General features: G+C 40.6%; 6 protein-coding genes across 11 annotated transcripts in view; 3 read left to right on the top strand and 3 right to left on the bottom strand.

Moving 5' to 3' along the window:
• Positions 1-668, top strand: part of LOC129759472 (mitochondrial import inner membrane translocase subunit Tim29) — an 813-nt gene extending 145 nt beyond the window's left edge. The window contains exon 1 of the mRNA XM_055756944.1: positions 1-668. This exon is cut by the window's left edge and continues 145 nt beyond it. Coding sequence (XP_055612919.1) covers positions 17-646 — 630 coding nt within the window. The 5' untranslated portion in view covers positions 1-16 and the 3' untranslated portion in view covers positions 647-668.
• LOC129759471 (MYG1 protein) lies at positions 658-2,024 on the bottom strand. The gene is made up of 2 exons (XM_055756943.1): positions 1,517-2,024; positions 658-1,457 (listed from the first exon to the last, which is right to left on the bottom strand). The coding sequence occupies exons 1-2, from the start codon at positions 2,002-2,004 to the stop codon at positions 713-715; spliced, it is 1,233 nt and encodes a 410-aa protein (XP_055612918.1). The 5' UTR covers positions 2,005-2,024; the 3' UTR covers positions 658-712.
• A 2,578-nt stretch (positions 2,025-4,602) lies between these two features.
• On the top strand, positions 4,603-18,386 carry LOC129759470 (titin). Of its 6 annotated transcripts, XM_055756941.1 has the most exons (10): positions 4,603-4,744; positions 6,960-7,286; positions 7,350-7,426; positions 7,492-7,659; positions 7,720-7,992; positions 8,053-13,500; positions 15,025-15,135; positions 15,259-15,666; positions 17,060-17,217; positions 17,650-18,386. In XM_055756941.1, the coding sequence occupies exons 2-9, from the start codon at positions 7,117-7,119 to the stop codon at positions 17,098-17,100; spliced, it is 6,696 nt and encodes a 2,231-aa protein (XP_055612916.1). In that variant the 5' UTR covers positions 4,603-4,744; positions 6,960-7,116; the 3' UTR covers positions 17,101-17,217; positions 17,650-18,386. The 6 variants fall into 6 exon arrangements, with proteins under 6 accessions (XP_055612916.1, XP_055612912.1, XP_055612915.1 ...); XM_055756937.1 differs by having other exon boundaries at positions 15,259-16,554; positions 17,060-18,386; XM_055756940.1 differs by having other exon boundaries at positions 17,060-18,386.
• Positions 18,387-18,963: 577 nt separating this feature from the next.
• On the bottom strand, positions 18,964-23,058 carry LOC129759474 (arginine/serine-rich coiled-coil protein 2). Its single transcript, XM_055756945.1, has 4 exons — positions 22,970-23,058; positions 22,175-22,393; positions 20,490-20,858; positions 18,964-20,429 (listed from the first exon to the last, which is right to left on the bottom strand). The coding sequence occupies exons 1-4, from the start codon at positions 23,039-23,041 to the stop codon at positions 19,284-19,286; spliced, it is 1,806 nt and encodes a 601-aa protein (XP_055612920.1). The 5' UTR covers positions 23,042-23,058; the 3' UTR covers positions 18,964-19,283.
• Positions 23,059-25,484: 2,426 nt separating this feature from the next.
• LOC129759475 (RNA polymerase-associated protein CTR9 homolog) lies at positions 25,485-29,526 on the top strand. Its single transcript, XM_055756946.1, has 5 exons — positions 25,485-25,676; positions 25,805-25,903; positions 25,967-26,475; positions 26,540-26,963; positions 27,031-29,526. Exons 1-5 carry the CDS (start codon positions 25,635-25,637, stop codon positions 29,326-29,328), a joined length of 3,372 nt encoding a protein of 1,123 aa, XP_055612921.1. The 5' UTR covers positions 25,485-25,634; the 3' UTR covers positions 29,329-29,526.
• Positions 29,527-32,890: 3,364 nt separating this feature from the next.
• Positions 32,891-57,420, bottom strand: LOC129759476 (ubiquitin carboxyl-terminal hydrolase 32). Its single transcript, XM_055756947.1, has 11 exons — positions 57,190-57,420; positions 54,491-57,123; positions 54,116-54,427; positions 53,471-53,760; positions 43,647-44,341; positions 43,415-43,578; positions 43,148-43,356; positions 42,896-43,081; positions 34,757-35,380; positions 34,363-34,690; positions 32,891-34,283 (listed from the first exon to the last, which is right to left on the bottom strand). The coding sequence occupies exons 1-10, from the start codon at positions 57,303-57,305 to the stop codon at positions 34,418-34,420; spliced, it is 5,502 nt and encodes a 1,833-aa protein (XP_055612922.1). The 5' UTR covers positions 57,306-57,420; the 3' UTR covers positions 32,891-34,283; positions 34,363-34,417.
• Positions 57,421-70,738: the final 13,318 nt, after the last annotated feature.

Here is a 70,738-nt window from a genome sequence, read left to right on the forward strand (position 1 = left end):
ATAAGTAAAGCCAAACATGAACAGAATCCTTTCGCGATCGTTTTCTTCTGCGGTACGGGACAATGTGGAAGCATTGAAACAACGAAGGGCTACACTGCTGGCACGCCTCGAGGCGCTTGAGTTGCCGGAAAAATACAAAGGAACCATCTGGGAGAAATGGGCTATGTACTGGAAAAACCTGGTCATCGATTATAAGGAAATGATAGTCGACACCGGTAAGACAATGCGGGAACGCCCGATTCGCAGCAGCATCTACCTTACCCTGCTGGGTGCCAGCGCTTACTGTTCAAGCAACAATCCGGATGAAGCAGATTTCATGGATCAGTTCCGACGTCGCTCAAATGAACTTTCAATGGTACACCCAAGCTGTCAGAATCCGCAGGCATCTGAACACATCCAATTCGTTCAGCGAGCATACAACGAGGGCATAGTTCGGCGGATATCACTTGGGGTAGTTTCGTTTATGTGGCTGGACAACTACGATCGTGGTGTGGCGATTTATAAGGCAATCTGTCCTTACCTACAACCACGGTATGTTACCTTCCACGAACGGATTATCGATGTCGGTTTCAACAAACGATGGTGGATGCTTGAGCGAAAGATGATAGACTACGACATCAACGATGCTAGTTTCGAAGTTAAATAAAAATTTTATCGTTTAATCGTCACTGTTTTTCTTTTAATGTCAGATGTCTCCGTTTCACTTTGAGAACTATTCCTCGCTTGCTTTTAAACTGGCTATGGCCATTTGCAGTGCCCCCTCTCTCGTTTTATTCCCTCCAATGAATCCAGTTTGATGACAGAAAACTGCTCCTGAAATCCCGGAAATTTTTTCTAGATCTTGATCGCGGACTCCACGCCAAGGAGCTGCCAAAAATTTTCGGCATACAAAACTGGCTGGTTGCAACGGCACACAAATGATACGCCAATCGTCCTCTTTGTTGCAATAAATGACATACTTTGGAATGCCTTGAATGTCGTGCTGTTCTTCCAGCTCGTACAGATGGTCTTTCCAAGGACAGAAGTTTGAAAGTTCCAGAATTTCTCCGGATTCGTGAACTTCTTTACGATTTCGAATGGCGTCTTCTACTAGAGCTCTAGCTGGCCACCATTTAACGGCGTAGTACAGAACTCGATCGACAAACTCGGTTCCTACGTAGTCTTTTGCTTTCTCAAACAGTTTGTCTCGTTGCAGATCATCAACGGTTTCGTTCCAGCTTGGATTAAAATGTCCAACCCGTGCACTCAGATGGGTATTGATGTTGTACTTCGGCTCTCCGTCAAACATCGGAACACCGTTGTCGATTCCATCCAGTTCCGCTATCAAGTTATCGTATACTTTTCGGTACACATCCCGAATCATGTCGTCTTTTGGATTTTCCACTCCATTTTTCTTGACAATCTCCCGGATAACGTCTTCCCCGAAGAAGGTGTAGATCAATCCAGCAGAACTCAACCTTTAAAAACAAAGAAATTTTCAATTGAACGCTAATTTTTAAATTGATATTTTACTCACCGAATGTTCCGCTTCACCTTCACTTCCGGCCTCAGCGAATTGAGCGTTTCGTTGAAGCTACCCTGATGGTGATCGAACAAGTTTCGTTCCCGATCGAAAGTGCCACCCACATCGACCACGATGTCGCATTCTGCCAAAGCTTCGGTATCTCGCGTCCGTCGAACGGTCGCATCCGAGTATTCGGGAAGCTGTTGTAGCATCCAACAAGCTAGGACCTCATCGCAGTGGAAAACCCCATTGTGGGTCCCGATTACCGGTGGGCTTTGCGAGTCCTCTTTGAAGCGTTTGGGCTCCTGAGTGGGGGTTGTTTCTTTCGAGTCGGTGGACATAGTTACTAGCTTGCAAGGGATGCCGTGGAAAAATGTGGGATTGGAGGATTTCACGGAATAATGAAGAAATTTGTGACTACCTGCCGATTGTGAACTACCAACGGAATTAATAACAAAAGCAGCTCGAAGCAGCGCTCTCGATGCTCTCGAAGGAAACATGTTTAACAGGGATGCCAGATTATTGCGGGGACTTGCTCAGAGAATACATAAAAATATGAAACTTTGTTGAACATCCCGCATAAATCAGTATTATACAATAACGATTTCCATTATCTTCTTCCTTAGACACACGAAAGATTAGCTTTATAGTTTTGGATTATTAATGTACGATTAAGATAGTCTTTTTTCCATGAAATGGAATCGTTTGGACGCACTTTACGATACAGCGAACGGGTCGTTAAGTAGACTGCCGTTGGACGCATAATTGTCACATGTGACATTTCGACGTTTTTGACTTTTTGATGACAATCGTGATAGTTTGATATGTTTTATTGAAATTCTTTGTCGAAACATAAAGTTTGTTCTAGAAATTTCGAGAAAAATTCAAAGTCAATTTGTCACACTGGGACAAATGGACGCATAACTGTCACACTGAGACGATTGGACGCATATTTGTCACACTCTATAAATGAATGTATTATAACTTCGGAACGTCTAAATAGATTTTCACCAAACTTGGCATACGTGTCCTTGATAGTCGCGAGGGGATCATGAATATATAAAGAGGGGGAAGGGTCACTGTTTTCGCAACATCCCAGTATGTGCAAGAAAAACTCTGCAAACTGCTTTGGGTTCGTTACTGGCGCTTGGAAGAGTGCATGCAAACGAAACCCACTTCACAACATTAGTCAAATATTACTCTTCCGGCGCCGTAGAACTGTAATCCAAAATTGTCCAGGATGGCCATAAGTGATTGTCGGTGGTTTTAGCAGACCATTTCTTCTTTGGTTTTGCTTTGACTTTTTATTTGGAAACACCTCGCAAAATACCGGAGATGTATGTTTTTTAATGTTTACGAAGTATGCCGCCAGAGTTACTTCATCCGGAACTTGTTCCAGGACCGTATTCACTTCAAACGGATTGATTGTCCTCTTCTGGTATCGTTACTCTGGCGGTTGCGACATTTTCAGCGCGGCAGCTGACAGTTTGTTGAAGAAATGTTGCTTCCTGTACAGTGAGTGAGCTGCCGCAAATGACTCCCCGTGCCGTTTTATTGATCGAACCCGTTAAAAACTTCATGTTTGTCACCAAATAATGTACGGTTTCGAATAATCCGATTCAGACCTGATTTTTTTTCAATTTAAGCTTCCATTTACGAATAAAACACAAGAGCCACGCACGAAATTCCAAACCAAACAACTACTAAGAAAATGTTCGTGGTGTGACAAATATGCGTCCATTTTTCGACTATTCATAGAATTTCGCGGCATAAATGTCACACAAGGGTTTTCATTGAAAAAACAGTTCATTTTCGAAAAATTTGATCGAGGCTCATATGGTAGGAGTATACTTTAGAGATCTACGGCATTGAAGTCAACAAAAGTTGCGAAACTATGCGATAACAGCAAAATGTTTTAGTGAAACTTTAATCGCGTTTTTCTCGCTTTGCCTTTTTGTAACATGTGACAATTATGCTTCCAACGGCAGTAAAGTGTCTATAGGGAAAATTTCCAAAAGAAAATAGCAACAAACAACAACAACACCTATCGGTGCGCCACCAGTGGCGAAAATTAAAACGAGTTTAGCACTTACCGATGCGCAAATGAGCTGCTAAAGCTAAAATTAGACCTAGAATGTGTCCCGGGTTAACACCTGGGATAGCATTTACCGGTACTGATGCTCTTAGTGTTAGCACTGTGTTAGTGCGTTCTATCAACCATACTTCTCTATAACATTTTTTTTTATTTGGATGGATGTTATTCTCTAGCATTTGACATTTTGTTCGAGTATTTGACCCAAACATTGATGGTTGTCAAATTCAATGACGAAGGGCATATGTTTAGTTTTCTTTTATTATATCTTCGCGACGTGGGTGCGATTACATTCAACATCACACGAAAAAGTCTTGTGAGAAGATTTATAGAGAATAATCAATTTACGAACAAGCTGCAAAGATTGGAATGTGATTTTAAAAAACTTCAAAATAAAACATACCGGAAAAATGTTTTGAAACCAACAACATAAGACCAAGCCCACCAGACGTTGCTATTTCGGTCGGTATTTTAGATGGTTTGATTGGTTGCGCTTTCATCTATTTACTGATTTTCGCACCCATTGTTGCCATCCAGGTTGGTATTTGTGTTTGTTTATTTTCCGAAGGCGACGACCGGCTGCGTTGCTACCGGGTTGCTACATAAACGCATCTTGTAACAACCACTGCTCGAATGCTATTTCTCGAATCAAGTTAGCGACTGTTGGTGCGATGATGGGTTGAAAGATATGTTGCTGAATGTACTCGATTCGAGGTTAAGCAACCATTGGTGGGCTTGGTCTAAGAAACAGAAAAAAACATTTGGTTTTATAAACATTAAAAATTATTTTTGTTAAAAAATCATATTCGCCAGATTTTATAGGAAACGTTTACTTTTGACACATTTCTATCATTTAAAATATTCCGTTAAGCATTTAAATTTTTAAAATAAATTCAACTTAAAAATTTGTGCTTACCCCAACTTTTAACGACGCCCTTGCACTCCCAGGCGTCGCGCCGCAAAAAGAAAAACGTCACTCTGCGCCGGGTTGACCCAAAGAGCGCCCCCCATCAAAAGTTGACCCAACCTGCCCGTTTCCATCGGTCGCTGGGCTGGCTCCGCTGGATGGGAAGATTTCGCCGTCAAAATGGCAGTGCAAGTTGAAAAATTTAGCTCCGTTTGATCGTCGTCAACAAAAGTTTTTCACGGTAATAAGGTGCAAAATCAAACCGACAAGTGTCGAAACCGAGTGCAAACTGTTCCCAAAGGTTCCGGACACCGAGTAATGATAATTTTGGGTTGCGGCTAGTGCGGGTTGGTCGGTAAAATGGCCTAGCAAAACCACCGCGTCCTTGCCTTTTCTTGCTGCTGCTCTGTTTGTGCTGCGGAATGGCACAAGAAGTCGCAACTTTTAATTTGGCTACTCGAAGCTTGCTTCGATTCGAAGAAAGAAACTGTGTTATGTGGTTGACGATGGATGTTGAAAATGAAAAGATTCGATTTGTGCCTAATGTTAGGTGGTAAAAGTAAATTATGTTTAAAATGGTGGTCCAATGGGGAACAGTCTGGAAATGGCAGTATTAAAACTCGGTATTGTATAATTACCAAGCAAAACCATTAGCTGAGCACAGATCATGTTCAAGGAAAAATACGGGTGATCATATGGGATCCGGTAAATATAAAAATGTAATGATTCAATGTTCTTTTGAACTGAGGAACAAAAAAGTTGTTTAGTTCATTTTAATATAAATTTAAATTACTGTATCCTGTTGTACAAGGTCGTCCTAAATATATTTGAAATAAAGGAGCTGAGTTTTTTTTTGTGAAATTTCTATCATTGAATGATTGTTTTGTTTTGTAATTGTTGATATATTTACACGGAAAACATGCCTAAAAATGATAAAGTTTAATTTTATTTTTGTTACAGGAAAAGGGAGGCAATGATCTCAAGGAAAAAAAAGTACTTGGTTCAAGAAACAGTACACAGATCATTCAAAATTATGTTTATTTTATGAATTCGTTTTGTTTTATGAATAAATGGAGGCAAAAGACTTATTACAAATTCGATCGCACTTTCATCAGGTTATGTTTGTATTGCATTGGCTTGTTAGCTCGTTTTTGATAGAGAATTAAATTTTCGGTTCAACTTTCATGGATAACACAGCAATTTAAATTAATATTTACAAAGTCCTAGTTTTATCGTATATGTATATATCATACATATTTAATCACAAAATAATTTAACTATGTAACGAACTGCAACCCTGAAAAAAATATCCATAATTAGGTTCATATTATTTAAAACTTAAGATATTGAAATAGAAGCTCTCTATATTTACTAGATAATAAGTAGTACATTGATCCTAGGAAAAAGGAAAAACGCGAGATACTTGTCTTCTGATCAGTTTATGGCTGAAAAATAGTTTAGTCTTTCTTGAGATCAAGTTGACGTCAAACTGTTAAAATCCAACAATACAGAAAACCCTGAATTGACAACTTTAAGATTTCTATATTTTTATTTTATTGAATGAAAATTACTGCTTTTTCGATATATATGCAGATAAAAGCGCAATACGGAAACTTTCAGGTATGCGTTCTTGAAAGTATTTTTTAGTAATTTTATGCACTTAAACACCTTCGGCATTGAGAGCCTCCATTGAGCTGTATTGGATGTATACAGTATAGGCATTTTTACTCGATTTTTTCAAGAATTTACAAATTTGTTGCATTTTGTCCTATTTGGCCATTTAATCGGGTTTTGCAGCTTTTATAGAGCTAGCAGCATTCAACCTTTGTACTGGTATTTCTCAGTTTTTTTTTATTGAATTACCACGCTTTATGGTACCTGCTGGAGCAGACTTGCGCTTGTAACTAATTAAGCGAAATTTGTAATGATCATTTAAACAACATACGTGTAGTTTTAAACGAAATGTAAAAAAAAATATGGATCTTTCTAAATAAGCAAAACATTGTGAAAAAACAGCAGTGAAAATTGCAATTAGATGTCAGTTGAAGTTACAAGAAGAACATGTAAAAACGACCAACGGTCGTGATAAAATTGAATATTGCAATGCATCTTTTGAAAATCTGATAATTCTTAATACGAATTAACACAGCAGAAATAACAAAAAACGATTTTTTTTCCAAATTTAGCTTTATGCTGGGACAGGTTCAATTGCATTTTCTTGGATTTATGATTGTCGCTACCTAACCTTGCACTAATTATCTATTCCTGGTTCAGGTATGATTATATTCATTGCGGTAGCAACTGAGCAAGTTAAGCTTCAGACCTGATTAGATCGACCTGCGTTAGGTGCGATCATAACGTTTTCCGAAGCCCAGTGAACAGAGTTGCGTTCGGTTAAATTGCAGCCGCTTTTTTAACGCTAGTCAGTCATTTTACCAGTATTTTCTATTTTTTAGTAAAACAAATTGTCTAGTGAAAAGTGCATCCTTTTTGTCGAAGAACTGGATTTCTTCTCAACCGGTGGTCTTCCTATCATCGAGAAGAGCGGATACGTAATTTGTTAGGTGTGCCCTTCCCTCGCTTTGCCAGCTCAACGTCGACCGGCCCAGCAAGATGGACGATGACGGGAGCGAGTACAGTGATGGGGAAATAGTTTGGGTTAAGCTCAGCTACTGTTGGTGGCCCGGTGAAGTGTTTGGTGGCGAAAGGTTGACGGAAGAGTTCACGTCCACACTGAAGCGGCAACCTCTAGCGGTCGTAAAATTCTTCGACGAAGATTCATAGTACGTTGATTGCATTGTTGGATGTTTTGACAAACGTTGATAATCCCCTTTGTTTAATTACAGTGAATACGTTAAGAATACCAATTTTATTTATAAGTACAACTGCAGCAGAAAGCATGAGTTCCTCAGGAAAGGATTAGGTATTTCATTTAACTATACTTTAAAGCCATTTTTTTATCAATAATCCTTTTTGCAAATATTTTAGAGCAATACCGTGCTAAAAACAGGCATATGGAAAAATTCCCGTCGGACGTAATGCATGCCGAGCGTGCGACCGGGGGCGATCCAGATATTGTCAACTCAACAACACTTCTTCAGCCGCAGAAACGAGAAAGTTACGCGCATATTTTTCAACCAACTAGCAGTGGAAAAGGTTTGCTAAAACTTATTAAAAACAAACAAGCAAAATTGATTATTGTACCTTACATTTCAGGTGGTAAAGGTAAAATTACTTCACCCAGTAAAATTGTCCCGGCAATCCCTACTAAAAAACACGAGGTTCGAATTCTGGCACAGGCCTCATCCTTGACCGGAATACCAGCCCACGGTGGTGGCTCTGTTGCCGATAACAGTTCGACGTCATCTGCGCAAATTTACCACTGCTACAAATGTGGCTTCGAAAGCCGTCGTCAAAATGTCATTGTCGTACATACTAAGTACTGCCGAGCAGTACCATCAGTTACACTAACTGTTCCGAAATCTAAGGGTAATTCGCTCATATATTGCATGAAACAAATATTCATTAATAACCGTCAATTCCTTACAGAAACCAAAACCAGCGATTTATCACCAGCTAAACTTAATTCCGATATCCAAAAACCACAGGAACTTCCGAAGCCAATTGAAGTTGTTAAAGAATCTGTAGACGAATCAATTGAAGAGCTTCAAGTTAAAGAATCGAAACCTTCTCGTGGCAAAACAGCAAGCCGTACTCCCAGAACTGCAGCTATAGCGAAGTCTCTCGTGGAAACGCCAACTTCTACAATCAAATCAAATGATAGAAGACGGAACCGTGGTCGAGGAAAGGCTTCTTTGGCTGCCGATGAAATAACAGAATCACTTGAAAATCAGCAAGAAGTCAAAGAGGTGTCCGTTAAGGAATCAGAAAAACCAGAACAGCCTCTCACGGAGGATTCCCCCGGCAAAACGTCAACCAAGGCGGATGTCGAGTTGAAGAACGAACTTTTGGCTGACTGGAGCGAAGATGAACAAGACGAACCGGAAAGCAGTACAGTTCCCGAAACGACCAAACAAACCAATTCCACAAAAAAGTCCATCGAAGAAAACAACACATCCACGCTCGTCGAAACGGCCACGTCCGATGATGCTGGCAAATTGGAAAAAGATGTCGAAAAGGTCTCTGAATCATCCCCCCAGATATCTTCTCCTGTTTCTTCCGGGACAATTATCAAGTATCGCAACATACCGAAGAAACAAAAAAGAGAATTCATAGAGGTGACCAACGATCAACCATCAACCGCATCAGTTATTCCTGTTGCTAATGTTGAAAAGTCCTCAAGTGAAGGAAGTATCAGCACAGGCGCAACATGCGGCGAATCGCTCAGCGTGGCAACCCTGGATAAAACTCCAACTTCGAACGATAGCCTCTCGGAACGACCGCTAAGTGCCAAGCAACGTATCCTGGATAGGGCAACTCGTGGATCCAGTAGTAAGTCCGTTAGCAGCGATGAACTCAAACCGGAATCGCCTACAAAACTGCCAAAGCAGGAATCTCCATCCTCGACTAACGAATCAAGGAAAGAAGTTTCTTGTTTCGATTTTAAGGACGACGAAGATGACGAAGTGGTTCTGAATAAATCTCCACGGAGATCACTTTCTAATAAACGGGACACGTCGGCTGACGTTTCGAAGGACGAAGAAGACTTAACAAGAGCTAAACAAGACGCAGACCTCAAGAACGAAATTGATTCTTTGCTAAACGAAGTTAGCATTCCCAAGATTCCGGATCTACCGAAACGCGGTAATGTCAAGTCGCCTGTACCTACGACAAGCTCATCGACTGAGACAACACCACAGCAACTATCGAATGAAGAAATTGATGATAATCGTACACTACCACCGAAGGAACGTGGTAAGAGAATTTTCAAAACTCGCAACAAAATTATCGAAAATGAAGCGATAGCTTTGGAACAATCTAAAGCCATCGTAATGGATTTCGTATTAAAATCTCACGAAGAAGAGATTGCAGAACTTCGAGCAGCAGAGGAAGCCAAACAAATGTCTGAGTCCCCGACGACAACCAATGATGACTCCCAAGAATCAGTGGCATCTGCCGGGCGTTTCGAAAAATCTGAGTTTGCTGCCATTAAATCCAAGCGTTCAAAGTATCCACAGCAGAAAAAATCTGATGATACCGTTGAGCCAGAAGAGCCAGCCGTTAGTTCTTCTGTCAAATCTAATACCACCGAAATATCTTGTCCGGTATCGATTGACAAAGAAGAAATTGAATCAGAAGCATTGTCAACGCCGGTGGTTTCCGGTACCAAGGGTCGTCGAGGTAAGCAACGAAAATCAGGCACACCCGTGGTAGAAAAGGTGATTCCACAAGAAGTTGTTGAACCGGTGATTGTTCAACAAGTTGAGGAATCGACCCCTCGTGCGAGGAAGAAGAGATCAAGCGAATTTGGAAATTTGGACTTGAGTTTGTTGGTTGATACACCGCGGTCCCGTAGAGGTCGCAAACCAGATGACAGCATTCCTGAACCAGAATTGAATCAAAAAGTTGGACAGGAAGAACAACAAGATAAATTATTGAAAGTTATTGAAAGTAAGAACAAACGGCAAGATAAATCGATTAAACAGAAAGCGTCTAGAACTGTAGAAATAAATGAATCGTCAGAAAAGAATGAGGAATTGCCCAGCAGCGAAGAGGTTAAACATGCAACTTTAGAACCAAAAGCGCCGGTAATGATTGATGTTCATAGGAAATCAAAACGCTCAAAAAAAGATGATTCCATTAATCAAGAACAAGAAAAAAGTGAATCACTAACTGAGCAATGCTTGGTAGTAAAATTGGAAGACATAAATGTACTTGCTGATGCTGATCGAGATTCCAAATCCATCGTTCAAGAGGATCATATTTTGAAGGTGGGAGAAACAGACAAAGATACAACACAATTTGCGGAACATCCGGCCGAAGAAGAGCCAATTTCTTCAGAGGCCGTTGAGACACCTCATCGCAAGTCAAAACGTTCGAAGAAAGATGATTTGATTGCTGATAAGAGTATTGAAAAAGTACCAGAAAAACCTGAACCATTGAAGAAAGGCGAATCTGTCGCCGCCAATGTAGAAAATCCGCCAGAAACAATTGATAACTCGGAGGTGTTGGAAGTTTTAGACAGTGAAACTCATCGCAAATCAAAACGAACAAGAAAGGATGAACCTGTTGCGATTATTGAACACAAAGTTGAGGTTCTCCCCAGTCCAGAAGAAAATGTTTCACATGAAACAAAATCTCCAAAAACTAAACGTGGTAAACATGTATTGAAACAAATTACAGATTCCCCACGCAACGAAAAACCTGACACAAAACCAGAACCGATTGCAGATGAAGCAAGCCCAATCAATGAGAAGTCCCCAAAAGGAAAACCTATTGTTGCAATTCCCGATGACGAATCTTCTGCTTCCAAACAGCAACCGATTAAAATGATCATTAAATCTCGTGGAAACAAGTCAAACTCGGAGCTTATTTTTGATCCAGTGATAGTTTCGCCGGAGCGTAAGGAAGAAATTTCTGTCAAAGAAAGTCTACCGAAGTCACCCAAGAGCACTAAAAGGAAAAAACCATCTTTCGAAGAGATGTTAACGCAACCTGACGAACTTTCTCTAGCTGTAATGTCGGCAAGAATTGATAAAAGCAGTAAAGCTTCGAAGTTGAAGCGGACAAAACTCGACAAACAAACAGAACAACACAGTTCCACAGAAGTCGGTGAGAAAAACAGTATTTCAGCGACCAAGCCTAGTGTTACAGATTTACAAATTGCAGAGGCACTAATAAAGCTTCCAGAAGTGGTTCCTTCAAAAACAAAGGCCATAAAAGCAAACCAAGAAGAAGCTGTGAGCCTTACTGCGTCAGTTACTAGTTCTGTTGCTAACAGTGCCAGCTCTAGCAGCGGTAAAACTATAAACCCTCGGAAACGCCATTTACAAACACTAGTGAGCGCGGAAACCACTGAAGGTCTTATTGAACGTAACAAATGCAATGAAATCATTCCAGAGAAGAAAAAACGCGATGTTTGCAAAGCAGATGATAAAAAAACTACATCCTTGCCTGAAGTAGCACCTGCGAAGATATCGGAACCAACGAAAATATCGAACGATGAAGACAAATTTGATATCGACAATATTCCTATCGTCTTGGATGATAGCGGAGATCTGCTCGATGACTCCCGAATTTCAACAACCACAAGTTCTGTTACCCTTCAGAACCCAGTCAAAATGGATGAAGATGTTCAACTGATTTCAACGACTCGGCCCATGGCCAAAAAGCTTGTTATCGTGAAGAATAGCAACGGTTCGGCTAAAATAATAGGTACGAAGGAAAGTTTTTCGCAATCGAATACATCGAAGAAAAGCTTGGGTATAAAATCCAGTACCATAATTATTAAACCTCCGAATGACGAGCCAAAAAAACGTGAAACAGTACGATCGCCTGTTCATTCACCCCAATTGGTACAAGCAAGCAGTGGTGGTCAGATTGTAATAACTAGCAAAGGTACCGTACTCACAACTCAATCACCTTCTACATCTACGGCCAAAATGACGCCGAAAACTCAAATGACGCAAAACAGTTCCGTGATTTCTTCAGTCAGCAGCGTTGGAACCATTAGCAGTTCAACAACGGCAAAGAAATTAACAACTCACGGTGTTGTGCAACGGTCATCTTCACCGGCCAAGTCTCCTGCTAAAATTTGTGTGCAATCCCAGCAAATAATCCACCCGCCCATAAAATCTAAAATGGCCGTTTCAAAACCATCTGACCCAACTGCACCCGTCGTTGTACACAAGATGGAGCTCACACCGAAAAAATCTCAATTGGCAACACCACCACCAAAGAAAGCACTAGCCAAGAAGATGACCGAATTATCCCAGGGTACAAGTAGCAGCAATAAACCCTTGTTCACAACATCTAAGGGTGAGCCCACCACTTTGTCACCCAAATCCGGTAAGAAGGGCCACAAAGTCATTAAGATTTCTCCTCAGAAATTAAAAGAATTTACCAGGCTAGGAATGGTAGAGGATAAAGGTCAAGGTAAAGTACTAACAGCTAGTGGAATGAAGAAATTTCGACAAGAACAACAACTGTTACAACAGCAGCATAATCTGAAGGTTAAATCTGAACAAACGAAAACAAGTTCGCGATCCTACGAAGAACCAGACGAAGAACCATCAACTTCTACACCGACACCGCCACCACCTGCTGGCCCTTCAACCGAAGTCGTAATTGCGGCTGCTGCCGATTCGTCTGTCAAAGAGGTACCGGGTATTTATTCCGAGACTGAAGAAGTGCCAGAGACGACTCTTGCATCTTCCACGCAGTTACCTTCAAAACCTTCTACAGTAACACCCACTTCATCATCCGGTGATTTATTATCCACCGAAGGGAATGAAGCCGATGCAGCGATCCAAGAGATAGAACCGGAAACATCTACATCGCAATCACCAACGATAGAGCTTGCTGATCCCATTATCGCAGAGCCATCCGATGAATCTGAACTTCACCAACCAACATTATCGACAGAACCAGCAGAATCGGCCGAAAGTAGTTCTAACGTGCAAGAATCTTCCCAATTAATAGCTGTTCCCGCTGAAAACTTTGGCGGACCGGCAAATCTGTTTTATCTGTGCTCGGTTCGCGATGAAGGTTTTGTCCCAGTAAACAATGAACTGCTATATCTGGATGCATCTAATCAGCTTGTCGCACTTCCGGAGAATGCCTCTCTCGAGGAGATTGCCAGTCAACAAGCGGCTGCCGCAGGAGTACTCGAAATTCCGGTCGATGCTACCGGTAACGCCAGTGAGCATCACGTCGCAGAAATTGATGGTTCGCTGGACGCTGGCCAGCAAAACATAATACTCAATACCCAGGATGGACAGCAAATCATATTGGATCAACAAAGTTTAATGGCGCTGGCCGCCGGTGGCGATACGTCTCAGCTTTTAACACCTGATGGACAACAGATTCTACTGCAAGGTATGTCTCCTCCCTTACTACTGCATGATTCATACAAATAATACTTGCTGCATGTTAGTTGCTCGGTAGATGGTAAGGTATGGGGTTTCCAATTCGCCCACTCACTTGCTTCCGATTACTCTTTTAAATATTGTAGATTTTGTAGCTAGTCTTATTCAAAGATTCCTGTATTATTGTACATATTGCCACAAATACAATTGCCTTCAAAAACTTTGTTTTTTTTTGTTTTTGTGTTCTGTTTTTATAGGTAGCATATTCACCACTTCAGATTCGGTCGATGAAATTGATCCGGAAATTGCTTAATAAATACGCACGCAAACTCTCTTGCATCCGTTCTGTGTTTGTGAACCTGTTGAAAAAGGCTTCAATTTTCAATTAAAGGCGGTCGAAGGTTTTCTTGTGTTTCGGATAGCTATTGTTGAGTGGGCGAAAAAGGGCGGGTGGGCGAATTGGATTCAGATGCGTCGGAGGAATACCTGGATCAGATGCTTTCACTTACTGCACATATTTCACTACTCAAATGATCACCTACCTACTGCTGCTAACCTAAACACACATGCACTAGCTTTAGAAACAACATAATAATCGTTTGTTTTTCTTTTCATAACGGATATAGTAGACCTACCTGTATTTTATTCGAGCAACCATTTCAAGTGATTATAAGAAAAAAGTTCTGAACAGTACTCAGTCTTATTTGTGTACCACTCTAACTATGCCTTTGTTTTGTTAGCATTAAGTTTTAATGTTTGGAGGAAAAAAAATTGTCTGTATGAGTTAAGGCAAATAAAATTACACATGCTTGCACTTTTAAAACAAACCCGATTGGAGAAGTTTTTTGAAACAAAACAGAAATTATATGTATGAAGCGAAACTTGACTGGTTGTTTTAATTTAAAGAATTAGGTCCTGTTCCAACGTCTCTTTGGCTAGAATGGCAAGAGTTTACTTCATTAAAATTGTCACTCACATTCATATAGTTACTCTTGGATTTTTTCAACGGTTCTGAGCTCATTGCTGAAAAGTGAACTGGAAATTGTACCTACATTTCATTGATTATGGGAAATTTTGGTTTATTGGATTTTGGCTATCTGAGCAAGCAATTTAAATTCATGTTCAAAGATTGCTATGAAACTGGCAGAAACCCCATCTTTAGTGTCTATTTCAATATTTAATTTCCATTACTGTGATGGTGTTACTATTATAAGCACTAATTTGACTCACCCATAACAAAGCGTGTTCAAGAGGCAAATGAATTGTAAATTTAATGCTTCTATAACCTCAATAAAACAAACAAACAACAAAGCGTGTAAAGCTAACGGAGAACACGTTTAAACCCTACATCGACTCACTGTTTTACACATCGCACAATTAGGCAAGTATCAATAATACCTATCATTGTTTGGAATCATACTATGAGCAATTTTTTATACGCTATCAGTACATTTGAGTGTTCTCTACTTCTGAAATATTATATGTGATTTGATTCAAGTTTTTAAGAGTAACGTTTAACGATTCTCTCAAACAGGTTCGGCACAGGAGTTGTTGGCAGCACTCGCCGTAAGTCAACCAGGATTGGGAATCGTAGCTGATGGTGCCCAAATCATTGTTGCCCCAGAATCGTTGATCGATTTACAAGGTAATTATTCCAAGTAACCTTCAAATTGAACAGTCCATTTAAAATTGGTTGTTTAAGAGGACTATTCGATCTAAAATCTTACACGATGCGATCAAATCTAAAGTAGACAAATAATTGTTTCAGATACTCCGCTGCCAGGAGAGATTATCCAGGTCAATCCAAACACAACGGTCGAGACCAATGCAGTGTTGACCAAACCTCCGATCATGTCAACGGTAGAGGTGCCTACAAAAAATGGCAACGGAACAGAGTCTTCTTCCCATCCACCGGAGCAAAATCTTCTGGAAGGGGGAAGCGCTACGAATCTCGATGAGAGTTTGGCGGCCGTCATCGGAGTTCCCACAGGCAATCCAAATGTTCCCACCTCGCTGGAGTTGCCAATCACCGTTACAAACCCGGTGATTGCCAAAACCACGACCAGCAAAATCAATCCCATTTATCCATCGACTACTGCCATTTCTGCCATCGGTGGGATCGATCCAGCTTTAGCGGCTGCTGCAGTAATCGAACTGCCCACGGTAGCACAAACAGGTACAGAATGCTCTCATCACGTTGATAAACACGAGACTACTAGTCCTAGCCCCGTTAGACCCACGTTGTTACACAAAGACCAGAAAGAGGTATCAGAACAAAGTTTAGTCACTAAAACGAATGGCAAAGTTTGCGAAGAGAATGATGAAAACCGCGAGATCGTTCCAATGGACGATCTGGACGAGATTATACCGAACACGCCGGAATCGCAGATGAACAGTCACGTCGATATCTCATCGCAGTTCAGTGACGACGAATCAGAACCACCTGTGCCGATTCCAACGGTAGAAGATGACGATGATGACGAAGACGGGAATGGCTCAGATTGTAGTGAAATCATTCCAATACAACCGAATGTCGTAATTCTGAGGAACATTAATAATGAACTTTTGATCAACAATGATAACGATAATAGTAGCGACAGTTTGGAATTCGATAATCCAAATCTAATCCGTCCTCGGAATGACGGGGGCAGTGCTCACCAGGCGTCAAACGCATCCGTTGCCGTTTTCGATGACGGCGGCAGCAATGCTGTGGTAGAGAGATAATATTTGGCACCAAGTGGTAGTGGAATGTTTGTAGATTACGGTTCGATGTTAGGCAGACAGACATCGGTGCATGTTCAACCGAGTTCGGTCACCAGAAATGATGACATCGGCGTTGGCAATACAACACTATACGTCACCCGACAACCGCCACCATTTCCATCGTCATCTTCATACGGGACGAATCGAGACCACTGTAAAGTCAAGAAAGCTAACAAATCTAAATCACAGCCGCTATAACAAATTTGCGAACAACGATACGACTGCGACAGTTCCACTCTTACTACACATTTCTCATCGTCATCACATCTATTTGTCTGTATAGGGAACGCCACCAACTTAGGTACTTTTGCACTCTAGCGATACTCTACTTTTACTAGCATGGTTATGGTAGAACTTTGGTAGAACAATTTATTGAATTTTATATTCGTTTGGCTAAGACTCTTATGTTCTCTTTGGTTTTATTTTAAATTAAGCTTGACTTCCAGATGTCAACGTGACAATACGATTACATACTGTATAAACTAGTTTTCTCAATGTTTTATCTATCAAAATTTGAATGTGAACTTTTGCCGCGCTAGCTAATGCCTGACGAAAGTTTTAAGTGGGATAAAAGCCTAATTTATCTCCCAGACTCCTATAATTTTATTACTTTTATTTTTGGATATGGATCTAAATCAGGACAACGTTTTTTGAAAATTCCATTTCCTTAAAGGTAAACTTAGCAACGAATATTATGTTGATAAAATACAATTTAATCTACTTTTTTTTGTTAATTATTCCCACAAATTTATTCGCTAATGTTCAGACCTTGAAAAGCATCAACTAACAACGCATCTTTTTTCCAGTTCCAGACAAACTCTCAGCTATCAAGTCCGTTTGGGATTGATTGATCGAGGCGCACCCTAACCAGCGTGGACGTGGCGGACGGGCATTGTTTTCCCGTTGTCAAACCCCACTTGAGCCCACAGTCATGCGGCGCGGCCCACTTTTGTACATATTCAAGGTATCAATTATCAACATTGATATACATAGTAGTAACGCTTAGAGATCAGAGATCAACGTTCGGTTTTTTTCGTGTTTTGAAACGATCGTTCCCTACACCCCCAGTTTATAAGATAATGGAATTATTGTTTTTTTTTTTCACATTTCATCGTTTGTTTTAGCCTATTTTAGACTTCATTGAATACGCTTCTTTTTTTACTGAACAATTTTTTCGCATCTTTGAAAAATCGATTCATTGTATAGGAATAGAACTTGCAAATCCCCCAAGAAAGTGCAACTTATTTGATTCTAAAACTCTGCTAGCTTACCAGTTTCGTTTTAACGGAACAAAATTTTGACCTTTTAAGTCATGAATATAAAATAAAAAAGAAAATTTTCTTAGAGTAGTAACAGTTCAGGTTCAAATGATAAATGATCCTATACCTAATTACAGCTTGAACTATCTACTGCTCTTATCACCAAGATGTTTTGGAGACCCAATGCTTGATTACTGTGAGCCTTCGATATTCCACTGCTTAAAGTGCTGTGGTTGCGTGTTTACGGCAAGCATTCTAAGGTTTGCAAAATTGTAGTGCAATTTTCAAAAATAAATACGGAACTACCTATCAGTTAAATTTTAGCTGCAACATTTGAACATCTTTTTTGTACATGGTAAGCCCACTAATTTAAAAAAATTAAAATATGGGATTATAAATCTCCAGTAGATTGTATTGTGAGTGTATTTTATTGCTTGCCCCTCTCAACCTTTAATGATGTAGGTGAATTTGAAAACATAACAGTCAATGTTGGATGAAAGAGAACGCTTCGCTAGAAAACAATACGCGTTTGGTCAGGACAGAATACGGTTAATGTATAAAACGGAAAGAAGAAATTTTCAGCTGAACGGTAATGGTTTGACAATTGAGTAGGTGTCTTGGCAGGAATGGATCAGTCTCGTACCGGTTGCTAGTAAGAATGTTCGTGTTTAAAAATTCTTGTCCCGTGTTACTATAACGGTGTAGTTTTAAACGACTGGCCAAAATAAAGCTATGGTACAGAATGAAGAAAAAAAAACACGATACACATATATTACGCTACTATCTATAAAATATAATATTTCAGTAAGGCATTCTCTATATTATAAAAAAAAACAGTCTCCATCGTGTAAGTAATAAATGTTTAGCAAAATGATATTGATGGCCGGATGTTTTCTTACAGAACTAAAAAGAAACATCTTTTGACTTGATCTTTTTCGAACAATCAGTTAATTTGATAATAGTTTGGAAGCACTAGATTTTAAACGATTCCTTTTAAACTTAGCTAACATTCAATAGTGAATTTTGAAGAAAAATGTTTTCTGATTTGAAATTATAATTTTCGCGAAATAACAATTGCCATACAGTCATGATTTTTTTAAAATTTCATTAAAAACAACGGATCAACTTTATGAGAATGTCAACGCAGTATACGCAGTGCTTATGATCTATTTGAATGAAGAGTGACAAGAAAAAAAATACTTTGATTGAATCACATAAATATCAAAAGTGTACTACTCAGTTTTGGCACTCTGGCCAACAACTTTTTGACTTTGATTAGAAGATTAGAAGAAGGTTTTAAAAATAAATTCAACAAAAAAAGTGGCTTGAAAGATCCCACGCTCCCTTATTTTGTGAAACGAATTAGGTATTACACTTTTGTTGAAAAGGGCTTCAGAGTAAACTTTTACAACGGCTGTTCGGATTGTTTTCAGCGCAAAGAGGTACACCTATTTCATCAGGCTGAATATATTACCGTTATTATTATTATAGATTACACATACAATGGTGTAACCTTTTAGTCAGTGATATCTTGTATCAATTGACTTAGCAATTAGAACATGAGAAATGACTTGCCTCCTTAGCTAATATTTTCTCATGCATCTGAACAAGTGCAGCAGAGCAAATTATTGTTTAAGCGAGCTAATCCCGAATAAGTAGGAGAGAACCAATGTAAGCCGTCAGTTAGTATTTATAGTATATTCTAACACAACTGCTCGTTTTTGGTATCTGCGAATTCCCTGTTGATGACTAATAAACCAGTAGATCGGTTCTAGAAGGTGCGTGGTTGTGAGCTGAATCCAAGTCCGACACCTCGCATTGTATGCGTAACCTGTCGAGCCACTTCGTACTGCTGTTCCATTGTAGAGAAAAGTTCCTCCTGTTTCTTAATACTATCTCCGGAGCCACTAGTCGACGCTTTTCCAGTCGTTTCTCCGACTGCGGGGGTGGTTTTCTGAGCATCTTTGACTCCCATAAGCCGTAAAAATTTAGATGCCATTTTGCCATCCTTATCCTGGGAAAAGGCTGCCTGTTCCCACTTGCTTATGTTGGTGGTGACGTCCTTGCTCTCTGATGTTTTATGGCTCCATAGAAGCTTCCGCTTTTGTACTTGGTCGGCGTATCGGACAGGATTGACCGCACCGGGGTTGTAGTACGATGGCAACGGAACTGCGTCGGCTGCCTTTTTGCTTTGCTGCAGTACATCGATGCCCATTTTCTCTAGCTGTGCGGCCTTGACATTGCTGCGGATCAAAGAATTACGTGATAGAGCGGCCGCAGGATCGATAGGTAGATCATTGCCTAAACCCTGACGCAGGGCTAGGTCCGCTGGAGGTGCGACTTGAATATCCATCAGCGATGGGATATTAGCAGGTGTCGACATGGCTGGTATGAGCGGTTTCGGCCCTGGCATAAGCCCCTGCGTTGATGTCGTGGGAATTTGCTGAGACATCAGCTGTGCTGAGGGTTTGTTTGGAGAGTAGCCGCCCTTGGTTGGAGTTTTGCTGCGCGATCGGGACCTTCTTCTGCTCTTGTCAGCACTCGATCGCCGTTTTCTATCTCGCGAAGACGATCTTCGAGATCTGCGATCCTTCTCATAGTCACGTTTATCTCTACGATCACGGCTACGGTCGCGTTCCTTACGATCATATCGGTCGTACTTATCCCCACGTCGGTCTCGTTTTTCGTCCTTGTACCTATCCCGACTAGTATACTTATCATGGCGTTCATCTTCATACTTACCTCCTCGGTGATATTTTGACGAGCGCGAATCCCTATCGCGGTTGTCCGATCTATCACGGCGGTCTCTGTCCTTATCGTGTCGCTTGCCCTCATGGCGATCTCTGGAGCCACTTCTGTCGCGACGTTTTTCCGGGCGTTCTGGGCTTTGCCGTTTATCAGATGATTTTATAGGGCTCTGTGAAAGAAACGTTTTAAAATAAGTTACAGTCAGAGGAAGGAAAACAAACAAACAAACCTGTTGCTTCGAGTCACGCTTTTTGACACTACCTGAAACACGTTCCGGCGATGGTGTAAAAGCTTTGGACTTCGACGTAGATCCATGCTTCGGTGCGGTAAAAGTAGACGATGATGCGCTTATTTTATCCGCATTAGCGGTGTTGTTGACCGAGGCAGCGGTAACCGTCGTGTTGCGCTTACCGGATGATTTATCTTTTCCCGTTTGACGTGCTTTGTCCTTGCGGGAAGAAGATTTGCGTCTCCGATCGGCTTCTGCATCGCTGCTCGAGTCTGATTTAGAACCCGAGGACGACGAAGAAGAAGACGACGAGGACGAATCGTCACTATCGTCGGACGAAGAAGATGACGACGAAGAACGAGAACGCTTCTGAAATGAAACAATTTATCCAAACGGAGGGGGGTATTAGATCACGTTAGTTTTACCGTTTATAATCTGTTTCAGTAACGAAGAGAAATTTGCTATAGAGAAGTACTAAGATGTATGTACGTCCATTATACATCATTCTGGTTCATTGGACGAAATTTATTCTATTCTTTTAACTGTTCAACTGTGTTTTCCCTCATACATTCAAGTTCCAAATCAATTTAATCTATCTATTTCTAGAGACTTATGTTCTACTCTGAAGGCCCCACTACACTACACTGTATTCTCTATCACCCGTTATTGAGAGTTTCTATCAATTCTCTGAAAAAACATGGGTTGATTTTTACTTTGTCGACATTTAATTAAAAAAAAATCAATTCAGTTATGTTGGTGATCAACTAAGATTTGGTAGTAAAATGACGTTATAGATTTATGCTGTGCTTGGTACTTTTCTCTATAGCACATGTCTCATTAAGATATCCTATTTCCATTGCTTCCAATAAACCAAACGAGTAAAAAAAGGAAATATAAAAGTAATCCCTACCGAAATTTATACTCACGCATTCGATTCCAATGGTTAAACAAAAACCATATGGTACTACGCTACGGATCGTACTATGGGTCTAGTGTGGTTTCTGAACTCATAGGACGATACGGTGAATGACATTCATTACCCAATCTGTGCGAGGCAGAAACTGTGACGTTATCTCTCAGATGTTTCTTGGACATTGTGGGCTAAGTTTTTGTTTTCCTTTTCCGCGCTGTCAGCGGCCTTTTGTGCTTTCTAGCTTTTTCTGCACAGTCAATACGCGTGTCCAAGGAAGAACGGGAACGGGCAGTTGTTCGAGGAGCTGTTCTAAGCCATCTTCATACACATGAGTACGCCTGCGATGATGAGGCTGCTTGCGTTTGGTTCAATCGTGTGTGCATCTTTTGGGCACATTCAGGTGCTTCACTTGGAATGAACTTTTTTGTAGGGGTTTTTGGTCATGATAGAAAGTTCTTTGAACGACATAACAAGTGTCAGATTAATCTTGGTAATTTGCAAAGTGGACGGTTGATCTTTTTTCAACAAAAGTAAGTCGAATGGGACAGCGGAACCTAACGAAAACTTCCCTATTAGCTGGACCCCCGTGAATCGTGTTTAACGATGAGACGGTCAAGAACAGCCAAAAGGGAAAAGTTCAACATAGAACCACAGACGGGAAAACTTGCTACGAGTGGACTTCCCAAGACTTTTTTAACCCAGAGGCGGAACAATCGTCTTGCGACAATAATAAAAAATATTCTCTATACAGAAATAAACAAAGGGTGCTTACCTTTTTCGATTGTTTCTTCCTGTATGATGCATCTTTCTTGGAGCTGGACGAATCCTTACTCAAAGCAGTTTGTTTACCCTTGGACGAAGACAACGAGGACCGCTGCTTGGATCGCTCGTGGCGGTCATCCCCGGTAACGGCCAAATGCTTACGCTTTTTGGCGCTACTGGACTCGTGAGTTCCTTTCGTGGGGGCCGGCAACGGTGGCGATGTGGATTCCTAGAGGGAAGGGTCGACTATTCAGGATATATGTGGGCAAACAGCAAATGGCATTATTATGTGACACTATTGGCAAGTGTGATGAAAGTTCGTATTAAATTAGAAATCAAGACCTGGTAAAATTTTCAATCGTTCGTTTGGCTCATATAACCATCAAATTATCGAACGCTTACATCTCATTTATATGCAAGTTTGTTTTTTTTTTCACCACACATAGTGGAGGTTGAATGCAAATGATACCACCAACTGTCCAACAAAACCGCAGATCTCATAAAATAAATACAGACAATCAGTTTTCTTACTTTAGAAATTAGTACCTATTCCTTTAATATATTGATTTTTCGTTGCTCTATTTTCTTCCATATTCGGAAATGCGTAGCACCAGACCAAAAGGCCTTCGGAGAATCGCTAGGCAAGGGGTTGGGTTGGGGTAACACTTTTTCACACCTCGCTCAGCCAAATTATCATTGCATGATTGCTGTCGTACCAGTTTCGTTTGCATTCAACCAACACTTTCCGTCGCTAGGGCACATCCGGCCCCACCGTGTGAGCCCATTTGGGGTCAGTAATAATTACCCTTTCCGGTTCCAAATCGCTTTGATCGTCCTGCTCGTCGTCGGTGTTGTAGTTTTGCAACAGAGAGTCCATCTTGAAATGAGCGAGTAAGATGATGACAGCAGCGAAAATGATGGTTGAGCGAGCAATGCTGAAGACGGTAGAGGAACAAAGATAGGCAATAGAATATTTTTCAACGCGGATTCGCAACCAAGGTGTGTATATATAGATATGGGATCTAATAATCCGGAAGTCTAATTATTGAAATAAAATAAGGCCGGAACAAATTTAAAATCCTTCTTTTGTCACTCGGAGTATGAACACCGAAAGGGGGGGGGGGGGGGAGAATAAAAAATAATGCAAAAAACAAATAAATTGGAACAAATTGCACGAAATCTTGTATGCAATCAAATTGCATACAATACCATTACACAAAATCTATAGATCAAGCAATTTTTTATCGAAAAATTCAATGAAATCAAAAATAGAAAAGGTGAAATACCTCCCATCTTCCAAAATTTGTTTTTTGGTCTTGTAATCTTTCGGATATTTGATTTTTTTTTCGAAATTGACATAAAATACTTCAAACTTTATTTTTTCCCCCTTCGGGTTTTCGGAAATTTCGAAGGGGGGGGGGGGGTGACAAAAGAAGAAATTGAAATTTGTTCCAGCCTAAATTAGACTAAAACCAACCCCCTGGCAACTTGACGTTTCCCATACTAATCGCGTGTGCCAGTTTTTCTGGTTCTCTGGTTCTGTCAAAATCTCATTTTCACTCAACAAACATATCGAAAGGGTGGATAATGAAATGTTCGACAAATTAAGGTTTCAAACATATTTTTTATTGAAAAAAAAAGTTTTTAAAAACACTGATTAAGAATCACCTATTAAGCGGAAAATGAGTTGATGTTTAAAGAAAATCACGATAATATGGTCAAAAAAGTCAGCGTGGTAAATGGCTTTTATTTATGAAATACACAAGCAAATTTTAATTCAAAAATCTTGTAAATGGTTTATTGCATGGTAAATTTTAAAAACAACATTTTATTCATTTCTAAACAATATTAACTTTGTTAGTTTTTTTCGAAGAGATTCTTTAGAATCATTAAGTTGCTTAGCGAAGGACTCCATCCGAAACACAATCAACACATAATTTCAACAACAAGTTTCGATGGTTAACTAAAGCATCTTGATCCAAAATGTGTTCAGCTAATCCTCTAAAAACATCCCGTGCATCATTTGAAACCTGTGTCAGAGTTCGATTCATTATGATATCATAATATAGTATACTAAGTTTATACTTTGATGATTTTGTTCTACAATTTTTACCTCCAACTCGGTTATTCTGCAGACCTTAAACACATCGGCATTAACTTCTAATCTGCAAATAAAACTATTGAAAAGTTCATTTCTGCAATCTTCACATTTGATGCTACTTACTATTTTTTTTTAATTAAACTTTCCGAAATTTTATCTGTACGTCACTTGTGCAAATGCAAAGCCATCACCTCAACTCGTTTCCGCTTTCATTCTCAGTGTTTACTATCTCAACATATTTGTAAAACTAATATTTCATAACATTCAGCTGGATGAAATTTTACCGTAATAAACTTAAGGAAATAGCGGAACTATTTCAAACCACGTTATGTTTAACGAAATAAACTCATAACTCTATCTGGTGACGCCTTGTAACAAAAACACAACGGATTCGCAAGGAATATTGAAAAATATTCCTTAAAATATTCCTTGACGGATTCGGATGAAAGATGGCCATTTTGTAATCTTTGCTATAAACAGAAATGTTATTAAGTTGGAACCGAGAATGGAACACAAATAGATTGAAATAAAATTACTTATTTCATTGACAACTATTATAAAATTTAATTATAAAGTTATTTATTTTTCTTTTTTGCATCACTTTTGATTATGTGCCCTTTTAAAATGGTATTTCGTCAGTTGAATTGCATCCACGGATGCCGAAACAAAATCAAGTGGTTTCAATGGAAAATGAACGTTGCCGCTGCTAGGGACGACCCAGGATGCATGTAAACAAACGCGACTAGTGCGACATCTACCATTTTGAAGACGGCACAGCAAACTCGACTAAACTGTCAAGTTGCCAGGGGGTTGACTAAAACCCAATTTGGTTTTAAATCTTTTGATCATTGATCTACGATATGCACAGACATATATAGACTTTTTTTTCAAAAGTCTCGCACTAACGATGCACATACATTTAGTTAAGTAAATTGTATGGTTTATTTAGAAGAAAATGACAAATAAATGGGAAAAATTCTTTAACTTTTTTTTCCTAATTTCTCATGCTTTATCCTCGCGCATAATCATACATTTAATGTTCAGTTCCTTTTGTGAAGGTATAATTTATTAAATCATTTTAAACTTTCACATTCAAAACTTTGCTTAGAAGGTAAATATTTTTCGATTGTTTAAATTTGGCAACATTGTAACGATTGAAAATAATTCAAGTTTTGGCAGACCTTTTATTTCAGTGCATATGTGAAAAGCCGCCGCCGCGACGCGTGTTGTTTCTGTCACTTCGTTTTTCTTTTTCGGCGGTGGTAGGAAAACCAGTTTTTTCTCTTCGCAAAGCTTGGGTAATTTGCAGAATTTCGGTGCAAAAAGTGTTCAAATCAGTGTTCGATAGCAGCGGAAACGCCGGGGCATCATGTCGGCACCGATAGAGATTCCCCTCAGGGATACGGACGAGGTAAGTTGCCTGGATTCAGGTTCTTATTCTTTTGCTGCTACCTATGCGAAAAGGTGGCATCGGATGAAAATATTTTGGTGGCGTAGCGCTAAGTTTTACATGGGAATTATGGATCCTTTTTTTGATAGGTTATCGAGCTCGATCCGGAGCAACTCCCGGAGGGCGAGGAGGTCTTGGGAATTTTGCGGCAAGAAAGATCCCAGCTCAACACCTGGGTCAATGTTGCGGTGAGTACCTTATGGTTTCAAATTACAAGTTGAAAAGGTCGCTTGATGATTTTTTTGTTCCAGCTTGCTTATTACAAACAAGCAAAAACCGATGATTTCATCAAAATTTTGGAGGCGTCGAGAATCGACGCCAACATATCTTACCGGGACTTTGAGAAGGATCAGATGAAGGCCTACGATATGTTGGCCGCATACTATGTACAGGAGGCCAACAGGGAAAAGTCTAAGGATAAAAAAAGAGAACTGTTCATGAAGGCCACTCATCTGTACACGACGGCTGACAAAATTATTATGTACGATCAGAACCATCTGTTGGGGCGTGCTTATTTCTGTCTGCTGGAAGGGGACAAAATGGAACAGGCTGATGCTCAGTTCAACTTTGTCTTGAACCAATCGCCATCGAATATTCCATCCCTGTTGGGTAAGGCGTGCATTGCGTTCAACAAGAAGGACTATCGAGGAGCGTTGGCTTTCTACAAGAAGGCCCTTCGAACGAATCCGAACTGTCCGGCGGCTGTTCGTCTCGGTATGGGCCATTGCTTCCTGAAGATGAGCAATCAGGACAAGGCCAAGTAAGTTTATTTGGCACTGTAGTAAATTTGAAGTATATTGATATTGTTTTCTTTTCACAATCAGACTTGCTTTTCAACGAGCCCTTGATTTGGATCCCCATTGCGTTGGTGCGCTGGTAGGGTTGGCTATCTTAAAACTCAATCTTCACGAACCGGAATCCAACCGAATCGGTGTCCAAATGCTTTCGAAAGCTTACACGATCGACTCCACCAACCCGATGGTACTGAACCATTTGGCAAATCATTTCTTCTTTAAAAAGGATTACCAGAAGGTGCAACATCTGGCCCTACACGCCTTCCACAATACGGAAAATGAAGCAATGCGTGCGGAAAGCTGTTACCAGCTGGCTCGCGCTTTTCACGTACAGCGCGATTACGATCAAGCCTTCCAGTACTACTATCAATCCACACAATTTGCTCCGGCACATTTTGTTCTTCCCCACTTTGGTTTGGGCCAGATGTACATCTACCGGGGCGATTCGGAAAATGTAGGTTTTATGAGGTTATTTTCGAAACTTGAAAATCCAATATTTTTTTATTTTATTTCAATAACAGGCAGCACAATGCTTCGAAAAGGTCCTTAAAGCCCAACCAGGCAACTACGAGACAATGAAAATTTTGGGCTCCCTCTACGCCAGCTCTTCGTCCCAATCAAAGCGGGACATAGCCAAGAATCACTTGAAAAAGGTTACCGAACAGTTTCCGGACGATGTGGAGGCTTGGATCGAGTTGGCACAGATTCTGGAGCAGAACGATTTGCAAGGATCACTGCAGGCTTACGCAACGGCAACCAGTATTCTTACGGACAAGGTCAAAGCGGACATCCCGCCGGAAATTTTGAACAACGTCGCTGCACTGCACTATCGCTTGGGAAATTTGGGCGAGGCCAGATCCAGGCTGGAGTTTGCTATCGAACGTGCCAAGGTGGAGGCACAACACGACTCACAGTACTACGATTCTATATCGGTCACAATGACGTACAATCTGGCTCGGCTGAACGAGGCAATGGCCTGTTTCGACAAGGCCGACAAATTGTACAAGGATATTTTAAAGGAACATCCGAACTACATCGATTGTTATCTACGTTTGGGCTGCATGGCTCGAGACAAGGGTTTGATTTTCGTAGCATCCGATTTCTTCAAGGATGCTCTAAAAATTAATATGGAAAATCCAGATACCCGTTCACTGTTGGGTAATCTCCATTTGGCCAAGATGCAGTGGACGCTGGGTCAGAAGAACTTCGAAACTATTTTAAAAAATCCGGCTACTTCGAGCGATGCTTACTCGCTGATTGCCCTTGGAAACTTCTGGCTTCAAAGTTTGCATCAACCCAGCAAGGATAAAGAGAAGGAGAAAAAACATCAAGAAAAGGCGCTGGCCATCTACAAGCAGGTGTTACGTAATGATCCGAAAAACATTTGGGCAGCTAACGGAATAGGAGCCGTACTGGCTCACAAGGGCTGTATCATCGAAGCGAGAGATATTTTCGCACAGGTTCGTGAAGCCACAGCCGATTTCTGCGACGTATGGTTGAATATCGCTCATATCTACGTTGAACAGAGACAGTATATCAGCGCCATCCAGATGTATGAAAATTGCATGAAGAAATTTTTCAAGCATAACAACGTCGATGTCATGCAATATTTGGCACGTGCCCATTTCCGTGCCGGTAAGCTGAAGGAAGCAAAGATGACCCTTCTAAAGGCTCGTCGGGTTGCTCCGCAGGATACTGTCCTTCTGTTTAATATAGCACTGGTTCTGCAGCGACTTGCAATGGTCGTTTTGCGTGATGAAAAATCCGTTTTGAGTGTTGTTTTACAGGCAGTCCACGAGCTGGGATTGGCACACAAATATTTCACCTATTTGTCGGTTCATGGCGACAAGACTCGTTACAACATTGCGTTGGCTGCCACAGAGGCCAGCCAATGCCAGGATTTGCTACAGCAAGCCCAATATCATGTATCGCGTGCTCGAAAGATAGACGAGGAAGAGCGTTCACTGCGCCAGAAGCAAGAAATCGAACGCGAAGAATTCAAGAAACGACAACACGAAGAACGCATCCGCATGGAAGAAATGCGCCGCAAGGCTCACGAAGAAATGATGGCCAGACGACAGGAATACAAAGAGAAAACGAAAAATGCTATTTTCTTTGCCGATACTGGACCGGAGCCGTCGAAAAAGAAGGGAGGTCGCGGTCGCAAGGATTACATTTCCGATTCTGATGCATCTGGACCACCCGGAAGTGGCGGAGAAGAGGGTGGTGCACCCAAGGAGCGCAAACGCAAGGAACCAGGCGAGAAGAAAAAGCGCAAACCTGGTGGTGGCCGCAAGAAGAAAGAGAAGGCTCCGAAAGGATCTGGATCGGAGAGTGATGAAGACTCTGCTCCGAAAAAACGTGGTCGCAAAAAGGGATCCAAGAATATCGCAATGTCGAAGAAACAAGAAGAAGGACTTTCGCAAAAACAAAAATCAAGAATCGTATCCAAAGCCACGATTTCTTCCAGCGATTCGGACAGTGACCGCAGCCGACTCAAAATTGCAAGTGGCAATGAATCGGGCAGCTCTGGAAACAGTGCTCCAGCAACGAAACGTAAACGTAAGATTGGTTCTGACTCGGAATCAGGTGGCGGTTCGGATCGTTCACGATCTCGTTCCCGGTCCCGATCGAAATCAGGAAGCCGTAGTGGCTCCGGATCCAGATCCCGTTCGGCTTCACGTTCTCGTTCCGGTAGCCGTTCTCGTTCCGGTTCAAGATCGCGCTCGGGCAGTCGGTCGCCTACTCGCTCCGGTTCCGGCAGTCGTCAAGCCTCACCCATATCTAGAAAATCAGTTTCCGGTTCAGGATCCGATTAAAGTCAGAACCTTCAATAATTATGCAATTCAAATTAACGTCTTCTTTCAATACATGTAAGTAACCTGACTAACCCGGACATTGTTATCCACATTCAAAACTTTGACTCATTTTTAAGCAAAAACAATTCTTATTTTACGAGTGAAATATGTAGCAATTATGTAAGCATAAAAAAAACAATAAAATCGATTACCGGAAAATTGGTTTTTATTCTTATATCACTCAAGATCTGATTCTTCAACAGTTGAAGTCGAATCATTTATATAAAAGAAGAAACACTTGTAAGCATTTTCGTTCGTTTTCTAATCGGAATAATTTTCAATTCATCAATATGTCCGAAAACATGTAAGAAGGATGAAATAAATTACGTTCAGTGTGCAATCAAAATCCAATCAAGCATGATCACATGTGAATCGGACCTGAACCAAAACACGGTAAGGACACCAAGGTTTTTTTTACACTGGTATACGAACCGCGTAAAAAACCTGTTAATTCCCGAAAACCGTGCTAATTTCCGAAACCGTTTAAAAAATCGTGCTTATTGCGGAAAACCGTGTAAAAAAACTTCAATTTCTGCAGCTGTGAAACTAGAAACATTAAGACATGTAACTTGACACTCAAGACCTGAGACCTGAGACTTGAGATCTGAGACCTGCGAACTGGTACCTAAGACTTGAGACCTGACAATTGAGACATGAGACCTGAGACTTTCGACATGACACCTGAGACCTGAGACTTGAGACTAAAGACATGACACCTGAGACCTGAGACATAAAACATGAGACTTGAGACAAGAAACCTGAAACAAGAAACCTGAGAAATGAGACATAAGACATGAGAACTGAGACATAAGACATTAGACCTGAGACGTGAGTTATGAGACTCAAGTCTCATGTCTCAGATCTCATGTTTAAGTCTCAGGGCTCATGTCTCATGTCGCATGTCTCATGCCTCAGTTCTCATGTCTCATGTCTTTTGTCTCATGTCTCTTGTCTTATGTCTCAGGACTCTAGTCTTATGTTACAGGTCTTTGGTCTCAGGTTTCAGATCTCATGCCTTAGGTCTCGAGTCCCATGTCTCTTGTCTCAGGTCTCATGTTTCATGGCTCATGTATCATGTCTTATGTCTCATGCTTAGGCCTCAAGTCTCATATATCTTGTCTCGGGTCTTAGGTCCCAAGTAGCAGGTCTTAGGTCTCATGTCTCGTGTCTCAGATCTCAGATCTCAGGTCTCAAGTTTCAGGTCACATGTATCACGTTCTTAGTCTCAGAGCTAAGATTTTACCAACTTCAAAAAGATTCTAAGTGTTTTCCTTTGAAAAGGACTTAGAATATTTTCTCTCAAAAGCCGTGTTAATTCGCGAAATCCGTGTAAAAAAAATGTAACAATTAAATATTATACTTGGTTTATTCTGTGCTTAAGCCAATTCGGAATAAATGTTCAAAACATTGCAAATCATAATCGACGCAAATTACTCTCAGTGCAGTAAATTGGGTAAACGAGAACCCAAATACAGTGGGGTAAACAAATTCCGAAACACCGTGTACCCATATTGCCAACATCGAGAAAACAAAAACAAAGCCAGACGCTAGCGATAGAAAAAAACCGCAAAGTCTTGGGAGCGTTGTTAACCGTGCGAGTCCGAAAAAAGGACGCCGCGAACAATTTTGCCCTGCGGTCGGAAACAAACGGCAGAAAAAACCGAGGAGGGTGCAGGATTTAACAAACGGCAGTTCTGGTGAGTGCTGAAAGAATTTTAACCCGCAAATTAGCGGTCAGGCAATCGTGGCCACGCGCCAGTGCGAAACAAGAAAAAAGAGGCCGGAATCAGAAAAACAGCAAAAGAGCCCCAAAAAAGGGTAAGAGAAAGACGCTCCGGATTTTGCTGAGCCTTTCCTAACGGTAGACGGCCTTAGAGCACCTGTATCCGTGGTCCAAACAGCCGGTTTAGACCCAAATTCCGACCCGAGCAACCGCATTGGTGATCCATTATACCAGATTCAACTCAACTTTTTTTAGAGCTGGTATAAGGATTGATCCAAAACTGATGAGATTTGAATCCAATTTGACGCAGTTCCAAACCGTTTGACAGTTAATGGAACACGAGTGCAGTTGCCAGTTTTTTCATTGGATCGGATCTAATTTCTTTGGTTCAATTCTTGTATAAATTAGACCGAAGAATAGACCACGAATACAGATGCCCTTAGGGCTCTTTTTCCTTGTTCTCTTTTTTCTTTTCCTTCTCGACTAGCATTCTGGCAAAGGGCACGGTGAACGGACGAAACCTGGATCCAGACAGAAGAATCTTCCACATCCGGGGGAAATCTCTCCGGAAGCGGCTAGAACCGGAGGCCCGGTCACACAGGAGTCGTCGGAAAGAACGAGGGGAGTCAAGGTCAACCGGCTTCCATGTGGTTCCAGAAACTTCGCTTCTCTGGCCGAAAGTTTGTGTGCGTCGAGTAGATCCGTCGACAGAGCACTTGGCACCCGCCGGGTGGAGTGCTGAATCGATCTCAGGCAGGCAGGGGGAGCAGTCCCGTTCCGGAAGAATCGGCATCGTGTGGGAAAGGCCAGTGGTGACCAGCACGACATCTAGTGGCCAGAATCCACAAAGTTCATCGGGCGAGGCAATCGCGACACCTAGTGGCGGATTTCGAAGACTCGCAGCGATTCAAGCAGCAACAGCGATAGACGGTCGCTTGCTCCGTGAGCCACCGGGGTGTGTTAGCCGGTTCCTGGTGGCGAGCGTGATGTTTGGTCCGAGGATGACAGCAGGGCAGCAGGAGATCAACGCACAGAAAGACTCCGGGTCAGCGAGCCATCCACCGAGTGCGACAAGAGGCAGTTTTTGCACGTAAGTCGGAAGTTATAAATTGTCATTTGTTTACCCACCCACAATTTTTTCGACCATGGGCCATTGGAGCCAAAAATAAAATGATTTGCTAAAGGCAATGTTATAAAATGAACATTAAAATCTTATGTTTTCGGGATATCATTCTGAAATCACCACAAGTTCCCCTGTTGGCTAAATTTAATGAGCTAGCCGGAGCCTGGCAAAGAAGAAGAAAACTTCAATCTTCTTTTCCTTAAGCCAACCTTCTTTTTCTTCTTACAAAAACCTTGTTAATTCCCGAAAACCGTGTAAAAAAAGCTGTGTAAAAAAAACGCGTTAGTAAAAACCTTGGTTTATAACGTTTTTCTTTTGTCTTTATTTAAGAGGTTTTCAACCACAGGCTGGTTCACCTCTGGTGTATAACGTTATTGAGTCGATTATTTCAAGTGTCTCAGTGTCTCTCGAATAAAATGGGAGACATTAAGACCGTTTACTATCTTAGTGTGGACTTATAGCCTCAAGTAAGAAAGAGAACATTTTGCTACAGCCCACCCCCTCCCCGCCTTATCCTTTAGTAGATTTGAAACTAAATTGGAGAAATTTTAAATTTTGTTAACGATGTTGTATCCTTCAATTACCCGAATTCCCAATTTCTTAAATAAGCTTAGGAATAGCCTACTTCATTAGGGCAAGGGATTTCGTTTAGTTTTTACGATTAAAAATTGGGCTAATTTAAGTAATAATCAATATAGAATATTTATTCAAACGAGACGCTTTTCACAGATAACAAAGACAAAAAAAATGAGGGATCACTTATACAGGTAATAAAAACCATACAGATTATAGAACGACAAATTTGAATCCGTAACAGTTAAAATAAAAAAAAAGCAACGAAGGCTCAACAATTAATCGCACATAACATTTTTAATATATGTGAATTTAACACGGTCCGAAGGTTTTTAAAACGCACCACTTTCGAAATACGTTCGAAGCTTACAAGCACATTCAGTAGTACGCGTTTGCTTTAAATTTTCTAGCTTTTTTGTTCACCAACCATTTGATTTTGCAAAAGGAAAAGAGGGTTTTTGTCAGCTAATACGCTGCGTAATAACAAACCGTAATGACACTTAAAAGTACTGAGTTCCGATTCGAAATATCGATTTCACTTATCAGGGATGTATTTAATATCATTATGATTATAATAGGATAACTTTAATTTCCTTACTAGATACCATAAGTAAGCAACATATTCAGCGAAAAGCTTTCATTTTTATATGCGAAATATTTTTCGAAAAAATGTGATTTTATTATTGTATGGCGCAAAAAAAAAATGGAATGTATCTTATACCGATGCCTTACATGTAGCAATAATCATGTACTTTCTTCTTTTGATTGACTTGTTTGTTCTAACGTACTAACACGTTTTAATATTAATTGGTGAATTGTTTTAACTTATTGTGTCTTATTGCGTTAATAAAGCTAGTTGTTTCCTAAAACTTAGAAGCAAGAACGAAAAGTAAATGTTTGAAGGATTTACGTTTGATTCCCGTTACGAGTAGCGATCATGCATCGACGAATGTTTCACCTACTTAATTTTTCTGTAAAATTCTTATCAACCGTTTATCTGTTTTATTGATTGAGGCGTTGTTGAAGCGCCTAAGTGCGTTTATGTTTATTTTTTTCAATTTTTGGTGTTGCTGGTATTTATTCGATTTCATCGGATAAATTTTCCTTGATATATAATGTTCCGGGATTGGAGTGTAAAATAAACCTTTCCAAAGTTCTGAAACAGAAGTATAATAGTTTTGTCTTTAGCACAATTAACTCTAAAACTAGCATACTTTTTTCAATAGATATTCACTTTAGGAAAGCAGGATTTTTGTTTCAACTATTCATAGTAAGACTTGATTGGACACAGTAAACTTTTACCTTTACATTCATACATTTACACAGAAAGGAACAGATTAACTATTATATTACTTTAACGCCCGTGTTAAATAGTACGCGTTCTGATTTCTGGTTCAGATGATTTGTGTTGTGGGATTCAGTCCAAGTAAGGTTCTTGACATCGCGGATTGGAGATAATTTATCTAGTTGAAGGCAACGATAGGTTGAAAAATTTCCCTGTAAAAATTAGATATTGAATAAGTACAAAAACTCTTAGTATGAAACTCGAGGCGTAAGTTATCTGAAAGGTACTTACCTAACGTAGCAGCGCCAAAGTTTCGCACCGGCGCCGATAGCGCCGGCGCTATTTTCTACATAAGCGTACACATTTTCTTCAGCTCGTTGTCACTTTCTTCCAGTTCCGCCAGGTGCTCCGGCGATATCTGTTTACGATCTACTTTTGGCAAATAGGGCTCATAGTCCAAATCTCGTCGCTCATAGAACAGCAGATAGGCCGTACTGGGATCGATTTTCGGCCGAGTCGGTATCTCCCGGCACGAGCTATCGTTATAACAGTACCAGGACCCGTTAGGATTTGCCGCATAGGACACGTAGTGGCCGCCGTTCAACATTCCAGAGTGGCACTGCAATATACAAATATATTTTATAAGCTCGAAAAAGAATAAGCCATCGGATCTATTTCAACTTACCACAGCAGCATACAACTGATATTTAAGGTCGAACGGATCTCGTTCGGCCTTCAGGTTGTGTTGGTGAAAATCGATGAACTCTCCATCGATCACTGGTGTCTTGGTCAAACTGGAAGAAACCAATCGCTTCCGTTGTCCTTTCAGTTTCACGCTGGACCGATTTTTGCCCTTCTCTGGACTGTCATCAGCCGTCGATACTTCCTGTCGCGCGCACGCTACCGGATGCGTACCGGCAATGGCCGGCGTAATACTTTTGCTAGGTTCACTCACCGTCGCACTTTCCGACGTATGCTGGTCTGCTGTATTAGGCTGGACTACTTTTTCCACTCGGCCAGCCTCAATCGTACCCGTAATGGATGAAAGGGATACTTCGTCGCTCACCTCATCGATCATCGACATTTCCCGGTCAAATTCCACGATCTCGTCATGACAATCGTGGTTGCGAACGTCGTGCGCTGAAGCACTTCCGCCCCCATCCAGCAATTCCTTGTGGCGTAGTATGGTTTCCTGTGGAACCGAGGCCAGGTACGGAGTCGGATCGAAATCTTCGTACGGGAAATTGACTACCTTTTGCGATTTTACCCACTTGTTGTTGACGTAGTTGAATCTCTTCAGGTGAACGATCTGCAGAATAAACTTCGTTAGCTAAATGTACCACTATCTAAAGAAAAAAAATCTAAGACAAGTTATATCTTAACAGATGGATCGCCTTTAAGATGATCATGGCTAAAATTGCGATCTGTATTTGTGTCCTAAAAATTTGAGAGGTAATTATGAAGGACCACGGAAGGACAGGTGCTTCCAAAGAACTGTGCAAAGAGCTCAGAACTGGTTTTGTACGGCTGAAATATGCGCGAGGTTGATATCGGTGGAAAATCTACAGTTCATCGCCAAGCCCTTCCAATTGAAGATGACTCCGGGTCCCCAGATATTGGTCCGAATATAACACCTGCGGGAAAGGACCTTTCGTTTGAATTGGGACTCTTATAGCAGTTTAGAGGAAAACGTCATTGAGTTGAAAGACGAGAAAGAAGGGAGACCTGAAGGGAACATTGATCGTACAAAGGGTAGTGCTCAGGAAGAATGCCACGTTAAGTGCTTCAAGTTGGAGAATGGTATGATAGCGTGAGACACAAAAAAGCTGACCAAGCAGCTCTTGCAAGCGGAGATAACAGAAACAGAACTACAAAATTGCAGTTCAGTAGCGACTCGAGTGGCACTAACGAGGTAGGGTTGATTGCTAATGTCCCCAAGGAAGTTAAACATGTCAGACGCAAATTAAAAGCGCTGGACATGGCATCGGTACCACCTAAGAAGCAGTGATTACAAGCTCTATGAATATTTTCCCCTAAAGCTTTCATTCAACTTGATTTTGGCCCTTGATCTGTGCTACCGACTGGAAACGACTCATCATGTATGTAAGTATATTAAAACCGCCCCTTTCGAGATGAATTTTTCCTGAGAGGCCCAATCCCAATGCAGGGAATGTTTATCTCTCAAGAGTTCTTAGCTGCCCGATGAGTGATGACTCAAGAGGCCGAGCTACCTATACTCGTTTACGTTACCATTGAATTTGAATGGCTCAAGCCGGCATCCGATGTTGAAGTTAGCACAAATTCGGCACAAATCTTGAGGTAACGAATACAACAACCGAATAGATATGGGTATACCACGGGTACATCATGGCGAACTCTGACTCCGGAATCTGCGATCTCTTTGCCAATAAATTCTCGAGCATCTTTGATACATCTTCAATAACCGACGATCAACTGGATTGCGCTAGCAGGAGTGTTTTTCCACTGGGCTTTTCTTTCAACGGCATTATTGTGAATTTTGATAAAAATTTTAGAAACGTCGCTGGTGAACTGGCAATAAAACGCAGTCTTCCAACAACCTACTACTTCACTTTTCTTTGTCGAAAGTCTTTCGGAAGTCCATACTTCCGAATGGCTCGTTCCGCAGTTACTTAATTGGGCGTAAATTGAAAGCTCGTACGGTTAACTGTTTTTCCAGGCAGTTCTCATCTTCATCAGGCATTCCTCAGGGAAGTCATCTAGGGCCAATAGTATTCCTGACCTACTTCTCGGTGGACCAAAATTAGCGTATGCCGACGACTTGAAACTGTTCTACTCTATCAATGGACCCTATTAGCAGATGTGGGGCGCAAGGAATAAATGTGACTTGCTTTTAAGAGAGTTCAAACAAGAGTGAAAATTTTTATTGATTGGTTACGCCTAGTTACAATGCAATGATTACTAAGATCGATATTAACAGATCAATGCTTGCTTTTCCAATACTCCTCCTTAAGATGATCTGTTTAATTTGATATTTTCAGGATACCCATCTTGATTCGATTCCGCTCCAATTTGATCCGCTGCAGGGGTTTTGTCAATCCGTCAGCAACTTGTTGATCAGTGCTTACGAACGACAACGCCACAGTTTTGCGATCCAGCACGTCTCGGATGAAATGGTGCCGGATATCGATGTGCTTCGTCCGAGGTGTGTATCCAGCATTTTTTGCGATGCAAATGGTGCTCTGGTTGTCGCATCTCAGCTCGATTGCTTCCGGTTGATCGAACTGAGACAAAAGTCCGGACCACCAACAGGCTTCTTGTACGGCAGCTGAAAGTGCCATATATTCAGCTTCGCAGGTCGAGAGTGCCACCGTAGTTTGACGCTTGAAGCACCAGGACACGGCTCCGCCTTGTAATAGGAAAATATATCCGCTTGTGGATTTCCTATCGTCGAGATCTGCTGCCCAATCTGCGTCGGAGTAACCGATGAGTTTCGATTCGCCTTGCCTCGTATACCGCAGCTTGTACTCCGCAGTTCCCTTCAAGTACCTCAGTAGATGTTTAACGGCCTCCCAGTGTTTGAGAGAGGGATTGGTGTTGAATCTGCTCAGCTTGTTGACGGCAAAGAGGATGTCCGGTCGGGTACACTGTGCGAGGTACATCAGGCTACCAACGGCTTCCTGATAAGGGATTTTCTTCAGCTGCTCCGCTTCTTCGGGTTTCGGTGTTGGTTCCTTGGTCAGCTTCTCTCCGGTGTTCATCGGGGTCGTCGCAGGCTTCGCATCGTTCATATTGAAACGTTTGAGTACAGTTCCAATATATGCTTCCTGGTCCAGCATCACGGAGTCTTTGGTTCGTGTAACTCTGATACCAAGACAACTTTTTGCTGGCCCGAGATCCTTCATGTGGAAAACGCTGCTTAGTTTCTTTTTGAGCTCATTTTTAGTTTTATTGTCGTTGCTAAAAATGATGAGGTCATCCACATAGATAGGAACAAAGAGAATTTTGCCATCTTTTATCTGGTGATAGAGACATCGATCGTACCCTGAAGCCTTCAGATCCATCTTCTTCAAAGCTGCGTCTAGTTTGATGTTCCAAATCCGGCTGGATTGTTTCAGGCCATAGAGTGCTTTGTTCAAGCGACACACCTTCGTTCGGCTTGAGTCTTGGAAGCAGGGGGGCTGCTCCATATAAATCTCCTCCTCCATCTCGCCTTGCAGGAAAGCGGTGATGGCGTCCATTTGGTCCACGTCGAGGTTGTGTTTGGCAGCCAGGGCAAAGAGGTACCGGAGCGAACTATGACGGACAACAGGAGAATATGTTTCGTCATAATCCACCCCCTTTCGCTGCGAGTAGCCCTTTATAACCAACCTCGCCTTGTAACGGTCGATGTTACCGCCTGCATCGTGTTTCTCGAAGATCCACTTGCATTTGATCGCCTTCCGACCTTCCGGGAGATCCGTCAACGTCCAGGTGTTGTTGCTCATCAGGGCCTCGTATTCCTCGACCATCGCCTTCTTCCAGCGATCGGAATCATCGCGGGATAAAGCCTCTTGATGCGTCACCGGGTCGTCTGTAGGTATCGCCACCTCGATGGATGTTGCCACACCACTGAACGAATCGGGGTATTCGTTGGAAGGACCTTCACCATCAGCTATCTGTGGAGGATTGTGAAACGGCAAACCTTTGCTCGGTAGGACAAATTCACTATACTTGCCTGGAAGTCTGTGCTCCCGACCGCTGCGCCTCAACGTCTGTGACCAAGACGGATTTGAAGATTGTCGCGGTGGGAGCACGGTCACGTCAGTTACAGTTTCATTCGAGGAATCACTTTCAACTAATGAATCCTCGGAACCAGCAGCTGTGTCGTAGTCCGTGTTGAAATCGTCCTCGTCGTCATCATCGGCTTGAGGAGTAGGACCAACTTCTTGAATAGGGGACGACGGAATACTCTCTTCTGGATCCAGTTGAATAACCGTTGTTTTTCGTACTTCCTGGGATGGCGGCTTGCGTTCACTTTTCGCTTCGTTGATGAATTGGACCTCTCGACTGACCACTATTGACCTGGATTTGGAGTTGTACAGACGATAGCCTTTCGTGTTTTCATCGAACCCAACTAACACACATTCGACCGACTTGGGATCAAACTTCTTCCTAGTTTGCTTGGGAATGTGCATCATCGCCGTTGTACCAAAGATGCGAAGTAGTGAAAGATCCGGCTTCTTTCCCGACCAGGCTTCTTCTGGAGTGACATCGTGACCTTTCGTTGGAGACCGGTTAATCAAATAGGCTGCGGTTGACACGGCCTCACCCCAAAACGGTTTGCTCAATCCTGCTTCAAACAGCATGCAGCGCGCTTGCTCAACCAGGGACCGGTTTGCACGTTCGGCCATGCCATTCTGCTCCGGAGTGTACGCAGTCGTTCGTTGATGTCGTATGCCATGTGTCCTCAGATAATCCTGAAAGCCTGCGTTGGTAAATTCAAGTCCATTATCAGATCTAATTACCTTCAGCTTCTTTCCAGATTGTCGTTCAGCCATGACGTGGAATTGCTTGAAAATTCCAGTGACTTCGGTTTCCGATTTAGACTTCAGGAAATATGTCCACATCCGGCGGCTCTTGTCGTCGACGAACACGATGTAATAACGAGCGCCACCTAGGGACTTGACCTCCATTGGACCGCAGAAGTCTGTGTGTACCAGTTCCAGAATCTCGGTCGCTCGGCTTCCCTGTTTGCTGAATGGGTTCCGACACTGCTTACCCATCGGACAAATCTTGCAGTCCTCGAAGATTTCGTCAGTAATTTTGACGCCATTTGCCAAAGAGGTCACCAACTTGCGTACGCCTTGAATATTGAGATGACCTAGTCTCCGATGCCAAATATCAAGACTAGCAGCGGCTGCGCAGGATAACGCGCTTCCGGTTTCCTGCTTCCATTGTTCCAGCTTGAATAAATCATCGTTGTGACTTCCGGTTGCAATAACATCGCCGCACTGGTTGATAACATGACATCCGGTGTTCTTGAAAACCACGGTGTGACCTTTCTTTACAATCTGATTGACTGATAGCAGATTTGCAGAAAGTTCAGGTAGAAATTGGACGTCGCTCACGGGAATTGGACCTGCATTGGACTTCGGTTGCAAAATCGCTTCACCAGTTGCAACAATTTTCATACAACCACCGTTCGCTGCTACCACAGTTCCATCCGACGGTTTCAAATTTTGTAGCCAATTCCGTTGTTTGGTCATGTGTGTACTGGCTCCTGAGTCGAAGAACCAATCGTCGTCGTTTGCCGAGGAAAACGCGGAAAGGACAGAACAAAATGCGTTTTCCTTTCGCGCTGATCGGCACTCCTTAGCGATGTGTCCGTATTTCGAACATTTCCGGCACCTAGGACCTTTCGGATTCTCGTTCTTCTTCTTAACAGGAACACTACTTACTGCTTTCTTGGTAGCGGTCAACGCTGTGTTCGCTGTTGGGGTTTGAGTTTCCTGGAGAAGTTTCGTTTTGATCACGTCGCCAGTCACGGGGATACCAGAATTTTCCATTGCCATTATCATCGGACGATAGTCTTCGGGCAGGCCGGCCAGAAGAAATGTTCCGATCCATTCTTGCGACAGGACAAAACCGATTCCGTTGAGCTGGTGAGCGGTGGAAATGATCTGGTTGACGTATTCGGCCATTGATCCACACGAATGTGACTTGCTTTTAAGAGAGTTCAAACAAGAGTGAAAATTTTTATTGATTGGTTACGCCTAGTTACAATGCAATGATTACTAAGATCGATATTAACAGATCAATGCTTGCTTTTCCAATAGACCCGAAGATGTGAACTTCCTGCAGAACCAGTTTAACCTCTTTGCCTCCTGGTGTGATGCCAATCGCCTACCTTTAACCCGTAGTAAATGCGCAGTAATATAATTTTCCCGCAAACGATGCCCGTTCTCCCCCGTTTCTTTCCTTGGAAACGATGTAATCTTTCGAGCTTAACAAATGATAGATCTTGGTGTGATTTTTGACGTGCGGCTGGATTTTAAGATCAATACTGATGTTATGAAATCGCTTGGTACATCTTTGTACCTGAAAATGATCACATTTTCATATGTGATGAAAGAAATTAGAGAAACATGAACTATCAAAGAACGAAAGAACATAAGCCGTAAATATCATGAAAATTTCGAAAAAGATACAACGGCTCACCGACAGGACTTGAACCTGCAATCTCCGCTTCGGTACAACGGCGCGTTAGCCAATTCCACCACGGTGAACGTTCACCGTGGTGGAATTGGCTAACGCGCCGTTGTACCGAAGCGGAGATTGCAGGTTCAAGTCCTGTCGGTGAGCCGTTGTATCTTTTTCGAAATTTTCATGATATTTACGGCTTATGTTCTTTCGTTCTTTGATAGTTCATGTTTCTCTAATTTCTTTCATCACATATGAAAATGTGGATTTTAAGACTCATACCAACTATATCGTTGACAAGGCCTCCAAAAGTCTGGGTCTTCTTTTCCGCATGACGATGGACTTGAAGGACATCTACTGCCTGAAAAGTCTTTACTGCAGTTTGGTTCGATCGATCCTTGAGTATGCTTCTGTGGTTTGGTGCCCATATTATCAAAACGTTTCTGACCGCATCGAAGCCATCCAACGACGTTTTTAAGGTATGCTCTTTGACACTTAAACTGGCAAGACCCTTTTCGACTTCCCAGCTACAAAAGCCGCTGCCGCCTGATCGACATCGACACGCTGAGAGCCTGCAGGACCACCACTCGTGCGTCTTTCGTCGCTGATCTGATTTCACCAAGAATTGAAGCGAAGCAATCCTTAAAAAGGATGTGTCAAGCGATCCTGAAAATTTTCCCTAGTCCTTAACGAACTCCCGAACGATAAAAAACACTTTTCCAGCGCAGACCAAGTAGCGGCAGGCGAAATTCCTGTTGGTGTCGTTCGTGTCCGATGAATGGCTGGGTATTGTATGGGAGAAGAAAACGGCTAGGGCTATGTGGAAAGCTCTGGAGGAAACCTGCGCTATGAGCTCGGTAACGAGCTAGACGTTACTCTGGAAGCAGTTGGCTCGCCTGCGGATGAAGAAAGGGTCCTCGACGCAAGTGCATTTCCTAGCGTTCGACGATCTGGTCCGACAGTTGAAATCTGTTGGGACAAAGTTGGAAACAAGCGACCTGGTGTCTCAACTTTTTCTGACACTACCAGACAGCTTTGATCCTCTGGTGACGGCCCTCGAGAATCTGGACGAAAAGGATCTTTCGATGGAAATGGTTAAATAGCGACTGTTGGCGGAAGTATCCGAACGAGAAGACCGGATGGAGGAATCGAACGAGGACAAGAGCACGGTGTTCGTCGGAAGAAAAGGAAATCGACCGAAGAAACCCAAAGCACAGCCCAAAGGACCGAAATGCTATCGCTGTGGCAAGCTTGGCCATGTTTAAAAGGACTGCCGAAGCCGACAGCTGGAGTCGAATGCTAAGACGGTGGTATGAGACCTTAGGACTGTTTCATTTATGGTCAATCCTACAGCGAGAAAATCGAGCCATTCCTGGCTATGATTACGACCTTGAGTCATAACAAGAAAAGGTTGGCCTTAGGTCACCCCCGAGGTAGTAAATTTGTTGGTATCACGGACAATGGCAATGGTTTCGGCCGCAATAACGAGGATCATGGATAATACCTTAGGGGATCCGAACCAGCAGAGGGTGTGGTTTTTCAACCTGACCCGCTACACCAAGGAGAAAAAGAAAATGTGACTTCATCCCGTTGAAGTGCCCGTTAAATAAGAGGGTATTTCCCAAATAATCGATGGGTTAGGGAATAATTATTTTAAACTTACCAAAATCGGTGGCAGTTTCCAGATCTGTAGCTTCTTGGTAGCCGGTTTCTTCTGCTTGCAGTGTGAACAGTGGTACCATTGTTCCAGCTTCTCCTCGGAGGTGAACGCCCGCAGGCAGTGATCGAGATCGACCGGCTCGGTTTGCTGCCGCCGGCATATGGCCACCGTTTCGTGCTCGGTCCAAAGCTATCGGAATGACAATTGCAGGTTAGAAAAGGTTTGGCTTTTGAAGTAGGTAACAGTTGATCTTACTCGCTCCCGGGTGCTCTGATAACGCAGATGCAATGCCGTCGGGTCCCAATCGATGGCGATCTGGATGTTGCTGTTGTTGATTGTCCGCAGTGAGGGCGACGGCGAGGATTGGTTTCCATCTAGTGAAGATGTCGTCGAGCTACCGTACACCTTACGGCGGAAAGTTGGGGTGTGCTCCCGGGACGACAGATTCGGTGTCGAGCTGTTACCTGTTGGATGGGTTCGTAAATATTGGTTCGGAGTAAAAAAATAAGGGGTTTATATTACTTGAGGGGAGTCCTGATGCCACGAGGCCTTGCAGAAGTAACTCGTCGGTGCAGGGAATTTCACAGCCACGACAGAATCGAGACCACGGGCAAAGCGCACAAACTCGTCCTCCACTCGCCACGGCTCTCAGGGTAAACGGGAAATCATAACCTAAGCTATCATCACTGTTGCGGAAGGAAGGTAACTCTTAGGGATTAGAAAACCAAATCCGAGGAATATGAGTGTCTCTCACCAGTCAGTAGCGTGGTTGGATTGATCCGGCGGAGTCGGTGGAAGTGGGCTGAGCAACCTTGCCACCTGAACCCACACCGAACAGTACAATTGCTTGTTTGTAACGCCTTCGTAGCAGGGTATCAGCAATGGCACTCCGAATAATCCGGGTCGGGATTTGTGATGCGACAAGAAGTAGGTATCCTGCCGGCTGAGCTTCCGATGAACCGCTATCAGATAGCTATTGTTAACACCGCTATTGTTTGGGCAGTTCCGTGAGAAGTGGTTGGTCCCGCTGGTGGCGCTAGGTGGCCGCCTAATTGCACTTAGATTAAACGCATCTCCCGAATGATGCCCATGAAAACTATCGGCGTACGGGAATGATTCGGCCTCACCATCCGACAGGTGCCCGTTGTAAATAATATCACTCTCAGCTCCGGCAGCTGTCCCATGTTCGAAATCTCCGATTCCGTTGCACATAGTGGTGCCGCCACCTCCGGCAGACAAGTGCCAGCCATCACCGACCGAACCATCGCCGGTATGATTGGTTAGATTGGCCGACGCCGTAGCTTTGGGGCGGTTGTGATCCTTGAAGTTATGCGTCGTCGAGGTGGTGGTGTTGGCAGTTGCGTAGGGATTGCTCACCCCGTACGGATGATGGGTACCTTCGCTGAAGATAAATGTACTGTCTGGACTAGCGCTGATTTCTGGTATGTTCTGAAATAGTCGGACTTTTGTGTTAGCACATACTTGGTGACTGGGAACTTTCTCTGTGAAACTACTCTATTCTCGTCAAATTGGTATTACCAGCTAGAAACGAAGCCGAATTGCAGAACTAAGTACGTTGAAAATACCTTCATTATTTGAACTACTTCTTAGCTTTCACGCATGTTAGAGAGAAAAAAATCTGTGCGATAAAAGGTAACGGGTAAGATAGATTAATAGCTTAAAAACACTAGATTACAGTAAGTTAGAGGTGTAACAACATCTTGAACCTAGAATTATTGCTCTAAAAGACACTAGTCGGAAGTCTGTACACAAGTGGAAGTACTACGATTTATAATCGTCTGTATAGTTCTTGAAAACATATTTGAACAATTTTATCCCAAAACCGAATGTTGATATAAAATATCTCTAATGTGCACATTATTTCTTTGCGAACATGAGCAAATAATTGGCAGGATTCGAAAAGAGACAAGCAAAATTCGGTTGTATTAACCCTAATCCGCTCTTGAGTGTCAATATGACACTATTAGGAGTTTGGCGGCTTATAACTTTATTCGGGTTGCATCCACATAAAACAATTTATTCGGGGACCGTCAATGAATTCTTGAAATCTTTAATTTTGCTTCATTACTTTTTTTATGAACGCACCCTGAAATCTCAGGAAAAAAAAATCCCTAATCAGACCTTGAGTGTCAGTTCGACACTCCTTTTTTAAAACCACTATATCTCTCTTGTTTCTCAATCGATTTTTCCAAAATTATAGTTTTGGAAACTGTAATGCAACTCAAAGAAGTTTCTCAGACAATATTCAGTTACAACACTTCAATTTTCCGTTATTCATAGCCTAAGAAAAAAAAAAATCTGAAAAACACGCTTTGGAAAAAGACTGTAGATCAGCTATGGAATGCTCAAACAAAATTTCACTTAGTGTTCTGAAAAGCTACAGTTAGAAGCTGTACGTTGCACATATAGATTTATTTTTTTAGAAATTTTTCAAGGGCATGACCACAAAAAATATTCAATCAATGAACCGTCAATATTGTACAAAGTCACTCAAGATAAATTTTGAAAAGTGGATTGGAAAGTTGACGCAATTTATCACATTTTTTCATGTTTGAGTTAAATTACGAAGTTTCCAAAACTATAAATTTTGTAAAAATCGGCTGAAAAACAAGCGAGATAAATTGGTTTTAGCCAGGAGTCTCAAATTGACACTCCAGAGACTTTAACGGGTAAAAATTTCAAGGACGGATAAGGGTTGAAAATAAAGCATGGATCACGATGAATCTGGACGCATTAAAACGGGTCTATCTCGGAGCTATGTAAACGAAATAAAAATGTTTTGTACTTAAAATGTAGGGTTTTTATTGCACTTTAAAGGAAACATAATTGGGTTGATGTCCTTTTCGACAAAATAAACCCGTTGGCCCGATACCACTGTTGTACCTCTTTGCTGTAGTGGCAGCTTGCCAAATCTGGCGAAAACATTACTGGTCCTTTGTGAGATCTAATACGGACGGAAAACGGAAAAAAAGTTTTTCAGACACTCCTCCTTGTACATTTCGTAGTCTATGGTCTTGTTTTTCACAAAAACCGGGGTTTTTCGGCCGCAGCTGAAAATACCTTACCAGATCAAACACTTTATTGCAAACTTATCAGCAAAAACGAATTCGAACTTGCCGGGGACATCACCCCGACCAGTGCAGTGCACCACTTTATAAAATTTTTGGCCAGGAAGCTGCCCAAAAGCCATCTTCACGTTCGTTTCGTCATCCATGAGGATGCATCCGTCGTACTTCGTTGGAATCTTGTTGTATAACTTCCGGGCACGTCCTTTGGCAACTACATTCTGATTCAATATCCGGTTTGGCTACTTACTGGCCCGATAAGATCGTATTCCTTCGCGCAGACGAATCCTTCTGACGGTGCACCGGTCGGCGTTGAATTTCTTGGTGATGTCGTAGTCCGACTACCCTGTGTTTGCCTTGTCGTTTTCAACACCTTCTAATACAGTTTCCGATCCTTAATTCCACTATGACGCTTGGTATGAAATTGCCGATCGGTAGTATACATCTCACGGATACGTTTGAGAACGCTATACATGGTTGATTGGACAATTTTTAACGATTTCGCGATTTTTAACCCGACCACGTTGGGTTTTTGACGTGGGTGTTCAAAATTTCCATCACGTGTAACTTTTTTAAACAAAACGAATCGTAATGAAATTTTCAACACCGATAGGAAAACATTTCCGAACAAAGTGCTGTCAAAACATTCCAGATCCGACAACTAGGAGCACTATGGTAAAATAAACAGTGCGAAAAGATTGATCCTTCTGCTGAATCCACGATCTTGTCAATATAGCGCTAGATTGGTGGAGTAGAGGGAAAGGGGAACATAGTTCAGGAGGTAGCTTAGTTATTACCCTAGATCATCGGTATCTTCATGTTTTCATCTAGCCTGGAGAGTTGGAAGTTTGAAGAAGTCATCTTCTATCTGAAGCAGCTTCTTTCGGGTCATGAGTCCCTAGACAAAAGGCCTTTATCAGAGGTAGCTCATGAAACATGCATTATTTGTCTGTCCCAGGTTCATGTCAAGGTGTACTCCTCTTTTAACTTTGAACGCTGAGGTGAGTAAGGACAAGGACAATGGAGTTAATAACAAGCTAACGTGACTATAGTAACGACGAACAATGTTAGCCTTCTGGGGTCAGTAGGCAGCCCACAGAATGAACACGGCATGGCGGAGATATTTCCGAAGACGACAGTTGCCATACGGTGTGGGTTTGAAGAGCTCCGACAGTGAAAAAACTGAGAAGATTCGTTGATTTGGCGAGATCGAGGATCTCCCTCGCCCTGTAGAAGAAGCGCTTATAAACTGGATACGATAGCCATACCCAACACCATAGCATAATCTGAACGAGTTAGGGACCACCACGGATATAGAAGTTGTTCAAATACATCTGAACTACTGCAACCTAGATACACCAGATGTTGTTGCATGTGATGGTTGAAGAGAAGTTGGACGTTGCGCTGGATTAGACGTCTCTCGCATGAATGTAACAGGGAAGGTTCGTGTTCAAGAAACGATATCGTCGGATGAAAAAGGTTCTGTGATAGGCATGAATAACGGGATCTTTTCTGTAGCTTCTAGGCTCCGTCAAGGTGATTCTTGGAGAGTTTTGGTGTTGTGGTCGATAATATAGACGAAGGTGTTCACGGGAAAAAAGCCATTTCTGCGGACTTTAATGTGTGTGCCTAGGAGTGGGAATTAGCCGAATAACAAATCCTTAAACACGCAGTCTCTGAAAAGGCTAAACATAGACCTGATACATAATTGCCCTATCAGGACCCATGGAACTCAGCTTACTGAAGGTCAAAAGTTGACCTAAGTATTAAGTGTGAGAAGAACGGTGCTGATGGTACCGAGATACTGGAGAGGTCAGTTCTGCTAGCGATTGCTAATAGATAGACCTCAAGGGTTTGTAAAGTACAAACCCTGCCAGATTGTACGGATATTTAAAACAACATTTGGGAACAGTCCGGCCCGGCCCGGTTGACCGGATTTCCTCGAAAAATTCCTGGATTTATTCACTTTATTTTGCAAGTCCAACAAAAAAATTTTCGGATATTGCCCGGAGTTTTGGTAATCCATTTTGAAATCAAATGCCCTGATTTTGGCAGGTTTTTATACAAAATTACCCAAATTTGCCGGCCCGGATGCGCACTGAAAAAATTCTGGCAACCTTAGTGTAATATGGATGAAGTATAGCAACATCTGCCTTGCCCCTCGGAGCGCGAAAACTATTATGGTTGGCGCGCTTTAAGAGAAATAACCTTATTCCGTCTGTCTGTCTTATTCCTAAATGTAAACGAATAAAGTCGTAGTTTTTAAGCTCAAGTATTATTATTTAGCCAAGGAATTCCGCCGTCGGCAACATTGGCTACAAGCAGTATCGGATCCACGTGGAAATATGGCCCAAAGAACAACATTCCGGACTTTCGATGCGAAGTTGGAGGATTGACAACTGTACAAGGAGCAACTGGAACAAAATTTTACGGCAAATGGCGTCGCAAACGATTTGAAGAGAGCGGTACTCATCAATTTGTGCGGGGCAAAAACTTACAAATTGCTACGAGATTTGTGTACATCAAATACACCAACGGAAAAGACGTATGAAGAATTGTGTGGTTTGTTGTCACGTCATTCTGATCCGCCATTGGTAGTGCACACAGGAAGACGGAATTTTCTGAGAGCGAAACGTTGCGAAGATTCGCCGGAGAACCTTAATGCGTGGGCAGCTAGGCTGAAAAATTTGGCGTCTAACTGCAAATTAGGAGTACATTTGAAACACGATCTTCTGAATAAATTCGTCGACGGATTGGAAGGAAGAACGTTCTATCGGATTTGCGAGGAGGATGAAAATCCAACCTTCGAAAGAGCGGTGGAACTAGCGATGAAATATAGCCAGAGGTGTCCAAGCCTTCAGTAGTTTTCCTAATGAAAAAAGCACGGAGCGGGCGCAAGTCATTTCTGATGAATTTGTAGAAGAATATGAATGGAGGAGTGCAGATAGTGACGAGGGGTTGGAATTGGCCGGTTTCGATAGAGAGAACTGGAAGTTCAGAGATGACCCGGGGCAAAATCTTCCGGAAGTAACAGGCTCCTAACAAGTGCTTTCTTGCAGATTTAAGTACCAATAAAATTTTCTATTTGTGATTCACAATGAACTAAGTGCGGGGGTGTAATATGGATGAATTATAGCAACATCTGTCGTGCCCCTCGGAGCGCGATAACTATTATGGTTGGAGCGGTTTAAAAGAAATACCCTCATTCCGCCTGTACATGTAAACGAAAAAAGTCGTAGTTCTTAATCCCAAGTAAAAGTGTTATTACAGGGTCCGGCAATCACGGAGAAAAAAGTATAGTATTTTTAACTATAATCCACTTATATTCAATCATATTTCTGATTAATTCTCGGCTAACTATAAATATGAAACTTTTAACCATATATACAATAGATTATCGGATTCTTTTCTAATGCATATAATAGATTCAACTATATCGATATGATTGATTTTGCGCACTCAACTATAAATATCATAGATTCTACTACATATGTATGATTGAATTTCTTCATTCTACCATAAATATGATAGATTCAAATATAATTGTATAATTGATTCAATTATATATATAGTTGATTCAATTATACAAAAAAAGTTGATTTAATTATATTTATAATTGATCCAATTGTTTTGTATTATTGAATTAAAAGTTGATTTTATTTGATTTTATCATACATACAATTAGGAAAAATGCATTTTCAGAAGTTTTATAGGTTTTTACTATTTCAGATAACTCAGAACCTTTAGTATAGGTTCCGAAATGAAAGCTAAAAAAAAGAGTAAAAATATTGTATTTTTATTTAAATTAATTCTCCTTTTTCATGTTTACCCAACATAAACCGTTATGAAGGTAACACAACAAGAAGGTTGGAAATCTCAGCCCGATTTTCAGGTCCTCGAAGCAACGTAGCACGGCGCGCCTTGCTGGCCTCCACCGATTCGACCTTGATGATCTGTTGTTTTCAGATCGGGTATCATACCCGCAGCGGCGTCATCTCCAGAATGCGTTTCACCGAAACGATCTCGCCGGTGGCCTTCTTGAACTTACGCAGCTGCCACAGGAAATACCAGAACCGAGACTTGGCCATGATCTGGTCCGGGGCAAAAATGTGCATCTTGAACAGAGGAGGATTCGGATCCTTTTTCGAGGGCAACTTGCGCCCGATCACCTGATATAATTTTTCGAACATGCAGCAAGCGTAGCCTTCCGCTGTTGTGGATACAATTTTGGGGACACAGGAGAAAATTCCCTGGAAGATACAAACACACATACATTAATTTTTTTATTTTGTCGAAACACATTTTTTCCGGAACTAAATGTTTTTAAAAATTAAAGAAAAACTTACGATTACTTTTGCGTTTCCTATGGGATCTATTTGCAATTTGCAGTTTCGGTGAGTACTGTTTCCCTATCAGGCCGCCTTCGTCGATTTCCTCGATGAAAATGAATTTGCCAAGAACTGCTGGCCACGACAGGCCAGAACACCGCTGCCATTGCGGAAAACATAAAGGACTTACGTTCCCCCATCAAGGCCCTCGTCGATTTGATGCTGGAAACAGTTTTGCAAGCAGCCGGAAAGCGGTTACGAACGATGTCGGGAACTGCTGACCAAGCATCAGCACTACGACCGTAAACAGGAACATGCGATTCCATATGAAATCGTTTGCGTAACTCCAGCCACAGCAATCGACCGCTGCCAGGAACCGTTTTGAATGTAGCTGCTTGTGCTTTTCGCTGACGAATTCGCTGATGAACGCGTTAAATATTTCTTTTGCAAATTTGCCGGCTTTTTTTCTCTTGCTGGACTGGACACTACACGCATAAGCACGTATAGTCAAACTACGTTCTTTAAAATCCCACTGATTGAAAAAATCAACTGTATATAAAAAATTTGTCAATCAACAGTTTGTAGTTGAATCTTTTATATTTATGGTTGGACGCGATAAAACAACTAGACTTTGATGATTGGTATAATTAAACTGAAATAATGGAATGATATTTATAGTTGATTACCTAAAATGAATCATACAATTGTAGTTCAATCTATCATATTTACAGTTGCATCAATTATACCACTACAGTTGAATCTATCATATTTACAGTTGAATCAATTATACCACTACAGTTGAATCTATTATATCTATAGTTGAATGTCTAAAATCAATCATACAATTGTAGTTGAATCTATCATATCTACGGTTGAATCAATTATACCATTACAATTGAATCAATTTTACCATCACAATTGAATCTATTATATTCATAGTTGATTGCATAAGGTCAATCAGCAGTTTGTAGTTGATTCTATTGTATTTATAGTTGAATGCATAACATAAATCATACAGTTGAATGCATCATATTGATAGTTGATTGCGTATGGACAATTAGAAGTTTGTAGTTGAATCTATTATATAAGTAGTTAAATGCGAAAAAATCAACTGCATTTCGATTATTGGTATAACAAGCTGAAATGATTGGAACAACTGTCGTCTTTTTTCTCCGTGATTGAACTGCTACATTACTTCAACAGTAATTATTTCGTTGCACACGAAACAGTATTGAACGACCCCTCGTCGCTTTGTTTACATTAAGTCTAAGCTATCATTGGATGAAAGTGTTACTTTTGTAATCAGGTGTTATCCGGAAAAATGGATCTCGAACAGAAACGTAGCGCTGTGGTTGCCTTGTTCCTAGCTGGCAAACGGCAAAAGGACATAGTTCGTGAGCTGTCCGATATAAGTGTGTGCAGAAGTTTTGTATACCGTACAGTCAAAAGATACCTGGAGACCGGAAGTGCCAAAAAACTGTATGTTGGGGGACGCCGACCTACTGTGGTGACAACTGCCATGGCGAAGATTGTCAAGAAGCGCCTTAAGAGAAATCCTCGTCGTAGTGCCACTAGATTGGCAGAGGATCTCAACATATCGGATCGAAGCCTCCGTCGGATCCTGAAAGATAAACTTCAGACCAAGCCCTACAAGATCCAAAAGGTTCAAGACCTTACGGTGAAGCAGAAACAAGAATGAGTAAAAAGAGCGAAGGCGCTGCTGAAGAGGGCCGCGGAAGAAAGGTTGAAGAATATCGTGTTTACCGACGAGAAACTCTTCACCGTACAGCAGTTCGTGAATAAGCAGAACGACACAGTTTGGTTACCAGACAGAACACGAAGCCATGCCGACTTGCTGACGGCCACCCAGCGACACAAACCAGCATCGGTGATGGTTTGGGCCGGAATCACCCGTGATGGCCAGACTCCGTTGGTTTTTGTCTCTGAAAGAGTGAAGATCAACCAAAACACATATCGGGAACGAGTTCTACAGAATGTCGTCGAACCGTGGGCATGTCGACATTTTGGTTCCAGGGATTGGGTTTTCCAACAGGACAGGAAGAACACCTGCGGGCCTCATACGATGCGTTCCTCGACCGTCTGCGGCGAGTGATTAAACTCAAGGGCGAACAAGTCGAACTTTACCAGTGATTTTTGAAAAAGTAATTTGTTTTCAAGAGAAATTGAATGAATTTGAAATAAACAGTTGTTGTTTTGATCAATTTATATGTTTATTTCAATGTAGCACTTCAATTGCCGGACCCTGTATTTAGCCAAAGAACTCCGTCGTATATAACACTAAGTTTATACAAAGCGGACCTCAAGGATCATGGCGCCAAGGCTTAAGTGCAAAGGCACAGGTTGTCAGCAAAAATTGGAGCTGATCTCGAGTGAAGGCCAATCAGCAAATTGCCTACAGAAGAAATATTTTTCTTTCGGTTCTACATAGAATGGGGTTTTGGAAAAATGTAGAACCAGCATTGGCAGATTGCAAACCGCTCAAATCCGTAGATTTCTTCAGCTGGGATTTTTGATTACGCGTAGAAGATCGCTATAATTTTCAATCATACGTAGAAATCCTGAAGATCCGCATAACTCGGACTTCGATCCGTAGATCTGTAGACGTGTTCAAAATCTGTAGATCTACTGAGAAATCCGTAGATCTGGACACTTCGTACATGACAACTATTTCTAATGCTATTTAAAGAAAAAAAAAGTTCTGCAGTATATTATTTAAAAAATAATTTGAGGTAAAACAGCTCAAGGATTACAATTTAAATGAATTAAAATATAGCCATAAATCTACAGTAATTACGGTTAAATATTATTAGAGATATTGTTAACTGAAACCAACTACAACTAAATTTCCAACCAATTTGATCTAGGAAAGAGATAATATGATATATTACCGAAACATCACTCCAAGAATATTTAACACGCGTTAGTTTGTCAGATAGGTGCTCCATTCGTTCTCGGAGATAGTTTTCTTCAGAAATCATCAATTTTGAAAATAAAGTTTAATCTTCAGTGTGTTCAGACACCAGTTCGTTGAGTGAGAATGTTCCAACTTAACGATTTTCTTCAGAGCACCTATCTGAGCAGTCAATGTAAAACTAACTAAGCGCTAAGTACTAATCTACTGTTACTTATGTACACAGCCATACCTTGAAGCACAACATATTCGGAGGCATGCAGAGTGTGTTGCCAAAGCACCGGCTTACCTTCGACGCGGTCGTCGTCCCGGAGGAGTCGGTTCTTCGATGGCTGTTAGCCCCGGCGCCACCAGAGCCATTCGTTCCGTTTGCTGCTCCCGCAGCTTCTCCAGATGATCGATAACGACCTGCGATGGCTACCGTATCGTCCACCGTAGTCGATGACGAGGACGAGGATGAGATTGTAGTACTAACCGAACTGGTCGTCAGCTGGTTGGGCTCTAGTGGTGGTAGTAGAAGAGCTTGTGATGGTAATACGATTTTTTAAAGATTTGATGGAGATGGAGGTGGTTAGAGGGGTTAAAATGTTCGGTTGTAATTCGAATGGATCGAAATGAGTTTTTATTACGGCGCGTGGTGTTCGGATAGGCAATGTAACGGCAATGTGACGACAGACGTGATATAGCGGGGGGTAAAGAGAAAGATGTCGATCGAGAAACAAAACATACAATTAATCCAGTATCAAAAAATAAAACATATAAGGAACTTAAAACAACACACAATGGTAGTGTGAGCGAGATTATGTTAAAAGTAAAATAAGAAAAACAAACAACAAAACATAAACGATTCAACAATGACCCATGATTTCTACGTTACCTGGTGTCCGTTGTATGTCTTTGAGGCCTTTTTCGATGTTGATGGCGAGTTCCGATCCGGCTCGGGATCGCACAAGAACGTTATCCGACTGGGGCAGCTCGTAGACGTACAGCTCGGCAGCGGTGCTCGGTTTGACCTTTTGATCGTTAGGTAGAATGCAGCGTATCTGCGAGTTGGACAGCTCACAGATCAACATCAGTTCCGGATCCAGCTGGCACAGGTCGCTCAGCTGTTTTTTCAGATCCCAATACTTCAGTTCGGAGTTCAGCCGGAGTCCGTACTTGATCGGAACGGAACCATCGAGCAGAGTCACTGGAAAGAAAGTTAGTAGATTGATTATTTTAAATGTTTGAAGGGCTTTGACGAAGAACAAACCTAAAACCTCGCAGTAGGTGTAGTTCTCCAGGGGCAGTGGTAAACTGAGCAAACTGAACGGATCGAATCGAACCGAATCACGACCGCACCCGCTGCAGGTCACCTTCGACTTCAGCTGTCCGTAGAACAGATCTACGATAATACTTTGATTTCGAGCGTGATGCTGATTCCAAGCTTCCATGGCGACCACCACATCCGAACGGCCGTCCGAGTCCTTCAGTTCGCTGTACGGTTTCTCCATGACCCGGTTCAGGTCTTCGTGCAGTGAATCGAGCAACCAGTCCAGCAGCTCCTGGGAATCGTGCTGACCTCCGCCGGAGAATTGCGGAGCGTTTTTAGTAATACAGAAACGAAGTTTTATCGGGGCAATCGAGCGCTGCGACGCGGTCCAAACTTCACGGAGCAGCTCGGCATATCGGATTGCTAATTGACCTTTGGTACCCAGCTTGTTGCCTGTGTTCAGTTCATACAGATGCATGCTTCGGATGAAATACTGCGTCAAAGGTTGGGTGTTGAAAAGAACTTGCAGGGCTGCATTGATGAAACACGTATTGCCAAGGTTGTGGAGACCAGTGGCCCCGGGTGGATGAAGGGAATGAGTTGAGGCGACTGTTCCTCGTCTTTCTTGGTTACTGTGGGTGCTTCCTGGGTGAGAAAGAGCTAGTGAACCCAATTCTTCAGGCCAGGTGAGGTCTTTGTTCCGTATTTCTAGTAGGAGTTGGTCGTTGTCTGCTATGGATAGATCCTGCAGACTGAGGTTGTCTTCTTCCAGAAGATAAGGGAATTCGGCAACAGAAGAGGCAGTCGGCACTAGGTGCCATAATCGTATGTCTTCGACACGTAGTTTCAGTCTTTGGCAGAGGAATTCAGCGACCTGTTTGACGGTGGCAAGCCGGCTGAATGCAGCGGTGTACGCGAGATACTTTTTCGGCGGTTGTAGCATGTTTGAAACTGACACATTCGAATAGTTCCCGCCCGTGAGAACTCCATATCCTCCTGATATGTTTCCCCATGCACTGTTCGTTTGCTGTTGTTGTTGTGCGGTGGGGTTTTGATGTCTTAATATGCGTAGATTCAGAGGATAGAGCTCCAATTCCACGTCTGCAGTACTGAGAGGTTGAATGACTTGTCTTGGTAAAGGGAGAGGACCTCCATACCATTGGGCTAGAGCCTTCCACAAAGAATCTGGAACGAGCTCGAAATCGCGATGCTGGACTAAGGTGAGATCTCTTTTCAGACGACCCCCTTCACCGGTTAGCGTGGGAACTTGCATTGGTTTGTAAAGGACCGGTGCAATGAGGGTACTGTTATCAATCAATCCCGGCGGACTACCTGGATGTCGTCCACAAGAAATACCACTGCTACCTGACCCTAGACTAGATGAATCTCCTCCGGTATTTAGCAGGTCGCCCATACTTTCAGTAGAGTTAGAGTTAAAACTTTCATCACAGATGACTGCTTCATCGACGCCAGCTATAGTGGCTGAGGCATTTTGACGGCTGTTCGCATAACTGGATGCTATTTTACAGTGAACACAGCTCGAATTCATTGCAGGTTGGGTGTATTGTGTGAAATGTTGCCACCAGTCCGCGGAAATTAGATACCAGAACTGACCGACCTTGTAACCACGTCTTACTTCACGTGCCAACCATCCACGCACAATATCACCTTCTAAATGCTTGCACTGTGGCCTCAAACCAAGAACAATATGACACACCTCGAACAACAAATCCAAAAATGGCTGCACCAAATTTGACGTACTCTCAATACTCCATATGAGGAAATCTTCCTGGGTGAACTTAAACTCCGGTAAAGGATCTGGTACCTGTTGCATTTTGGTTCCCCCGGAACCGTATGTAATATCAGTAGACCTTCGATAGAGTTCATCCATCACTTGTTTGCTGGTAATATTTCTGTAGCAGCCAGCGTTAGTTTCCTTGGCCACAAACAACAGAATATCCACCATTTTGCCAACTTCACCAAAATTAAGCACCCCATCCCGATCGATATCGAACACCTTGAAACAGAACTTGCTCCGCTCCACATTTGGCCCACGGCAGGCCGCACTCACACCGCAACACAGCTCCTTGAAATCAATGTGACCATCGTGGTTTTCATCAAAAGCAAGAAAAACCCCTCCCAAAGCAGCCTTTGGTATCGGAGGGCATATCAAAGGCCCCAAGGATTCAACATCCAACTGTCCCGTAACGGCCAATCCCTTCAGCAGCCAGAACACCTTCTCCAGATCTCCAATATCTTGTTCCTCCAGATGGGTTACCCCGGCCAAACTCTGGTAGAACGTGGGAGTTTCCAGCTCCGAACTGAGACTCACACTCGTATCCTGTAGCAGCCACTTCGAGAGCACCGTGGCACCTTTGTAGATCTGGATCCATGACTTGAACTGCTCGAACGAGACCCGGTCATTCTGCCCAAACAGGGCCACCGTATATCGGGACAAGCTGTTGCTTTTGTTGTTGACCAGAGCTTGATTGTTGCTTCCGCTGCTCGTGGCATTGATGGCCGTAGAGCTGATGGCATTGCTTTGGTAAGTGGTCTCCACTTGGATTGCTTTCAGGAAATCTTGCCTCAGGATATGTGTGCCGGAATCGTTACAGTATAACGTCCACAGAAATCTTAAACCAAAAAAAAAATTGATAAAATGAAGCTTAGGGGTTGATTAAGCCGATTGGTGAACGTACCTTATTTTCTCCTCCTGGGTACCTTTGGTGAGGAGTACGAGTCCACAGAGCAGTTCCTTAAAGGCGATTCCTTTACCGGTACCACCGCAGGCCGTAAACAGCCAATCGGCCACCATGGCCGGAACACCGTCGCCAAGCACATCCTGGACGAAGGCAGCTTTGCTGAGCGCCGTACCGGTAGTTCCGGCCGAGCGCTTGAATGCATCCTTGATTCTGCGTAGCTCAGAATCGGTAACTGGAAAAATGCAAAACAGATTTTCAGATCAATTAACCCTCAAGTCGTTCTCTGGAACATAAGAAAGGTAAAATTCCTGATGAGGAATTGTTGTTTTTCTCCGCCTACATTCTTATCTTATCGGCCGTTGTCGGTGCATGAAATTCTTATTGGGTCACGATTACCACCTCCCCGGGTATTCGCGACCTTGTCTAGCAATTAGATAAACTGTACCTACATGTGTACGTATGCTTGCCCTTACAAGCGGCTTAAGGTATTGTAAAGTGAAAACAGTTATCTGTTATCATGCGGGGTTCCAAAAGACTCGCAGAAGATTTAAATATTTATGTTTTAGAAAGAATATATTTGAGAATAATTCATGAAAAAAAAAATATTTTCCTGAAGCTTTGAGTTTCATACTTAGATATTCAGACAAATGATTTGTCATCTTTCAAGAGAAATAAGATGCATCAAAACGAAAAAACCCAACTACCCAGTCATAAAACTTAATTTTCTACGCATAATTGTTGAACTTCTGCAGGCCAAACTATGTGAGCAAGACATTAACGGAGGCAAAATTTGCATGTCACCCCATCGCAGCCAAAAGGAATGCTTCTTTCTCATGTTTGTATGTTCTACCTACCCACTAATAGTTCTTTCCGTTTACGTTTATGGCACTGCGAAACGGTTTTGACTTCCGGACTGAGCATATGCATAAAAACAATTCCCTCGTGTGCGGATTTAACGTTCACCTAATATTAATGTTGAGACGTTAGCTTATGTCGCTTAAAAGAAGGTTGAAATGACTGTCGCTGGACTGTTCGCTTGCTTTTGGGTGCAGGGCGAAAGTATTGGTAGTCTGTCAGATAATTTCGCATGAGTAAGTCAAGTTTGCAAATACTTTATACTTGTGTTTTATTTCAGCCCAAAAATGCTTATTTTATAAAAAAAAACTACTATACAAAATTGAAGAAAAACATTTTTTTTTTCGGTATGACCCGTGTTTCTTATGTAAAATCAGCCGTTGAATTCGAAGTAAAAATAAAAAAAAAAACGAAATTGAACAGTTTTTGAGTTATGCTTAAAATATGAAATTTTGCAATAAGAAAATCGAACTTGTAAATACATTAATCATAATATCCAGGTCTACATAACATCAATATAAAATCAGTTTTCCTCATATTGGAGGAGAAAACATTTGCTTTTGATTATCTACTTTTACGAATGATTGAGGTTAACACTCCAATTAAAGCCAAATACTTTTAAAAATAGGACACTTTCTTTTGCTGGTAGCACATTTACTAATAATCGGACATTCAAAGTTTTGACAGAAATTGTGCTGCTTCCAAAATTTAAAGCATGTATTTTCTGGTTGTTTTGTGAAAAAAATATAATGATTTGCCAAGATTCTGCTCCTGTGTAAAAAAAAACAACAATTTTCAAAACGAAAAGTTTGGTTTTCACTGTTTTTAAAAGCCTAAAAAGAGTCATCTTGTATGTACCCTGTTTTATTTCGTTATTGTTAGATTTCGCCAGCAGACATTCCATTCGTAACTGTCCCATTTCTAAGCTTTAGTATCGATTCACATACAACTTCCTATATCTCCAAGAGGAAATAACGTACAAAGTTTGTAGAAATATGTTTTTATCTTTTTATAGGAGGAAATTGGAGAACGGTGTCCATGGATCGAGTGAATTGAAGGAATATTGTCCATCAAGTTATGTCGTAAGACAGAAAATCATGTAAATAAAAAATAATGTTTTTGTAGGGTTTTTATTAAACTTTTAGATAGCGTTGTTTTGCTGAAATTCTAACTTTTCGTCGAATACTTCCCATCAGTGATGCAAACTTTTGTCTCACTTCAACAGTCACTTATACAATTCCCAATTAACTTGCGGGCATATTCACCGGCAAAAATAATTTTGAACCTCCCCCCTGCATTCTCCTTATGGCTAGCAAAGTAAAATTTCTGACCCGAGATTTGTCGATCTTGAGAGTTTGAAAGCCTTGGCGATCATTACTACTGACCATGATGGAAAAATTTCACTCGCTACAGGCTTAAATTAATCATTGGATAAATACCCAAAAATCACGTTAGTTAAACTTACCTGATGCAGCTAAAGTTCTGTATACACACAAAATTTCTGAGCCTAAACTTAGCAAAAATAGTCGATTACTTTCGATTAACAATTCACTACGTTTTACTAACACGATAGCAAAAAGCGTATTTTGCTTGATTTTAGTAAAAACTAGTTTTATTAGCCGCTTTCTTTTTTTGGCGCCAGCTGTATTTGCCGCCGCTTAGAAAAACAATCACAGTTCAGAATTCAAGTGGACGAGATGGTGACCGGATCGACAATGAAAGCATGTGGGTAAGAATAAATCTAGAAGCAGACAGATTTTACGGTTTTAATTTGTAAATTATTTATTTTTTCTACCAGATTGTCGCTGCCAGGAAGGAAAAGCCTCAATGCCACAAAATGTACGGGACGGTTGCCAAGTCCTGACAGAACGGAACTTTCACGACCATCCGGAAATCGACGATAGAATTCCACATCCGGAGCAACCCGGTCCATCCACCGTAGAAAAGTTAAAAAAATTTAAGTGACCAAAAGTGTTGTTAAGTGATGTGTACATTTAGAAAAAAAAAAAACTAAATTAGTGAATGTGAAACAATTTGTGTATATTATTGGAAATCTGATAACCTCCCTGTGTTTCAGTGAAAAAGTAATAAATTTTGCAGGTTTAAATTCTGCACGGTCTTTTTTACCGATTTTTGCTAAAATTTTAGTGAAATATTCTGGCGGCTTATTTTTCCCTGGTTTGCTAAAATTTTAGCAGAAAAAGATTGCTAAATTGATTGCTTAATTTCTAGCTGGTCAAATTTGAGCAAAATTTTGTTAAATTCCGGCCTCGAAAATTTTGTGTGTACACACAAAATTTTCGAGGCCGGAATTTAGCAAAATTTTGCTCAAATTTGACCAGCTAGAAATTTAGCAATCAATTTAGCAATATTTTTTCACTAAAATTTTAGCAAACCAGAGAAAAAGTTAGCCGCCGCAATTTTTACTCAAATTTCTAGCAAAATCCGAAAAAAAACCGCCCAGAATTTTTATTTACAAAATTTATAATTTTTCCTTTAGAAACGCAGGGAGGTTATCAGATTTAAAATAAAAAAAAAAACACTGATGCTTTCACCTTTCACTTTAATTTATTTTCTGGATTTACACTTGTCCACCAGCGTAGTGAAAACTTTTTAGAACTTTGCCAATAATTACTTTTTTCTGGCACCTAGATCGGGTTGTTCCGGATGTGGGTAGGTTGACCGTTCGTTTCCGGATGTTTCCATCGTCAACCAAGCATGTTCCTTTTTGGAGACTTGGCAACCTCTTAGGTGAATCCCCGGCTTTGGTGTTGTATACGCTGGGAGCGCCATCCTGGTAAAAATGGAAAATTTACATATGAAAAAACTCAAAAAGTTTGTTTGCGTCTAGATTGGTCTTTACCTGTTTGCTTTTAGTATAGATCCGCTTGGTCGTCGTCCGCTTGGTCATCAAAATCACCGCTGGCCCCGAATTTCCGTAACCGAACTTATGTTTTCTTTTCGGTGGTAAGGGCGGCTGTTATTCAAAAGAAAAGCGGCCAGAAAAATTAGTTTTTACTCAAATCAAGCAAATTTAGCTTTTTGCTAAATCTAAAGTAAAAAAATAATTTTGCTAACGGGAAGTAACAGCGAATTTTTGCTAAGTGGAGCCCCGAAAGTTTTGTGTGTATGCACCTGGATGCAACGTTATAAAAGTGATGTGGAGAACATATATCAGATTTAAGTTTTTTTTGTCAGATTTAAGCTTTCATTTCCAATGCTCTCAAGGCAAAAAAAAGCAAATCAACCTGAAATGGTTCTTAGAATCTTAGCTGATTTGTTTTCCGTTTAAACTGTTTTGTTGTTTGTCAGTCGATTGACGATATCGTTGGGATTCGAAGTATCTCATCAAGTGTAGTTAGACACTTTTGACACATGGCAAAGAAAAATTGTATTGGTATATAAAGTTAAAAAAGTTTAAAAATTCAAACCAGATTTTTGTCAGTTTTGAAAAAAACATATTGAACATTAATTATCGTGCGTAATCTGTAAACAAAAATGTTTATGGTGTTTCTTTCTTATTCATCTGGAAATCGAATATTCAACAATTTGAAGCTTTTGACAAAGTTGTAAATGATAAGATATTGGAATAAGAGACAGGTTTTGAATGTCCATATCAGGCAGGATAAATGCATTTATCCCGAAAAAATAGATTAATCTTATAATTTTTTTTACTTTTTATCATTAACATTAAATCAACGCTCAAATCACAATCTTACCGTGAAAAAAGAAGAGCTTAATACTGATCCGATAAAAATACGATATGAACAAAATATTACCATGAAATATGGCCATATGGCATCCCTAACTATGTTTTATGCAAAAGAACTCGTGATATCTAAAATTTCGCCAAAATTTTAGCCCCGATGCCAACCGGTTTCGGAAATCAGCTATTTTGACCACTTTTATTATAAAATTATTTCCACATACACTTTAAGAGATTTTAACAGAAAAATTGCTCTAACGTTTGTAAAACAGATGTCCGCTCATATGCATAACGTTTTCAGACTGCTATCTATTGGAGTATGGGAGAAAAGGAGTACTTTCCTTAATATGCGCATTTGGCCCACCTCTCCCCTATGTGAGGCAGGTAGGGTATGGCGATGATCAAACGGTAAGATAGAATTTCATATCCATATTTAAGTAAATTTGCATGAATCTGTGATGTTGTGATAGGAACACCAAAGTTAATGTCTCAAAATCCCATACAAACTTTAGGCTCGTTGAGCCTGACCCTTTCTCGTGATCCGATCTGGCCGAAATTTAGCATGAGATCTTGTACTAGGCCTAGGATCAATTTAAGCCTACAGCGCATAACATTTCACAAGCTTGAAATTTCTCATACAAATTTGGGGCATTCTAGTATATAAACAAAATTGTTAATTCAATGATCAACTTTTCCGTCGACCGCAAGTAATTTTGTATTCTGAGACGGAAGTTTTAAAAGTTTACTTTTTGTCATTTTCTCCCAATTCGGCAAAACACGGGAATTTTGACGAAATTTTTGGAAAATATTTAACAAAGTTGTTTAATAAGTTAATTTTTTAAATTTCAAACACTCAAAGACTTTCTCGAATGTAGTCAGTAAGTGTAGAAATTTTATCTGTTAAAATTTCTAAAAATTGTAGAATTGTTGGACGAGATGTTTCTACTTGTTTCGACTGGACTTCATTGAACAGTCTTCTCGTTCATCAGGTTATGTCGTGAGACGGAAAACCATGTAAACAAAATTGCCTACCCGTGTTTCTGAGTTTTCTAAAAGGAACTTTTGAAATATGCATGAATAGAAGGTTGCAACATGAACCTAAAGAATATCTTACCAATATTCCTTCCCTTCGTCCTCATTGACTAGTAGGACGAGGCCGGCGTCGTTATTGATCTTTTCCAAAGGGGAAGCATCAGTTTTGTGGACTGGGGATATTCTGTTAATCCCAAACATCATTCTGTTGGACTTTGCACAAAATTGATTGCTCGATCAATCACGGAGTAGCAACTAGTGGCGATGTGGAACTTGTTCTGCTTAGCCTCGTCAGCGATCAGAAAATTCGAAATGCATATAGATGTTTAGCGGTCCAGCGGTCGACCGACGGAGCTCAACATATACGCATACTGGAGCCGCATACGTTAACCGTGGTGTAATTGGCTAAAGCGCCGTTGTTCTGAAGCGGAAATTGCGGGTTCAAGTCCTGCCGGTGAGCCGTTGTAACTTTTTCGAGCAATTTATGATATTTGCGGCTTACGTTCTTTCTTGATATCTCATGTTTCTCTTATACTTTCCATCACCTTTGAAAATGTGATCATTCTCTGGTACGAAGATGTACCAAGAAGAAATTAAAACATTAGATTTGATGTTATGGTATTTTCAATAATTGTTACTATTTTTGTTACACTGGATTCTCTTTTTAACGAGTGTTGTGCCCGTTTTAAAAACCTATTTAAAAACCATGAAGAAAACCATATGAAAAAAACATCGTTTAACTCAAATTGACTATTCTGATGTAAACTGGATGAAACCGAGAAGACCATACATTATACTTCGATGATGTTTCCTTCTTCGGATCTTCTATAGTCTCATGTGGCCATTTCGGTCCATGATTCTATCGAAAAGCTACGTCCAAATCGATTCACTACCCAGAAGAGATTTCGAAAAAGTGGGAATGTTCAGGACCTGTTTAATGGGATCCTCGAAAATCGACTGTTTTCCGAAAAAATCGTTTTATGAATAAATGGTTCAAAATAAAACAGTAGAAAAAAAATCGTTTAAAAAGTGAATCTAGTATATTTTTTTTTATTTGAAACTCTGTGTTATTTGTCATTTAAAACCAGTCTTAGGTATTAGTTTTCCAATACAAGTGAATTTTTTTCTATTTTCTTTCAAGAAAATTGAGGATGGAAGTAGGGGAATCATGAGATGGGGAGAATGAGGGTGGCTTAATACAGCCAACAGATTTTTTTCATAACTATACTACATATAAAGCTACTTGACTTGACAATTTTGAGTTTGTATTAAGATATTTTGGTACTCACTATGGTTGATATCTCAGTCTTTGTTGTGGTGAGGAACCCGATGTGAGATAGCAATTTAGGTTTGTTTGTCAAGCTCGAGCTACTCTTATCTTAGCAATGAATGAACGAACAGCCTTTATGTACATATTAATATGAGAAGTAGATTCCCAGAACTTCCCAGAAATCAAGGTCGAAATTCGATTTCATTATTGCCTCATTGATATTGCCAATTGCACTCCCCGCACGCATCTCTGTACGACTTTGGAGCGATAAACCAATCCATCCTTCTTTTTGGAACAGATAAGAAATCTAAGATACTGTTGTGTTGTGTTTATATATATCAGCTGATATCTCTTCGCCAATAAAGCCGGTTTCGGTATTCTTCTGAAGTAAAACTTCTTTAAACCACTTAAAACAAACATCTGTGAATATTTGACCATTCCTTGAATTTAATACATATTTAGATTATCTTTGTTTAACTTGTTTTGGTAAGATTGAGAATCTAACGTTCTTTTGGTATTTTTTATGTTTAATCTATTTATGAGTTTTATTTTCCGATTACTTTGACTTTATAGACTTAAGGACCGATTTCTAACATGAAATTTTTTGGTACTCAGAACTAAAGCTAATAAAGTTTCACGTATGTTGACTATTAATAATTAAATGATCATGAAGATCAACAAAACGTCAGTGAATTTCCAAAATCAAAAAATCATCGTTAGAAATTTTCTACAAAGCCAAGCTCAAAATTTAGCATCCTCGCACGCTATTCCATTCTGTACTGTACTGTTGCTGATCGCACAGGTGAGATAGTCCTCGTTGAACAACACAATATCAAACGGCGGGCGCGCACCAGATAAGGTAATGAGTACCGGAGTAAATAGATTGGGCCACCGACCGGCACCGGACAACCGGGTGACAAACAAAACGGTTGTAAAATGCCTGAAACGTGATACACTGTCCTGATAAATATGTAGGTGCACAGAGCCTGAAGGAGTTATCAAGTAGTTAGGTAGTGATTTTGTTGAAAAAATCTTTCTGATCACTCTGAAGAGTCTGATTTGTGGGTGTATCGTACAATGTAACTATCAATAGGAACGTATGGGAGTCAGGTAGGCCTGCTGTCCCTCCCAGATCGATCCAATTCTTCACTGATGGGTTGAAAATGCATAATAGAGGCAGGGGTGTTCGAACTTAGACTCAGGATCTCAATACCTGTGGGGAACTGGTCAACAGTATCCTAAACTAAAATTCGAGCAATTCTAGAATTCACTTTAGCCTGTTTGAAAAGAGAATACAGGTACACAAGTATCTGCATTTTCTCTGACAGGCAGACCACTCTTCGAGCACCAAGTAAGTTCACATGTTACTCCAATTTAATATGGAAGCTCAAGAACTGAGAAAGCACCACTATTGTTTTCAACTGGAAAACAGCGGAGGGAGCAACTCATGCAAACAGATTCATTGAACCAAGCGCACGATTCTCCAAAAACACGTTGAACTTAAGTAAGCACGAATTAAGTATACTTACACGCATAAGGTCTCTAGACAGGACATTGTCCAATAAAACAGCATCTCAAAAGGATAAACATAATTCATCTCTTATACAACTGCTGCGCCTTTCCTAATCGAAGAGAGCGAATACTTGAGGCAAAATTAATAAGCGCACAATATATATGGTTGCACATCAGTCCTGAGAAGGTTGTATCGAAATTCTCCGATACCATACCCGAATATGACACAATGCACAATGGGAAAATGATTTTCAATGTCGAATAAGTTTAGGTTTTGTTTTTTTTAACACCTGATTTGGAATTGGAATTGTTTTTTATCAAAAAGTCGTCTCTGTTCTTTTCACTGTTCAAGCCAATTCATTACTTTTTATTAACTTTCCCGAAAAAAGCGATTTTGTTTTTTTCCAGTATAGAGAAAATGTTTGCTTTTTTTGTTAATGATTAATGATTCTTCAATTGTTAGGATTCTCAGTATTGAAATCGAATATTGAATATTTCGAACTTCATGTCCCATCTTTTTTTTTAACAATCTTGAGCTGAGTGTCAATATGACACTATTGGAAGATTGGCGGCTTGTAACTTTATTCGGGTGCACCCAAAAAAAAAAAAACAATTTCTTCGGAGACCGACAATTTTGCATCATTACTTTTTCAATGGACGCACCCTGAAAGCCCATGAAAAAAAAAACTCCCTTATCAGACCTTGAGTGTAAATTTGGCACTCCTCGCTTAAAACCGATATAATAAAGAGAGATATTATCTCTCTTGTTTCTTAACCGATTTTTACAAAATTTATAGTTTTGGAAACCTTGTAATGTAACTGAAAAATGTTTGTCAGACATTATTCACCTACAACATTTAAGTTTTCCGTGATTCAAAGTGTAAGAAAAAAATCCGCAAAAACAAGCTTTGGAAAAAGGCTGTAGATCAGCTACAGAATGCTCAAAAAAAATTCACTTAGCGTCCAAGGAAACTGCAGTTAGAAACTATACGCAAGGAGCACATATAGATATATTTTTTGATTTTTTTTAAGGACATGATCATAAAAAATGTAAAAAAAGGTGTAAAAAACGTACTTTTCAATCAATGAATCGTCAAAATTGTTGGAAAGTTGACGTAACTTGGCACATTTTTGCATTTTTAGATTGTCAAAAAACAAAACATAACATTTTTAAAGAATTTTCAAAGGTAGAAGATTTCCGCAATAAATTTATAATCACCAGAAAGCCAATCTCATACCGATTTTAGTAGTGTAATTACATAAGCGCAGCGATACTTTAAAAAAATAAAAATGTGAAATACTTGATGAATATTCTTAATATTGTTTGAGAAACAAACTAGGTTTCCAAACCTAGTAATTTTGTAAAAATCTGTTGGGAAACAAGAGAGATAGATTGGTTTTAGTCAGCAGTGTCAAATTGACACTCCAGGGACTGTAACGGGGAAAAATTTCAGGGACAGATGAGGGTTAAATGGCCTAGCTTGAAAACATTTTTCATATTTTCAAAAACTTAAAATTATTTTTAAATACGATAAAACATTAAACGCTGTAATATTTGATCGTGTTTTTATACATAATCAATTTTCAAAAATCGTTAATATTTTGAATTCTTTGTGATTAGTTTCATTCGAATACTAAGCATAAATTGATACAGGAAAATTTATGCAAGTGCATATTTTCGGATGAGAGCCCACTTTTGCAAAAATGGGAAAGGATGCCAAAACAACAAATCTTCTTATTATGTAAAAAATTCGTTTTATACTAAATTTTTAAGATAATCAATAGAAAGTGAATAGATTGGTGCAATAATTCATGTAGGTTATGGGAGTTTTCCTTTACAAAAAAAAAAATTGAAGGAGTGTTCAGTTTAAAAAATCGTCTCGAAATATGAAAACATTCTCCAATGCTTTTAAAAGAAAAAGAAGTTTTTCAATGCAGTGAATCAAAACTGGACACTGTACTAAACTTTATGAAAATACTTGGAAATTGTTCTAGTTGATTATACTACTGTCAAATTGAAAGGAGTTTAATTTTTGTTTTGACTTCCCAGTTTTTGCAAATCGGCAAATCATGGAAATATGTTAGTTATACTGTCAACAATATCTGGGTCAAATTTCGCGTATGAGCTATCAAAAATAATTTCTTTGGTTTTTAGCTTGTTGTGGTTTTTTGTACAGCCATTCAGCACAGTTCTCATTTTGCGTTAGTTTTTTGCCAGTACTTTGACTAAATAATCTAGTTCCGCAACCGAATATGGTGCCTTATTTAGTTCCGGGTGACTTCTGGCTGTTCAGCAAACTCAAAAGGCCGTTGCGGAGACCACAGTAGTAATTTACATTTATTTACTACTAGCTGATCCCGTACGAACTTCGTTTCGCTTTCAACTTTAAAGGTTGAAATTGCTTAAAATACTAAACAGAATTTGCAAGCGACCTATCAAACAAAAATTTGAAATAAGGAATTGAATGACCGTCGAAAAGAACACCCGTTTACGATTTTTTTTTTTCGGATGCATAACAACGAAATTATGTCTAAAATATTTTGAAAGGTAATTTGAATGACCCCTTTTCTGTCGTCTGATTAAAAATTTTAATTCAAAAATCAATTGTCCGTTTTGTAAAACGCTCATGAATGAATTTTCGTCTGGATCTCATGCATAATAAATTAATTATTGAAAAAACATTAAACAGCAAATGTGGACGACCCCTTTTTCCAAGGCCGGATAAGGGGGGGGGGGGGGCAAAAGGGGCAATTGCCCCGGGCCCCCCGGCTCAGGGGGGCCACCCGAGGGAAAAAAATTATACATTACTGAAATCATATTACTTCAATTTCTACAAATATATGGAAATAAATCAAAACTAGAAAATCGGAATGAAAACTTGAAATATAACAACTGTTTTTAAAGTTAAGGGGGGCCCCTTGAGTAAGTAGTGAAGAAATTCTACCGCATTTTGCGGGCTGAGAATATCAAAATTTTGGTATTGAATTTCAAAATTTTCAAATCAAAATCTAGACAAAAATACTGTAAATCAAATTCGACAAAATTAAAGAAGAATATGATCCAAAAAACCTCCAATTTTCATTTTTTTTTTATCGAAACATGTTAGCTCACAGTGCTAAGAGAGAACAGAGAAGCTTTATGATAAACATTTCAGAATTTTACCCGGACAGTGTCCGGGTTAATACCGGGTATTATTATAAATTTTCATTTTTCAATCATTATTATTAAATTTTCCGTTGGTTTATAAATTCTTATCAGTTTTTCTTTCCTATTTTTGAAAATAAAAGCTTAGAAAACTGTAGTTGCTTGAATTGGACCGATCGACAGTACAGAGTTTCTTTATTGAATTTCCATCCCAAATTCTGCCTTAGACATAAAATTCGTATTGGAACATTTTCAACTGATTTAACCCAAAATTTTATCAGCTACTGAAGTAAATATTCTGAATTCAGTATATTATTTTTCAAATAATCATTCTAAAGTTATCATAAAAACGATCTAATAGTTGAATTGCCAATATCATTGATTGATTTTCTTAACATGAATATTTCTATGTTTTTAATCTTATCTTTATCCAGATTCAATTCATTGAGATTTTCAAGTCTTGTGGTGTTTTTTTAATTACTGAAGTTCAGTTTCATGGTTTTTCCAAATTTTGAGAACTCCGGATCTTTGTTTAAGGTAATAAACTCTTTTGGATTCCTTTTTTCAGCGATAACTGTTTCTTTGATTTAAACATTTAATCTCCATTCTGATTTTATTTTCGTTCGATCATTTTTGCACTTATAGCTTTGGGGGCATCCAATTAAATTTTTGTCACATTTAGAATAACAATTTGATAACCATTTTTTTATCTGATGAGAATCATATTCATAAATATATTCATAAACGTTTTTTTTGTGTTTCAAAGATATAAAATTGAAGTTCAAATGTGGGGAAATTTCTGCTTTGGCTCTGATTGTAATTTTGAATCTTTTTTTTTCCAGACCTTATTCATATGTTTTTTTCAAAACTTGATTTGAAATTATGATTTTGATTTGAGACACTGAATTGTGGTTCAGAATATAACCTGATTTTTATATCTGTATCTCTATGGAATTTGCGTTCAATTATTTTGTTTATTTTTTTAAATTTTGTCTTCTATGTTTTAAATCTTCATTATACTTTCCAATTGTCATGAGGTAAATATTTCCCGATGAAACGAAAATGAGAAATAAATTTTGCATTTTTCAGCTCATATCAGAGCATTCATTTTTTTGAATTATTAAACTCTTCCGCGATGTTTGCACGTGATTATTTAACAATTTTCATTTGAAGGTGCCAAAAACAATCCTCTAGGCAGACAACATGGCTATTTGAAGAAATTATACTGAACTCATCTCCATTTCTTTTACACGTTTGAAATGTTTTGTATTCTCTGGGATAGCATTTGAAAAAAAATCGAATCATAGGGGCCCCCCGACAAAAATTGCCCCGGGCCCCCCGATGGCTTAATCCGGCCCTGCCTTTTTCTGTCGTTTAATAGGAAGTTTGTTATCAGGAATCGATTCCTCGTTCTGCAAAACTCTCGTAATTAAATTTTTGCCTCGATATGATGCCTAACAACGTAATTATTGCAAAAAATGTCGAAAATATTAAGACGAACCCTTTTACTGATTCCTTGTCAAAATTTGACATGTGAAATCATTAACATGTGCTGTCAAACTCCCATGTGCAAATTTTCATTATAATCCGATGTATAATCAAGAGTCACGTCACGTGATGTGCAAAATTTCACATCGTTGTGCCGACTCCAGAAACCACTCTAGTCTAGAAGTTTCAGCTCAAATGTCCTGTGATCGATTTTTGGAGCTCATTCATACCAAGTTTTTCATCTTAATCCAATGTATTTAAGCATTATTATCGCAAAAGCAGTGTTAATATGGACGACCCCTTTGGCGGACCTTTGACCCTGAATTTGAAACCTGGAATCGATTGATCGTTCCTCAAAATACTCTTATTCAAATTTTCATCAAAAACAAATCTATAATAACACCAATATCGCAAAAACATTGTACAGTTGATACAGACGACCCCTTTTGCCAACCCATTCTACAAAATTTGATAACTGGAATCGATTGTTCGTTCGTTAAAATCCTCGTCTGCAAATTTTCATCTCAATCCAATGCAC

This window comes from Uranotaenia lowii, unplaced genomic scaffold (genome assembly GCF_029784155.1).
Source record: "Uranotaenia lowii strain MFRU-FL unplaced genomic scaffold, ASM2978415v1 HiC_scaffold_162, whole genome shotgun sequence".
In the NCBI taxonomy this organism is placed as follows: Eukaryota; Metazoa; Arthropoda; class Insecta; order Diptera; family Culicidae; genus Uranotaenia; species Uranotaenia lowii.

What these genes read in the sequence shown, in the direction of transcription:
- LOC129759471 (XM_055756943.1), bottom strand. Translation starts at nt 2,004, where the DNA reads ATGTTTCCTTCGAGAGCATCGAGAGCGCTGCTTCGAGCTGCTTTTGTT. An exon ending in AAGGTGAAGCGGAACATTCG is followed by an intron (nt 1,458 to 1,516) that starts GTGAGTAAAATA and finishes TTGTTTTTAAAG; the next exon opens with GTTGAGTTCTGCTGGATTGA.
- LOC129759470 (XM_055756937.1), top strand. Translation starts at nt 7,117, where the DNA reads ATGGACGATGACGGGAGCGAGTACAGTGATGGGGAAATAGTTTGGGTT. An exon ending in TTCTTCGACGAAGATTCATA is followed by an intron (nt 7,287 to 7,349) that starts GTACGTTGATTG and finishes GTTTAATTACAG; the next exon opens with TGAATACGTTAAGAATACCA. An exon ending in ACCAACTAGCAGTGGAAAAG is followed by an intron (nt 7,660 to 7,719) that starts GTTTGCTAAAAC and finishes CTTACATTTCAG; the next exon opens with GTGGTAAAGGTAAAATTACT.
- LOC129759474 (XM_055756945.1), bottom strand. Translation starts at nt 23,041, where the DNA reads ATGGACTCTCTGTTGCAAAACTACAACACCGACGACGAGCAGGACGAT. An exon ending in GGAAGAAACAATCGAAAAAG is followed by an intron (nt 20,859 to 22,174) that starts GTAAGCACCCTT and finishes GTTTCATTTCAG; the next exon opens with AAGCGTTCTCGTTCTTCGTC. An exon ending in AGCGTGACTCGAAGCAACAG is followed by an intron (nt 20,430 to 20,489) that starts GTTTGTTTGTTT and finishes TTTCTTTCACAG; the next exon opens with AGCCCTATAAAATCATCTGA.
- LOC129759475 (XM_055756946.1), top strand. Translation starts at nt 25,635, where the DNA reads ATGTCGGCACCGATAGAGATTCCCCTCAGGGATACGGACGAG. An exon ending in AGCAATCAGGACAAGGCCAA is followed by an intron (nt 26,476 to 26,539) that starts GTAAGTTTATTT and finishes TTTCACAATCAG; the next exon opens with ACTTGCTTTTCAACGAGCCC. An exon ending in ACCGGGGCGATTCGGAAAAT is followed by an intron (nt 26,964 to 27,030) that starts GTAGGTTTTATG and finishes TTTCAATAACAG; the next exon opens with GCAGCACAATGCTTCGAAAA.
- LOC129759476 (XM_055756947.1), bottom strand. Translation starts at nt 57,305, where the DNA reads ATGGTGGCCGATTGGCTGTTTACGGCCTGCGGTGGTACCGGTAAAGGA. An exon ending in CGAATATGTTGTGCTTCAAG is followed by an intron (nt 44,342 to 53,470) that starts GTATGGCTGTGT and finishes CGACTATTTCAG; the next exon opens with AACATACCAGAAATCAGCGC. An exon ending in GGAAACTGCCACCGATTTTG is followed by an intron (nt 35,381 to 42,895) that starts GTAAGTTTAAAA and finishes TTTATTCTGCAG; the next exon opens with ATCGTTCACCTGAAGAGATT.